Below are 68036 nucleotides of genomic sequence, written 5' to 3'. Positions count from 1 at the left end.
ATAGACTAGACTATAGACTAGACTATAGACTAGACTATAGACTAGACTATAGACTAGACTATAGACTAGACTATAGACTAGACTATAGGCTAGACTATAGACTGGACTATATAGCGGCCTATATGTATTTTCCAGAATTAATGTATTATACTTCCTCCCTTCAACATAATCTACCATAGTGGATGAAGGTTGTGATTGGGGTGGGTAGAGTATTTAATTTTTAAGCCAATTGTGATATATCTCACTTTACAGCAGTATTTCTGGGAACGAAAACGGAAAATTTCAACTCTTTAGCTACCACGCACAAACAATGTCAGATCGTCTAAGAATCGAATAAGAGCTCGGAGTATAAATATTTATTTTTCGACGGTGGGTATAGAAAACTTGAATTTTTTTATTATAATTCAGTATTATTTGAGTATACAGTAAGAAATAAGTTGGGGACAAGTGCGGAAAATAATCTTTAATAAAAAATATAAACAATTTCTTTACCCAAATAACAGTCGCAATGTTCATATTCAATACAAATATAAGTTCTAGATAAGTTGTATCTTTAATTGCTGAAGGTATTTAGTACCCATGTGCAGCAGTCTGATAATTAACTTGTATGGGCTTTAAAACATTCTTTTTCTATAGCCTTATACAAAGTATAAATAAGCCAAATTATCAAAGCAGATAATCCTAAAAAGATAGAAATTTATTAAAATCATATAAATTAGATTTACATATATTTCGATCCCCGTATCTTACCAAGCCCTAATAAACCAGAAAAAAATATCGATACAACTGTACCAGCACCAACTCCCTGGGCCATGGAAACAATTACTTGATATGTAAAACGTAATGAATTTATAACGAAGCCAATGGCACTAAGTAACAACCAAGGAGTCATCAATTTATGACGTCTCTGACAATAATTAAATTGATAAAATGTAGTTAATAAGTTCAATTAATTATTTTGCTGTATTTACATACCTTTATAATACCCATTACAAGTAGACCAGATATGGTAAACATTGCCAAACAAAATAATATTAATAGAGCAAATATTACATTAAAATATGTCGCATCTTAATAAAAAGAAGTAATTGATAAAATGTATTTATTTGAAATGTTTTTATTATGAAGTTGATCAAATTATTACTTCATCTGAAAAGAAATTTAAAATAATAGGTTTCTACTTGCCTGATTTAGTTTGCTCATATTCTTTAATAGCGAATTTGTTTCCACCATAGAATAGATTAAATAATTTATACCAGCAAATAACCCACAACATTTATTCCACCCAACGATGACACCAAGTGTAGAAAGACTGCAGAACTTCATATTTTGATGATTATATAAAATGTCCTTTTCTAAACGAAATTCTTTAACGAATAAACCGATTAGAAAAAATTAATAAACCGTTATACTGAGACGTTAACGTAAACTCACCAGTAATGAAACTTTCTTATATTTATTAAAATATGAATATTAATTTATATTTAAAAATAGTAAAACTAAAACTATTTACTTACTTTCTGAGTCAAATGCGGTAAAGAAATAAAATTGAAATAGCTACAAATAGTAATTTACATTACGGTGAGCAGAAAAAATTTTAGCAGTTACTTACCTAAGCAAACCATAGATAGATAGATAAGAAGATAGATAGATAGATAGATAGATAGATGAGATAGATAGAAGATAGATAGATAGATAGCTAGATAGATAGCTAGATAGATAGATAGTTAGATAGATAGGATCGATAGATAGATAGATAGGATAGATAGATAGATAGATAGATAGATAGATAGATAGATAGATAGATAGATAGAATAGATAGATAGATAGATAGATATAGATAGATAGATAGATAGATAGATAGATAGATAGAAGTAGATAGATAGTAGATAGATAGATAGATAGATAGCTAGATAGATAGATAGATAGATAGATAGATAGATAGATAGATAGATAGTAGATAGATAGATAGATACCACAGATAGATAGATAGATAGATAGATAGATAGATAGATAGATAGATAGATAGATAGATAATAGATAGATAGATAGATAGAATAGATAGATAGATAGATAGATAGATAGATAGATAGAAGATAGATATATAGATAGATAGATAGATAGATAGATAGATAGATAGATAGATAGATAGACATGGAATCGACATGGATCGACGGCAGTCATGTACAAAAATTCCAACCTGTGTGTTCTATGCAAGTCACATTGGGCCGATGGTGAGCATCTCTAGCTCACTCTGTTGTTGAAAAAGAGCTATTGAACTTATATTTACAATAACCGCACAAACGTCTCATAACCTCACCAATATAATGGTGTTTTGAATCCCTGACACATATGAAAATATCCGTTAGTTCGTCAGAAATTAAATATATTTACATGGTAAAAACCGATATAAATATAGTGTTTTTAACCCAAACAACTATTGAACTAAATAGCAATATTATACATGGTTACCATCGTCTGGTACTTTAAAGTTGTGTACCGCAAGTCAGACGAGATTTATATGAACTAGACTCGAGATTTGTGATTATAATAATATTTTGCTTGAAACTTTGTTAAAGATGTTTAAATTGAAAAAAACGTTTATCGACTTATTTATTTAGTAATTATTGTTTAGAACTATTATTAAATCGAATGTATCGATCAGGAAAATCAGTTGTCTTAGCACACATAACCAGTTTGATATTGACTTCGATGTGTTTTTCAAGATTCTCCCTTTCAATATTCTATATAAGGTATAAATGAACCATAATACCAAAGCCGAAATACCTAAGGACGATTTAATAAATAGAAATTTTTAATTATGTACATTACTCTATGTACTTACCAATACTTAATAAAGTACCAATCAAAAAACCTACTGCCTGATGAGCCGATATCATATTAAAATCATAATATATAGAATAAACACCGTTGATAATAAATCCAATACCAGTAAATATCAGCCAGGGAAGCATAAGAGTTTTCTGTTTCTATTGACAAAATAAAATAAAGTTCTTTAAAACTTTTCTTAATTATTTAAATGGGTTAATATACATACCTTTTGAATACCCCATATAAGTAGACCACTTATAACGATCATTATTATAGAACCCAGTCTTAAACCAAAAGATGAACCATAAAATGAGCCTAGAAGAAAAGAAATTAAAGAAAACAAAGGAGATATTTTTCCTTTAAGAAAAGTAGACACTTTTTCTAAAGAAAACGCAAATTTTCTATAGAAAAAGTAGAACGTTTTTCTTTAGCAAATAGAAGATCCATTTTTTTTAACTAAATGCATTTTTTGTATAAAAAATTAAGACTGAAAAGAAAACACTTTAGTAGAAACAGAAAAAAGGTAGACACTTTTCGTACGGAAAGGAAGACACTTTATCAATAGAATAGAAGAACACTCCTTTTCTATAGAAAGAATGCACTTTTTCTATAAAAACACTTTTTACATTAAAAAATAGTGATTAGTTTTTTATATAAAAAGTGTGGGTGGACCTATAAAGAACTACTATTCGACATGTGAAAAACCAAAAGAAAAAAATTATTTACCGCACTTATTGTAAACCATAGAACATAAAAGAATTCCAATATAGACAATAATATGTAGAAAGCCTATGATGATGCCAATTGTCGAACGATTACACTCCATTATTATATGATTTTGTAAAGAAATATGTTAAATAAAATACGACAAGTCAGATAAATTTCTGATTTAAGTTATTAAGCAATTGAACGACAACTGATCAGCCAAATATATTTATATTTCTTATATTAATCATCAGAATGGAAAATAAATAGTGGTATGAAGTTTTTATGACCACTAAGGAAATATATTTTATTTTTATATCGTTCATTGTTACAATATCACATTATCATTTCACGATAAATAGACTATAGACTAGACTATAGACTAGACTATAGACTAGACTATAGACTAGACTATAGACTAGACTATAGACTAGAGTATAGACTAGACTATAGACTAGAGTATAGACTAGACTATAGACTAGACTATAGACGAGACTATAGACTAGACTATAGACGAGACTATAGACTAGACCATAGACTAGACTATAGACTAGACTATAGACTAGACTATAGACTAGACTATAGACTAGACTATAGACTAGACTATAGACTAGACTATAGACTATAGACTAGACTATAGACTAGACTATAGACTAGACTATAGACTAGACTATAGACTAGACTATAGACTAGACTATAGACTAGACTATAGACTAGACTATAGACTAGACTATAGACTAGACTATAGACTAGACTATAGACTAGACTATAGACTAGACTATAGACTAGACTATAGACTAGACTATAGACTAGACTATAGACTAGACTATAGACTAGACTATAGACTAGACTATAGACTAGACTATAGACTAGACTATAGACTAGACTATAGACTAGACTATAGACTAGACTATAGACTAGACTATAGACTAGACTATAGACTAGACTATAGACTAGACTATAGACTAGACTATAGACTAGACTATAGACTAGACTATAGACTAGACTATAGACTAGACTATAGACTAGACTATAGACTAGACTATAGACTAGACTATAGACTAGACTATAGACTAGACTATAGACTAGACTATAGACTAGACTATAGACTAGACTATAGACCAGACCAGACCAGACCAGACCAGACCAGACCAGACCAGACCAGACTAGACCAGACCAGACTAGACTAGACTAGACTAGACTAGACTAGACTAGACTAGACTAGACTATAGATTAGACTAGACTAGACTATATATTAGACTAGACTATATATTAGATTAGACTAGACTAGACTAGACCAGACTAGACTATAGATTAGACTAGACCAGACTATAGACTAGACTAGACTAGACTAGACTAGACTAGACTATAGACCATAGACTATAGACTATAGACTATAGACCATAGACTATAGACTATGGACTATAGACTATAGACTATAGACTATAGACTATAGACTATAGACTATGGACTATAGACTATAGACTATAGACTATAGACTATAGACTATAGACTATAGACTAGACTAGACTAGACAAGAGAAGACTAGACTAGGCTATAGATTAGACTAGACTAGACTATAGACTATACTATAGACTATACTATAGACTAGACCTATGGTCATTAACTTTTTTATGGTTGAATAAAGGGAGTAATTGCTCAGGCTTACAGCTTGCCAACAGTTCGGAATTTCAACACTCTGAGGCAAAGTTGTAGCTCGTTTTATAAAGAATACAAATTGTGAACATATAAAATCAGAAAAACGTTATTCTCATTTTTTCATTTCAAGTAAAATGTTTTGCATTGTGAAATTGCACTGCTTTTATTAACGACACCTGTACGTATACGTGTTAATGATTTATTAATATATTACATATACTAAGTATACGCTTCGATGATAAACTTTGACTTAGAGAGTAAAAAGAAAAAAATAAATTTATAGTAGTAGTATAGGAAAATCTTCAATCCTGACATTAATTGCGTTATTTTAAAACGTAAAATTTGACTTGAGACGTTAGTGTTCGTTTGAGTTGAAATTTTTTAAATATTGATAAATAAAATTAATTTTTATTACTTACTTGTCTATATTTAGAAAAAATTTGGAAAATATAACATAGAAATCCAAATTTATCGAATCTTCAAGTTGTACTTATTTTGTATGAAATCATCGACATAAAAATTTCATAAAAATATATTTTTAGTTAAAGAAATAAATATCTGTTATTTGATGGATTCTAAACAGAATCTCTAAAAGCTCTTAGAAGTGTCTAACAAGAATATAAAAAGATAAATTAACCGATTTTACACAATTAACTCTATTGTGCATTCTTTAGCTATTCGTTGTCCTTTACAAGTGTTTTCAATATTTTGAATGCGTATATCACGATACAAATTGTAGATGCGCCCCAATGTTAGACCAAAAAGTCCTGCAAATATAAATTATAATAAATCGAAAATTTACGTATGTATGTATATGATTCATAAAATCTTACCTATGACCAATAAAGCCAACATGTACATTAGTGCACATGTAGATAATGTAATACTATGTAAGAAATATAAACACATGACAGTGAGTATAAGTCCATATAGTATCAACCAGGGTTGTATCAATTTGTAACGTTTCTTTATTAAAAGAAAGTGTGAATAATTAATAAACCTTACAACTTTATGTTATTTGAAAAAAAAAAGATTCTTACCTTTACAATGCCCACTATTAAAAAACTAGAATTACAGACCAATAATATATATATTATGGAAAATATGAATCCTAAAAATTTTATTTCTTTAGGAAATAAGGAAAAATAAAGTTGTGTTTAATTTTAACTCACTGGCCGCAAACGCATCATCTAGATACCAATAAAATATAAGACCAACTGTGTCGAATAGTATATAAATGCAACCAATATAAATTCCAAATGTGGAACGACTACAGCACTTCATTATCTTATAGACATTTAGTGAGTTTTGCTATGTTTTTAGTTCTTTTTTTTTTCGAAACTTTAAACTAGTCGACTGCTTTCATCAAGTATTCGAAAGTATAGAAATATGAATAAGACCTTGATTGTAGACTAATCATTTAACCAATAAAACTTTTATTAGGATCATACCTTTCCATTACTCATTAATAAAAATAGTTTGCGGTTAATAATTTCCTTAAATACCGTTATAAAATAATATCTAACGTGTATAGTTTTATAACTACAATTATCATCACACCGATATATTCTATAAGGATAGGTTTGGAATCAGCCACCGTAGTTTAGAAAATAACTTGCTTGGGGTAACATATGGTCCTGCAATACGTATACAGTATTAATATGATCGATGCGATCTTTAGGCGAATTGACCAAAGTCGGTTATAGGAAACGTCTTCAATGTATACTGGAACATCGTACCTGGACGATGGCATACCAAAGGTAGAATTTTTCGTGAGGAGAATATAATGATCAAGTGGAACATTACAGCAAATAACTGTAGGAATCTGTTCTGTACACGGACGGCTCCAAACTAGTAGATAATACATTAAAAACTTCGAAATCGAGGCCCATCTAATCACAGCAGGAGATGTGTAAACTGGTTTATCATATGGAGATGTGTAAACTGGTTTAACATATTTACCGCCAAAAGACAATTAGGGCGATATCAGGTGATAAGGTTAAATCTAAGACTATATTAGACTCTGTAAGAGAGCCTTAACCTTAACCGAACACTCGGAAATAATCGCCTTAACGAACTCTCGGAAATAGTCTAAGAGCGAATCTATTTGTTATAAAGGTAAGAGGACTGAATTAAAAACATGAAGGAATGAGTCCCATAATGCCACTTGATATAATAAAATGGTGGGTAGAACATTAAAGATCCTATGGGGTGAACCTTACGAGAGGAGTATGATAAGTCTCCTCAAAATAAGCAAGTCCGAGGTTAGTATGATAATACGAATTCTAAGTGAACATGCATGATTACGATCACAACTATTTAACAATGAACGAACAGATTCAGACGAATGTGGAGCTTAGAAATAGGACAGTAAAACTCTCGGTTTCTAAATACAGAACGCTAATTCTTAATAAATCGCTATATAAGATATTTACACCAATTTGTCAATAAAAAGGGGCGCGAAATAGAGCCAATAGTGGACTAGGTGTATTTTTCCTGTATTATACATTCTTCGTTCAACACAACCTACCACCTGTCAGGAGGAATGTGGAGTGTCAAGTCTTTCAGTTTTTAGTCAGTTATGAGCGTTATAGTCAATTTCTGAAGGGAAAAGTTGGGCCCAATACTTCCACACTTTACAATAGTATTTCTGGAAACGTAAACAGAAAATTACAAACCTTTAGTTCCTAACGTAGAGATCTTATTATAACATCAACAGACATATGGACAAACATGTCTACATCGTCTAAGATATAGATATCCATCATCGTCGATGATGGATATAGAAAACATGAATTTTTTATTGTAATTTAGACAAAAATCATAAACAATTTAGTTAAACAATTAATGTTAATTACGCAGTATTCTGATTACCTTCAGTTGACTTTAAAATATTCTCCTTTTCTATTGCCTTATACAAGTATAAATAAACCAAATTATTAAAGCATTAAACCCTACAAAGATAGATAAATTAGATTTACATATACATATATAATTTTACATATGTATTTACATATACATATATAATTTTCCTCTTATCTTACCAAGTCCCAATAAACCAAAACAAACTGTCGATACAACTTCATCAGCGTCAAATCCTCTAGTCATGAATAATACAGTTGAAATGCAAAACGTATACAATTTATAACGAAGCCAATGGCACTTAGTAACAACCAAGGTATCATCATATTATGACGTCTCTGTAAATAATTATATTTATAAAATGTTTAATAGATACAATTAATAATTTTGTTATATTTACATACCTTTATAATACCCATTATAAGTTGACCAGATATGGCAAACATTGCCAAATAGAAACAGATTAAAAGAGCACATATTGAATTAAACATGACAACATCTTTATAAAAATAATTAAATTATAATCAAATTAATCAAATACAATTTACAAAAATCAATTAAATTAAAGGAAATTCAAAACGATTAACAATGATCTATTTAATGAAATGTAATAAAATAGTTTCAAACTTACCAGGGCGAGAATGCTCATGTTTCTGTAATACTGAATTTCTTTTCACCAAACTATAGATTAAAAAAATTATAGCAGCAAAATAACCCCACAACATTTAGGCCGCCAATGATGACACCCAGAGTAGAACGACTACAGCACTTCATATTTTGATGTTATTCCTTTTTCAAACCAATTTTTTAAATTAATATACCGATTAGAAAAAATACTTAACCATAATACTGAGGCGTGAACGTCAACTAATCATGTAAGTTAAACTTTCTTAAGATTTATTTAAATATGAATATTGATTTATAAGTATTTTGTAAACATTAAAAGAAACTATTAAATTATTTATATCGCTGAGTCAAATTCGGTGAAGAATCTAAAATTAAAATTGCCTTTAAATTGTGTGTAACACGAATTCTTGGTAATGATTTATACTTAGTTCTAGATAGATAGATAGATAGATAGATAGATAGATAGTTAGTTAGTTAGTTAGTAGTAGTTAGTTAGTAGTAGTTAGTTAGTTAGTTAGTAGTTAGTTAGTTAGTTAGTTAGTTAGTTAGTTAGTAGTAGTTAGTAGTTAGTTAGTTAGTAGTAGTTAGTTAGGTTGTTAGTTAGTTAGTTAGTAGTTAGTTAGTTAGTTAGTTAGTTAGTAGTTAGTTAGTTAGTTAGTTAGTAGTTAGTAGTTAGTTAGTAGTTAGTTAGTTAGTAGTTAGTAGTTAGTTAGTTAGTTAGTTAGTTAGTTAGTTAGTTAGTTAGTTAGTAGTTAGTTTAGTAGTTAGTAGTTAGTTAGTTAGTTAGTTAGTTAGTTAGTTAGTTAGTTAGTAGTAGTTAGTAGTTAGTTAGTTAGTTAGTTAGTTAGTAGTTGTTAGTTAGTTAGTTAGTTAGTTAGTTAGTTAGTTAGTAGGTAGTTAGTTAGTATTAGTTAGTTAGTTAGTTAGTTAGTTAGTTAGTTAGTTAGTTAGTTAGTTAGTAGTTAGTTAGTTAGTAGTTGTTAGTTAGTTAGTTAGTTACTTAGTTAGTTACTTAGTTAGTTAGTTAGTTAGTTAGTTAGTTAGTTAGTTAGTTTAGTTAGTAGTTAGTAGTTAGTAGTTAGTTAGTTAGTTAGTAGTTAGTTAGTTAGTTAGTTAGTTAGTTAGTTAGTTAGTTAGTAGTAGTTAGTTAGTTAGTTAGTTAGTTAGTAGTTAGTTAGTAGTTAGTTAGTTAGTTAGTTAGTAGTTAGTTAGTTAGTTAGTTAGTTAGTTAGTTAGTTAGTTAGTTAGTTAGTTAGTAGTTAGTAGTTAGTTAGTTAGTTAGTTAGTTAGTTAGTTAGTTAGTTAGTTAGTTAGTTAGTAGTTAGTTAGTTAGTTAGTTAGTTAGTAGTTAGTTAGTTAGTTAGTTAGTTAGTTAGTTAGTTAGTAGTTAGTTAGTAGTAGTTAGTTAGTAGTTAGTTAGTTAGTTAGTTAGTTAGTTAGTTAGTTTAGTTAGTTAGTAGTTAGTTAGTAGTTAGTTAGTTAGTTAGTTAGTTAGTTAGTTAGTTAGTTAGTTAGTTAGTTAGTTAGTTAGTTAGTAGTAGTTAGTAGTTAGTTAGTTAGTTAGTTAGGTAGTTAGTTAGTTAGTAGTTAGTTAGTTAGTAGTTAGTTAGTAGTTAGTTAGTTAGTTAGTTAGTTAGTTAGTAGTTAGTTAGTTAGTAGTAGTTGTTAGTTAGTAGTAGTTAGTTAGTTAGTAGTTAGTAGTTAGTTAGTAGTTAGTTAGTTAGTTAGTAGTTAGTTAGTTAGTTAGTTAGTTAGTTAGTTAGTTAGTTAGTTAGTTAGTTAGTTAGTTAGTAGTAGTAGTTAGTTAGTTAGTTAGTTAGTAGTTAGTAGTTAGTTAGTTAGTTAGTAGTTAGTTAGTTAGTTAGTTAGTTAGTAGTAGTTAGTTAGTTAGTTAGTTAGTAGTAGTTAGTAGTAGTTAGTTAGTTAGTAGTTAGTAGTTAGTTAGTTAGTAGTTAGTTAGTTAGTTAGTAGTTAGTTAGTTAGTTAGTTATTTATTTAAAAGTTTTATTTGTTATTTATTTAAAAGATCTCGTATAGACTAGGCTCCTAACGAATTCTTCTAGTAAAATTCAATTATTTTATTTAAATACTTTGTGTTTAAATGCCTGTCATCTATAAATTTTTATAGTTTTTATTATATAAGTAAATGCTGACTATGTACGATGTCTGCTTATTAAAAGGCGCTAAATTATTTTTAAACATACACATGAATATTACTCTTATTCCGGAGAATAAATATTGAGAGAATATAAACAAATTTAACCTTGAATTTTTAGCAAATATAAACACGTGAGGTTATTTAACTGTATGAAAACGATAACGTTAGTTTAGTGTTGAAATGTGCTAAGTCCAATTAATAAGAATATTTTGAATTAAGAACAACAGAAAAAACGAAATATCGATAAAAAAACTGTATTTCGGTATAAAATTCGTAAAAAAAATGAAATAACTTATAATAATTAACTTTGATAATAGCCGGATGATATTTGATATTGAACAGGATTAGCGTCCATTACCTGACCGGGCTTTTCAATATTCTCCCTGCGCATATCTCTATATAGGGTATAGATAGGCCATAATATTAAAGCAGATATACCTATCAAGTAATTAAAATCGAAGAAAAAAAATCCAATTGAATTTATAGTAATATTTAAATATTTAACATAAAATTACCAATTCCCAATACGCCCGCAATAAGTATGATTAAAATCGCTGTAAAGTGAGCTCCAACAATTATACTCGCAATGAAATAGTAAGCGAAACGTATGCAGTTGACAACGAAACCAATACCACTAAGTATCAACCAGGGCAGCATCATTCGGTGACGTCTCTAGATATTAATTAATTAAAATATTATTAAAGCATTGAACACAATATATTTCCAATTTTAGACTAACCTTTACAATACCCGTAATCAGGAGAGCAGATATAATGATCATTATTAGGCAAACCACAATTAATACAATAAATATTGTATTATACATGGCTAGAATTGAATAAATAAAACTTTAAATAGTATTTCGGGAATTCACATTTGATGTCGTTGCATGTTAGGTTTTAAACAAAATACTATATTTAAAACCGATTATGAATTGGACATTACATACATATTAGAAAAAAGTTTTCTATAGTCTAGTCTATAGTCTAGTCTATAGTCTAGTCTATAGTCTAGTCTATAGTCTAGTCTATAGTCTAGTCTATAGTCTAGTCTATAGTCTAGTCTATAGTCTAGTCTATAGTCTAGTCTATAGTCTAGTCTATAGTCTAGTCTATAGTCTAGTCTATAGTCTAGTCTATAGTCTAGTCATAGTCTAGTCTATAGTCTAGTCTATAGTCTAGTCTATAGTCTAGTCTATAGTCTAGTCTATAGTCTAGTCTATAGTCTAGTCTATAGTCTAGTCTATAGTCTAGTCTATAGTCTAGTCTATAGTCTAGTCTATAGTCTAGTCTATAGTCTAGTCTATAGTCTAGTCTATAGTCTAGTCTATAGTCTAGTCTATAGTCTAGTCTATAGTCTAGTCTATAGTCTAGTCTATAGTCTAGTCTATAGTCTAGTCTATAGTCTAGTCTATAGTCTAGTCTATAGTCTAGTCTATAGTCTAGTCTATAGTCTAGTCTATAGTCTAGTCTATAGTCTAGTCTATAGTCTAGTCTATAGTCTAGTCTATAATCTAGTCTATAGTCTAGTCTATAATCTAGTCTATAGTCTAGTCTATAGTCTAGTCTATAGTCTAGTCTATAGTCTAGTCTATAGTCTAGTCTATAGTCTAGTCTATAGTCTAGTCTATAGTCTAGTCTATAGTCTAGTCTATAGTCTAGTCTATAGTCTAGTCTATAGTCTAGTCTATAGTCTAGTCTATAGTCTAGTCTATAGCCTAGTCTATAGTCTAGTCTATAGTCTAGTCTATAGTCTAGTCTAGTCTAGTCTATAGTCTAGTCTATAGTCTATAGTCTAGTCTATAGTCTATAGTCTAGTCTATAGTCTAGTCTATAGTCTATAGTCTAGTCTATAGTCTAGTCTATAGTCTAGTCTATAGTCTAGTCTATAGTCTAGTCTATAGTCTAGTCTATAGTCTAGTCTATAGTCTAGTCTATAGTCTAGTCTATAGTCTAGTCTATAGTCTAGTCTATAGTCTAGTCTATAGTCTAGTCTATAGTCTAGTCTATAGTCTAGTCTATAGTCTAGTCTATAGTCTAGTCTATAGTCTAGTCTATAGTCTAGTCTATAGTCTAGTCTATAGTCTAGTCTATAGTCTAGTCTATAGTCTAGTCTATAGTCTAGTCTATAGTCTAGTCTAGTCTAGTCTATAGTCTAGTCTATAGTCTAGTCTATAGTCTAGTCTATAGTCTAGTCTATAGTCTAGTCTATAGTCTAGTCTATAGTCTAGTCTATAGTCTAGTCTATAGTCTAGTCTATAGTCTAGTCTATAGTCTAGTCTATAGTCTAGTCTATAGTCTAGTCTATAGTCTAGTCTATAGTCTAGTCTATAGTCTAGTCTATAGTCTAGTCTATAGTCTAGTCTATAGTCTAGTCTATAGTCTAGTCTATAGTCTAGTCTATAGTCTAGTCTATAGTCTAGACTATAGTCTAGTCTATAGCCTAGTATATAGTCTAGTCTATAGTCTAGTCTATAGTCTAGTCTATAGTCTAGTCTATAGTCTAGTCTAGTCAGTCTATAGTCTATAGTCTATAGTCTAAGTTAGTCTATAGTCTATAGTCTAGTCTATAGTCTAGTCTATAGTCTAGTCTATAGTCTAGTCTATAGTCTAGTCTATAGTCTAGTCTATAGTCTAGTCTATAGTCTAGTCTATAGTCTAGTCTATAGTCTAGTCTATAGTCTAGTCTATAGTCTAGTCTATAGTCTAGTCTATAGTCTAGTATAGTCTAGTCTATAGTCTAGTCTATAGTCTAGTCTATAGTCTAGTCTATAGTCTAGTCTATAGTCTAGTCTATAGTCTAGTCTATAGTCTAGTCTATAGTCTAGTCTATAGTCTAGTCTATAGTCTAGTCTATAGTCTAGTCTATAGTCTAGTCTATAGTCTAGTCTATAGTCTAGTCTATAGTCTAGTCTATAGTCTAGTCTATAGTCTAGTCTATAGTCTAGTCTATAGTCTAGTCTATAGTCTAGTCTATAGTCTAGTCTATAGTCTAGTCTATAGTCTAGTCTATAGTCTAGTCTATAGTCTAGTCTATAGTCTAGTCTATAGTCTAGTCTATAGTCTAGTCTATAGTCTAGTCTATAGTCTAGTCTATAGTCTAGTCTATAGTCTAGTCTATAGTCTAGTCTATAGTCTAGTCTATAGTCTAGTCTATAGTCTAGTCTATAGTCTAGTCTATAGTCTAGTCTATAGTCTAGTCTATAGTCTAGTCTATAGTCAGCTATAGTCTAGTCTATAGTCTAGTCTATAGTCTAGTCTATAGTCTAGTCTATAGTCTAGTCTATAGTCTAGTCTATAGTCTAGTCTATAGTCTAGTCATAGTCTAGTATAGTCTAGTCTATAGTCTAGTCTATAGTCTAGTCTATAGTCTAGTCTATAGTCTAGTCTATAGTCTAGTCTATAGTCTAGTCTATAGTCTAGTCTATAGTCTAGTCTATAGTCTAGTCTATAGTCTAGTCTATAGTCTAGTCTATAGTCTAGTCTATAGTCTAGTCTATAGTCTAGTCTATAGTCTAGTCTATAGTCTAGTCTATAGTCTAGTCTATAGTCAGTCTATAGTCTAGTCTATAGTCTAGTCTATAGTCTAGTCTATAGTCTAGTCTATAGTCTAGTCTATAGTCTCTATAGTCTAGTCTATAGTCTAGTCTATAGTCTAGTCTATAGTCTAGTCTATAGTCTAGTCTATAGTCTAGTCTATAGTCTAGTCTATAGTCTAGTCTATAGTCTAGTCATAGTCTAGTCTATAGTCTAGTCTATAGTCTAGTCTATAGTCTAGTCTATAGTCTAGTCTATAGTCTAGTCTATAGTCTAGTCTACAGACTGTAATTGTTCACGTGGTTTTCACGTCAAAATGTAGATCTCGGTACAGTTGGGAAAACACTCTTTAAAATTTTTTATATCAACCTACCCGCCTCGTCAATCTCCACCTGATTCCTTTTTTTAGTCCCATCTAATTGAACCAACAAAACAATAGCACCAATAGTCTAGTCTATAGTCTAGTCTATAGTCTAGTCTATAGTCTAGTCTATAGTCTAGTCTATAGTCTAGTCTATAGTCTAGTCTATAGTCTAGTCTATAGTCTAGTCTATAGTCTAGTCTATAGTCTAGTCTATAGTCTAGTCTATAGTCTAGTCTATAGTCTAGTCTATAGTCTAGTCTATAGTCTAGTCTATGTCTAGTCTATAGTCTAGTCTATAGTCTAGTCTATAGTCTAGTCTATAGTCTAGTCTATAGTCTAGTCTATAGTCTAGTCTATAGTCTAGTCTATAGTCTAGTCTAGTCTATAGTCTAGTCTATAGTCTAGTCTATAGTCTAGTCTATAGTCTAGTCTATAGTCTAGTCTATAGTCTAGTCTATAGTCTAGTCTATAGTCTAGTCTATAGTCTAGTCTATAGTCTAGTCTATAGTCTAGTCTATATAGTCTATAGTCTAGTCTATAGTCTAGTCTATAGTCTAGTCTATGTCTAGTCTATAGTCTAGTCTATAGTCTAGTCTATAGTCTAGTCTATAGTCTAGTCTATAGTCTAGTCTATAGTCTAGTCTATAGTCTAGTCTATAGTCTAGTCTATAGTCTAGTCTATAGTCTAGTCTGTAGTCTAGTCTATAGTCTAGTCTGTAGTCTAGTCTATAGTCTAGTCTGTAGTCTAGTCTATAGTCTAGTCTATAGTCTAGTCTATAGTCTAGTCTATAGTCTAGTCTATAGTCTAGTCTATAGTCTAGTCTATAGTCTAGTCTATAGTCTAGTCTATAGTCTAGTCTATAGTCTAGTCTATAGTCTAGTCTATAGTCTAGTCTACAGTCTAGTCTATAGTCTAGTCTATAGTCTAGTCTACAGACTGTAATTGTTCACGTGGTTTTCACGTCAAAATGTAGATCTCGGTACAGTTGGGTAAAACACTCTCTTAAAATTTTTTATTTCAACCTACCCGCCTCGTCAATCTCCACCTGATTCCTTTTTTTAGTCCCATCTAATTGAACCAACAAAACAATAGCACCAATAGTACAAATCACATAGCCCAAAACATTAAGAACGCCGATGATGACACCCAGAGTGGAACGACTGCAGCATTTCATTATTACAATTATTTTTGCTTAATATTTAGTTTTAAAAATTTTATTTACTTTAAGTCACTTAAAGTGTGGAACCAAATTGTTCAGATGCTGAACACCAACTAATGTTAGAAATTGAAATTTCAGTGAATTCATCTGCCCAGCCATTAAAAATATGAAATATAAATCGGATTTTCACAGTTTTTTTTTTAATCAAAGTGTACATAGTACATATGTATGTATCTTTAGTAGGGTGGCCTGGTTCTTTTTACTGAAAGTATTTTTTTAATGTGTCCTTTTTGTCATATTTTAGGTACTTTTGAGGATACTAATGGTTCATCCGATTACATATGTATATATATACATATATTCTGTACATTTGATTTAAACTCTGGATTTAAAACACGATTTTTATTTTACTTAAAAACTTATGTTCCATTTTGTTTCGTAATTTGCCGCCAAATTAATCAAAATTTATAAATTTTTTACTTTTTGTAATTTTGTTAAAATTTCAAATGTTATTTGTAAAGATTTTTTGTGAAGCTCAGCTGAAAGTTAATTTCGATAACATGGTCACACTAAATTAAAATTATCAAGAACCGGTCATTATTAAATATATGAATTCAAACGAATCAAGATTAATACAAAAAACAATAAGAAAATTAAAAATTTGTTTATATTAAAACAAGTTAAACAGAAAAAAGAATTTTTAACACAAATTTATAATTTACGTATTTTACAATTATTGACATTAAATCATGTTTTTATTTAGTTAAAACTCAAATAAATTAATTGAAACGTGCATGGCCTATTAGAAACCCGTGTAGGCAGTGAAATGGGTCAATGTTCTTAAATGAAATTTAGACAACTAAGAGTTTTAAATCCTAACTATTGACTGATCTTCAGTCCAGAATATAAATTGGTCTATAGTCCAGACCATAAACTGGTTTATAGTCCAGACTATTGTCTAATATAGACCAGACTACAGACTGATCTATAGTCCAACTATAGACTAATCTATAGTCCAGACCATAGACTGGTCTATAGTCCAGAGTGATCTATAGTCGAGACTATAGACTGATTATTGTCCAGACTATAGACTGACTATAGTCCACTGATCTAATCCAGATAGCATGATCTATAGTCCGACTATAGACTATCTATAGACAGACTATAGACTGATCTATAGTCCAGACTATAGACTGATCTATAGTCCTGGACTATAGATCAGTCTATAGTCTGTACTATAGATCAGTCTATAGTCTGGACTATAGATCAGTGCATAGTCTGGATTATAGATCAGTGGACTATAGATCAGTCTATAGTCTGGACAATAATCAGTCTATAGTCTCGACTATAGATCACTCTGGACTATAGACCAGTCTATGGTCTGGACTATAGATTAGTCTATAGTGTGGACTATAGATCAGTCTGTAGTCTGGTCTATAGATTAGACAATAGTCTGGACTATAAACCAGTTTATGGTCTGGACTATAGACCAATTTATATTCTGGACTGAAGATCAGTCAATAGTTAGGATTTAAAACTCTTAGTTGTCTAAATTTCATTTAAGAACATTGACCCATTTCACTGCCTACACGGGTTTCTAATAGGCCATGCACGTTTCAATTAATTTATTTGAGTTTTAACTAAATAAAAACATGATTTAATGTCAATAATTGTAAAATACGTAAATTATAAATTTGTGTTAAAAAATTCTTTTTTCTGTTTAACTTGTTTTAATATAAACAAATTTTTAATTTTCTTATTGTTTTTTGTATTAATCTTGATTCGTTTGAATTCATATATTTAATAATGACCGGTTCTTGATAATTTTAATTTAGTGTGACCATGTTATCGAAATTAACTTTACAGCTGAGCTTCACAAAAAATCTTTACAAAATAACATTTGAAATTTTAACAAAATTACAAAAAGTAAAAAATTTATAAATTTTGATTAATTTGGCGGCAAATTACGAAACAAAATGGAACATAAGTTTTTAAGTAAAATAAAAATCGTGTTTTTAAATCCAGAGTTTAAATCAAATGTACAGAATATATGTATATATATACATATGGTAATCGGATGAACCATTAGTATCCTCAAAAGTACCTAAAATATGACAAAAAGGACACATTAAAAAAATATACTTTCAGTAAAAAGAACCAGGCCACCCTACTAAAGATACATACATATGTACTATGTACACTTTGATTAAAAAAAAAACTGTGAAAATATCCGATTTATATTTCATATTTTTAATGGCTGGGCAGATGAATTCACTGAAATTTCAATTTCTAACATTAGTTGGTGTTCAGCATCTGAACAATTTGGTTCCACACTTTAAGTGACTTAAAGTAAATAAAATTTTTAAAACTAAATATTAAGCAAAAATAATTGTAATAATGAAATGCTGCAGTCGTTCCACTCTGGGTGTCATCATCGGCGTTCTTAATGTTTTGGGCTATGTGATTTGTACTATTGGTGCTATTGTTTTGTTGGTTCAATTAGATGGGACTAAAAAAAGGAATCAGGTGGAGATTGACGAGGCGGGTAGGTTGAAATAAAAAATTTTAAGAGAGTGTTTTACCCAACTGTACCGAGATCTACATTTTGACGTGAAAACCACGTGAACAATTACAGTCTGTAGACTAGACTATAGACTAGACTATAGACTAGACTGTAGACTAGACTATAGACTAGACTATAGACTAGACTATAGACTAGACTATAGACTAGACTATAGACTAGACTATAGACTAGACTATAGACTAGACTATAGACTAGACTATAGACTAGACTATAGACTAGACTATAGACTAGACTATAGACTAGACTACAGACTAGACTATAGACTAGACTACAGACTAGACTATAGACTAGACTACAGACTAGACTATAGACTAGACTATAGACTAGACTATAGACTAGACTATAGACTAGACTATAGACTAGACTATAGACTAGACTATAGACTAGACTATAGACTAGACTATAGACTAGACTATAGACTAGACTATAGACTAGACTATAGACTAGACTATAGACTAGACTATAGACTAGACTATAGACTAGACTATAGACTAGACTATAGACTAGACTATAGACTAGACTATAGACTAGACTATAGACTAGACTATAGACTAGACTATAGACTAGACTATAGACTAGACTATAGACTAGACTATAGACTAGACTATAGACTAGACTAGACTATAGACTAGACTATAGACTAGACTATAGACTAGACTATAGACTAGACTATAGACTAGACTATAGACTAGACTATAGACTAGACTATAGACTAGACTATAGACTAGACTATAGACTAGACTATAGACTAGACTATAGACTAGACTATAGACTAGACTATAGACTAGACTATAGACTAGACTATAGACTAGACTATAGACTAGACTATAGACTAGACTATAGACTAGACTATAGACTAGACTATAGACTAGACTATAGACTAGACTATAGACTAGACTATAGACTAGACTATTGGTGCTATTGTTTTGTTGGTTCAATTAGATGGGACTAAAAAAAGGAATCAGGTGGAGATTGACGAGGCGGGTAGGTTGATATAAAAAATTTTAAAAGAGTGTTTTACCCAACTGTACCGAGATCTACATTTTGACGTGAAAACCACGTGAACAATTACAGTCTGTAGACTAGACTATAGACTAGACTATAGACTAGACTATAGACTAGACTATAGACTAGACTATAGACTAGACTATAGACTAGACTATAGACTAGACTATAGACTAGACTATAGACTAGACTATAGACTAGACTATAGACTAGACTATAGACTAGACTATAGACTAGACTATAGACTAGACTATAGACTAGACTATAGACTAGACTATAGACTAGACTATAGACTAGACTATAGACTAGACTATAGACTAGACTATAGACTAGACTATAGACTAGACTATAGACTAGACTATAGACTAGACTATAGACTAGACTATAGACTAGACTATAGACTAGACTATAGACTAGACTATAGACTAGACTATAGACTAGACTATAGACTAGACTATAGACTAGACTATAGACTAGACTATAGACTAGACTATAGACTAGACTATAGACTAGACTATAGACTAGACTATAGACTAGACTATAGACTAGACTATAGACTAGACTATAGACTAGACTATAGACTAGACTATAGACTAGACTATAGACTAGACTATAGACTAGACTATAGACTAGACTATAGACTAGACTATAGACTAGACTATAGACTAGACTATAGACTAGACTATAGACTAGACTATAGACTAGACTATAGACTAGACTATAGACTAGACTATAGACTAGACTATAGACTAGACTATAGACTAGACTATAGACTAGACTATAGACTAGACTATAGACTAGACTATAGACTAGACTATAGACTAGACTATAGACTAGACTATAGACTAGACTATAGACTAGACTATAGACTAGACTATAGACTAGACTATAGACTAGACTATAGACTAGACTATAGACTAGACTATAGACTAGACTATAGACTAGACTATAGACTAGACTATAGACTAGACTATAGACTAGACTATAGACTAGACTATAGACTAGACTATAGACTAGACTATAGACTAGACTATAGACTAGACTATAGACTAGACTATAGACTAGACTATAGACTAGACTATAGACTAGACTATAGACTAGACTATAGACTAGACTATAGACTAGACTATAGACTAGACTATAGACTAGACTATAGACTAGACTATAGACTAGACTATAGACTAGACTATAGACTAGACTATAGACTAGACTATAGACTAGACTATAGACTAGACTATAGACTAGACTATAGACTAGACTATAGACTAGACTATAGACTAGACTATAGACTAGACTATAGACTAGACTATAGACTAGACTATAGACTAGACTATAGACTAGACTATAGACTAGACTATAGACTAGACTATAGACTATAGACTATAGACTATAGACTAGACTATAGACTAGACTATAGACTAGACTATAGACTAGACTATAGACTAGACTATAGACTAGACTAGACTATATACTAGGCTATAGACTAGACTATAGTCTAGACTATAGACTAGACTATAGACTAGACTATAGACTAGACTATAGACTAGACTATAGACTAGACTATAGACTAGACTATAGACTAGACTATAGACTAGACTATAGACTAGACTATAGACTAGACTATAGACTAGACTATAGACTAGACTATAGACTAGACTATAGACTAGACTATAGACTAGACTATAGACTAGACTATAGACTAGACTATAGACTAGACTATAGACTAGACTATAGACTAGACTATAGACTAGACTATAGACTAGACTATAGACTAGACTATAGACTAGACTATAGACTAGACTATAGACTAGACTATAGACTAGACTATAGACTAGACTATAGACTAGACTATAGACTAGACTATAGACTAGACTATAGACTAGACTATAGACTAGACTATAGACTAGACTATAGACTAGACTATAGACTAGACTATAGACTAGACTATAGACTAGACTATAGACTAGACTATAGACTAGACTATAGACTAGACTATAGACTAGACTATAGACTAGACTATAGACTAGACTATAGACTAGACTATAGACTAGACTATAGACTAGACTATAGACTAGACTATAGACTATAGACTAGACTATAGACTAGACTATAGACTATAGACTAGACTATAGACTATAGACTAGACTATAGACTAGACTATAGACTAGACTATAGACTAGACTATAGACTAGACTATAGACTAGGCTATAGACTAGACTATAGACTAGACTATAGACTAGACTATAGACTAGACTATAGACTAGACTATAGACTAGACTATAGACTAGACTATAGACTAGACTATAGACTAGACTATAGACTAGACTATAGACTAGACTATAGACTAGACTATAGACTAGACTATAGACTAGACTATAGACTAGATTATAGACTAGACTATAGACTAGATTATAGACTAGACTATAGACTAGACTATAGACTAGACTATAGACTAGACTATAGACTAGACTATAGACTAGACTATAGACTAGACTATAGACTAGACTATAGACTAGACTATAGACTAGACTATAGACTAGACTATAGACTAGACTATAGACTAGACTATAGACTAGACTATAGACTAGACTATAGACTAGACTATAGACTAGACTATAGACTAGACTATAGACTAGACTATAGACTAGACTATAGACTAGACTATAGACTAGACTATAGACTAGACTATAGACTAGACTATAGACTAGACTATAGACTAGACTATAGACTAGACTATAGACTAGACTATAGACTAGACTATAGACTAGACTATAGACTAGACTATAGACTAGACTATAGACTAGACTATAGACTAGACTATAGACTAGACTATAGACTAGACTATAGACTAGACTATAGACTAGACTATAGACTAGACTATAGACTAGACTATAGACTAGACTATAGACTAGACTATAGACTAGACTATAGACTAGACTATAGACTAGACTATAGAAAACTTTTTTCTAATATGTATGTAATGTCCAATTCATAATCGGTTTTAAATATAGTATTTTGTTTAAAACCTAACATGCAACGACATCAAATGTGAATTCCCGAAATACTATTTAAAGTTTTATTTATTCAATTCTAGCCATGTATAATACAATATTTATTGTATTAATTGTGGTTTGCCTAATAATGATCATTATATCTGCTCTCCTGATTACGGGTATTGTAAAGGTTAGTCTAAAATTGGAAATATATTGTGTTCAATGCTTTAATAATATTTTAATTAATTAATATCTAGAGTACGTCACCGAATGATGCTGCCCTGGTTGATACTTAGTGGTATTGGTTTCGTTGTCAACTGCATACGTTTCGCTTACTATTTCATTGCGAGTATAATTGTTGGAGCTCACTTTACAGCGATTTTAATCATACTTATTGCGGGCGTATTGGGAATTGGTAATTTTATGTTAAATATTTAAATATTACTATAAATTCAATTGGATTTTTTTTCTTCGATTTTAATTACTTGATAGGTATATCTGCTTTAATATTATGGCCTATCTATACCCTATATAGAGATATGCGCAGGGAGAATATTGAAAAGCCCGGTCAGGTAATGGACGCTAATCCTGTTCAATATCAAATATCATCCGGCTATTATCAAAGTTAATTATTATAAGTTATTTCATTTTTTTTACGAATTTTATACCGAAATACAGTTTTTTTATCGATATTTCGTTTTGTTCTGTTGTTCTTAATTCAAAATATTCTTATTAATTGGACTTAGCACATTTCAACACTAAACTAACGTTATCGTTTTCATCATACAGTTAAATAACCTCACGTGTTTATATTTGCTAAAAATTCAAGGTTAAATTTGTTTATATCTCTCTATTTATTCTCCGGAATAGGTATATTCATGTGTGAAAAAAAAGGGAGAGCGCCGGGAAGAAGCAGAAAGCGGACAGAGCAGCAGGGACGAGAGAAGAAAAAACGAGAAAAAGGGAGAGAGGACAGGCAGGGAAACACAAAGGAGGGAAAGAAAAGAAGGGAAGGGGACGAGAAGAAGGCGGGGGCCGAGGCGAGACGAGAGCGGGGAAGAAAGAACAAAGAAAACGGGGAAGAAAGAACGAACGAACGAACGAAAACGAAGAACGAACGAAACGAACGAACGAACGAACGAAACGAAACAACGAACGAACGAAACGAACGAACGAAACGAACGAACGAACGAACGAACGAACGAAACGAACGAACGAACGAACAACGAACGAACGAACGAAACGAACGAACGAACGAACGACGAACGAAACGAAGAACGAACGAACGAACGAACTAACGAACGAACGAAACGAACGAACGAACGAACGAACGAACGAAAACGAACGAACGAACGAACAACGAACGAAACGAAAACGAACGAAACGAACGAACGAACGAACGAACGAAACGAACGAACGAACGAACGAAGAAAGAACGAACGAACGAAGAAAGAACGAACGAACGAACGACGAACGAACGAACGAAACGAACGAACGAAACGAACGAACGAACGAACGAACGAACGAACGAACGAACGAACGAACGAACGAACGAACGAAGAACGAACGAAAAACGAACGAACGAACGAAAACGAACGAACGAACGAAAAACGAACGAAACGAACGAACGAACGAACGAACGAACGAACGAACGAACGAACGAACGAACGAAACGAACTAACGAAACGAACGAACGAACGAACGAACGAACGAAACGAACGAACGAACGAACGAACGACGAACGAACGAACGAACGAACGAACGAACAACGAACGAAAGAACGAACGAAAACAAGAACGAACGAAGAACGAACGAACGAAAGAACGAACGAACGAAACGAACGAACGAAACGAAACGAACGAACGAACGAACGAACTAACGAACGAAACGAACGAAACGAACGAACGAACGAACGAAACGAACGAACGAAGAACGAACGAACGAACGAACGAACGAACGAACGAACGAACGAACGAACGAACGAACGAACGAAACGAACGAACGAAACGAACGAACGAAGAACGAACGAACGAACGAACGAACGAACGAAAGAAAAACGAACGAACGAACGAACGAACGAACGAACGAACGAACGAAACGAACGAACGAAAACGAACGAACGAAGGAACGAACGAACGAACGAACGAACGAAAAAACGAACGAACGAACGAACGAACGAACGAACGAACGAACGAACGAAAGAACGAACGAACGAACGAACGAACGAACGAAACGAACGAAACGAACGAACGAAGAACGAACAACGAACGAACGAACGAACGAACGAACGAACGAAAAAAAAACGAACGAACGAACAAACGAACGAACACGAACGAAAAAACGAACTAACGAAAAACGAACGAAGAACTAACTAACTAATAAAAAACTAACTAACTAAACTAACTAACTAACTAACTAACTAACGAACAACTAACTAACTAACTAACTAACGAAAAACTAACTACTACTAACTAACTAACTAACTAACTAACTAATAACTACTAACTAACTAACTAACTAACTAACTAACTAACTAAGAACAACTAACTAACTAACTAACTAACTAACTAACTAACTAAAAAAAAAACTAACTAACTACCTAACTAACTAACTAACTAACTAACTAACTAACTAACTAACTAACTACAACTAACTAACTACAACTAACTAACTAACTATCTATCTATCTATCTATCTATCTATCTATATAGAACTAAGTATAAATCATTACAAGAATTCGTGTTACACACAATTTAAAGGCAATTTTAATTTTAGATTCTTCACCGAATTTGACTCAGCGATATAAATAATTTAAATAGTTTCTTTTAATGTTTACAAAATACTTATAAATCAATATTCATATTTAATAAATCTTAAGAAAGTTTAACTTACATGATTAGTTGACGTTTCAACGCCTCAGTATTATGGTTAAGTATTTTTTCTAATCGGTATATTAATTTAAAAAATTGGTTTGAAAAAGGAATAACATCAAAATATGAAGTGCTTGTAGTCGTTCTACTCTGGGTGTCATCATTGGCGGCCTAAATGTTGTGGGTTATTTTGCTGCTATAATTTTTTTAATCTATAGTTTGGTGAAAGAAATTCAGTATTACAGAAACATGAGCATTCTCGCCCTGGTAAGTTTGAAACTATTTTATTACATTTCATTAAATAGATCATTGTTAATCGTTTTGAATTTCCTTTAATTTAATTGATTTTTGTAAATTGTATTTGATTAATTTGATTAATAATTTAATTATTTTTATAAAGATGTTGTCATGTTTAATTCAATATGTGCTCTTTTAATCTGTTTCTATTTGGCAATGTTTGCCATATCTGGTCAACTTATAATGGGTATTATAAAGGTATGTAAATATAACAAAATTATTAATTGTATCTATTAAACATTTTATAAATATAATTATTTACAGAGACGTCATAATATGATGATACCTTGGTTGTTACTAAGTGCCATTGGCTTCGTTATAAATTGTATACGTTTTGCATTTCAACTGTATTATATCATGACTAGAGGATTTGACGCTGATGAAGTTTGTATCGACAGTTTGTTTTGGTTTATTGGGACTTGGTAAGATAAGAGGAAAATTATATATGTATATGTAAATACATATGTAAAATTATATATGTATATGTAAATCTAATTTATCTATCTTTGTAGGGTTTAATGCTTTAATAATTTGGTTTATTTATACTTTGTATAAGGCAATAGAAAAGGAGAATATTTTAAAGTCAACTGAAGGTAATCAGAATACTGCGTAATTAACATTAAATTGTTTAACTAAATTGTTTATGATTTTTGTCTAAATTACAATAAAAAATTCATGTTTTTCTATATCCATCATCGACGATGATGGATATCTATATCTTAGACGATGTAGACATGTTTGTCCATATGTCTGTTGATGTTATAATAAGATCTCTACGTTAGGAACTAAAGGTTTGTAATTTTCTGTTTACGTTTCCAGAAATACTATTGTAAAGTGTGGAAGTATTGGGCCCAACTTTTCCCTTCAGAAATTGACTATAACGCTCATAACTGACTAAAAACTGAAAGACTTGACACTCCACATTCCTCCTGACAGGTGGTAGGTTGTGTTGAACGAAGAATGTATAATACAGGAAAAATACACCTAGTCCACTATTGGCTCTATTTCGCGCCCCTTTTTATTGACAAAATTGGTGTAAATATCTTATATAGCGATTTATTAAGAATTAGCGTTCTGTATTTAGAAACCGAGAGTTTTACTGTCCTATTTCTAAGCTCCACATTCGTCTGAATCTGTTCGTTCATTGTTAAATAGTTGTGATCGTAATCATGCATGTTCACTTAGAATTCGTATTATCATACTAACCTCGGACTTGCTTATTTTGAGGAGACTTATCATACTCCTCTCGTAAGGTTCACCCCCATAGGATCTTTAATGTTCTACCCACCATTTTATTATATCAAGTGGCATTATGGGACTCATTCCTTCATGTTTTTAATTCAGTCCTCTTACCTTTATAACAAATAGATTCGCTCTTAGACTATTTCCGAGAGTTCGTTAAGGCGATTATTTCCGAGTGTTCGGTTAAGGTTAAGGCTCTCTTACAGAGTCTAATATAGTCTTAGATTTAACCTTATCACCTGATATCGCCCTAATTGTCTTTTGGCGGTAAATATGTTAAACCAGTTTACACATCTCCATATGATAACCAGTTTACACATCTCCTGCTGTGATTAGATGGGCCTCGATTTCGAAGTTTTTAATGTATTATCTACTAGTTTGGAGCCGTCCGTGTACAGAACAGATTCCTACAGTTATTTGCTGTAATGTTCCACTTGATCATTATATTCTATCCTCACGAAAAATTCTACCTTTGGTATGCCATCGTCCAGGTACGATGTTCCAGTATACATTGAAGACGTTTCCTATAACCGACTTTGGTCAATTCGCCTAAAGATCGCATCGATCATATTAATACTGTATACGTATTGCAGGACCATATGTTACCCCAAGCAAGTTATTTTCTAAACTACGGTGGCTGATTCCAAACCTATCCTTATAGAATATATCGGTGTGATGATAATTGTAGTTATAAAACTATACACGTTAGATATTATTTTATTATAACGGTATTTAAGGAAATTATTAACCGCAAACTATTTTTATTAATGAGTAATGGAAAGGTATGATCCTAATAAAGTTTTATTGGTTAAATGATTAGTCTACAATCAAGGTCTTATTCATATTTCTATACTTTCGAATACTTGATGAAAGCAGTCGACTAGTTTAAAGTTTCGAAAAAAAAAAGAACTAAAAACATAGCAAAACTCACTAAATGTCTATAAGATAATGAAGTGCTGTAGTCGTTCCACATTTGGAATTTATATTGGTTGCATTTATATACTATTCGACACAGTTGGTCTTATATTTTATTGGTATCTAGATGATGCGTTTGCGGCCAGTGAGTTAAAATTAAACACAACTTTATTTTTCCTTATTTCCTAAAGAAATAAAATTTTTAGGATTCATATTTTCCATAATATATATATTATTGGTCTGTAATTCTAGTTTTTTAATAGTGGGCATTGTAAAGGTAAGAATCTTTTTTTTTTTCAAATAACATAAAGTTGTAAGGTTTATTAATTATTCACACTTTCTTTTAATAAAGAAACGTTACAAATTGATACAACCCTGGTTGATACTATATGGACTTATACTCACTGTCATGTGTTTATATTTCTTACATAGTATTACATTATCTACATGTGCACTAATGTACATGTTGGCTTTATTGGTCATAGGTAAGATTTTATGAATCATATACATACATACGTAAATTTTCGATTTATTATAATTTATATTTGCAGGACTTTTTGGTCTAACATTGGGGCGCATCTACAATTTGTATCGTGATATACGCATTCAAAATATTGAAAACACTTGTAAAGGACAACGAATAGCTAAAGAATGCACAATAGAGTTAATTGTGTAAAATCGGTTAATTTATCTTTTTATATTCTTGTTAGACACTTCTAAGAGCTTTTAGAGATTCTGTTTAGAATCCATCAAATAACAGATATTTATTTCTTTAACTAAAAATATATTTTTATGAAATTTTTATGTCGATGATTTCATACAAAATAAGTACAACTTGAAGATTCGATAAATTTGGATTTCTATGTTATATTTTCCAAATTTTTTCTAAATATAGACAAGTAAGTAATAAAAATTAATTTTATTTATCAATATTTAAAAAATTTCAACTCAAACGAACACTAACGTCTCAAGTCAAAATTTTACGTTTTAAAATAACGCAATTAATGTCAGGATTGAAGATTTTCCTATACTACTACTATAAATTTATTTTTTTCTTTTTACTCTCTAAGTCAAAGTTTATCATCGAAGCGTATACTTAGTATATGTAATATATTAATAAATCATTAACACGTATACGTACAGGTGTCGTTAATAAAAGCAGTGCAATTTCACAATGCAAAACATTTTACTTGAAATGAAAAAATGAGAATAACGTTTTTCTGATTTATATGTTCACAATTTGTATTCTTTATAAAACGAGCTACAACTTTGCCTCAGAGTGTTGAAATTCCGAACTGTTGGCAAGCTGTAAGCCTGAGCAATTACTCCCTTTATTCAACCATAAAAAAGTTAATGACCATAGGTCTAGTCTATAGTATAGTCTATAGTATAGTCTATAGTCTAGTCTAGTCTAATCTATAGCCTAGTCTAGTCTTCTCTTGTCTAGTCTAGTCTAGTCTATAGTCTATAGTCTATAGTCTATAGTCTATAGTCTATAGTCTATAGTCCATAGTCTATAGTCTATAGTCTATAGTCTATAGTCTATAGTCTATAGTCCATAGTCTATAGTCTATGGTCTATAGTATAGTCTATAGTCTATGGTCTATAGTCTAGTCTAGTCTAGTCTAGTCTAGTCTAGTCTATAGTCTGGTCTAGTCTAATCTATAGTCTAGTCTGGTCTAGTCTAGTCTAGTCTAATCTAATATATAGTCTAGTCTAATATATAGTCTAGTCTAGTCTAATCTATAGTCTAGTCTAGTCTAGTCTAGTCTAGTCTAGTCTAGTCTAGTCTAGTCTGGTCTGGTCTAGTCTGGTCTGGTCTGGTCTGGTCTGGTCTGGTCTGGTCTGGTCTGGTCTATAGTCTAGTCTATAGTCTAGTCTATAGTCTAGTCTATAGTCTAGTCTATAGTCTAGTCTATAGTCTAGTCTATAGTCTAGTCTATAGTCTAGTCTATAGTCTAGTCTATAGTCTAGTCTATAGTCTAGTCTATAGTCTAGTCTATAGTCTAGTCTATAGTCAGTCTAGTCTAGTATATAGTCTAGCTATAGTCTAGTCTATAGTCTAGTCTATAGTCTAGTCTATAGTCTAGTCTATAGTCTAGTCTATAGTCTAGTCTATAGTCTAGTCTATAGTCTAGTCTATAGTCTAGTCTATAGTCTAGTTCTAGTAGTCGGTAGTCTATAGTCTAGTCTATAGTCTAGTCTATAGTCTAGTCTATAGTCTAGTCCTATAGTCTAGTCTATAGTCTAGTCTATAGTCTAGTCTAGCTAGGCTATAGTCTAGTCCTATAGTCTAGTCTATAGTCTAGTCTATAGTCTAGTCTATAGTCTAGTCTATAGTCTAGTCTATAGTCTAGTCTATAGTCTAGTCTATAGTCTATAGTCTAGTCTATAGTCTAGTCTATAGTCTAGTCTATAGTCTAGTCTATAGTCTAGTCTATAGTCTAGTCTATAGTCTAGTCTATGGTCTAGTCTATAGTCTCGTCTATAGTCTAGTCTATAGTCTCGTCTATAGTCTAGTCTATAGTCTAGTCTATACTCTAGTCTATAGTCTAGTCTATACTCTAGTCTATAGTCTAGTCTATAGTCTAGTCTATAGTCTAGTCTATAGTCTAGTCTATAGTCTAGTCTATAGTCTATTTATCGTGAAATGATAATGTGATATTGTAACAATGAACGATATAAAAATAAAAATATATTTCCTTAGTGGTCATAAAAACTTCATACCACTATTTATTTTCCATTCTGATGATTAATATAAAGAAATATAAATATATTTGGCTGATCAGTTGTCGTTCAATTGCTTAATAACTTAAATCAGAAATTTATCTGACTTGTCGTATTTATTTAACATATTTCTTTACAAAATCATATAATAATGGAGTGTAATCGTTCGACAATTGGCATCATCATAGGCTTTCTACATATTATTGTCTATATTGGAATTCTTTTATGTTCTATGGTTTACAATAAGTGCGGTAAATAATTTTTTTTCTTTTGGTTTTTCACATGTCGAATAGTAGTTCTTTATAGGTCCACCCACACTTTTTATATAAAAAACTAAATCACTATTTTTTAATGTAAAAAGTGTTTTTATAGAAAAAGTGCATTCTTTCTATAGAAAAGGAGTGTTCTTCTATTCTATTGATAAAGTGTCTTCCTTTCCGTACGAAAAGTGTCTACCTTTTTTCTGTTTCTACTAAAGTGTTTTCTTTTCAGTCTTAATTTTTTATACAAAAAATGCATTTAGTTAAAAAAAATGGATCTTCTATTTGCTAAAGAAAAACGTTCTACTTTTTCTATAGAAAATTTGCGTTTTCTTTAGAAAAAGTGTCTACTTTTCTTAAAGGAAAAATATCTCCTTTGTTTTCTTTAATTTCTTTTCTTCTAGGCTCATTTTATGGTTCATCTTTTGGTTTAAGACTGGGTTCTATAATAATGATCGTTATAAGTGGTCTACTTATATGGGGTATTCAAAAGGTATGTATATTAACCCATTTAAATAATTAAGAAAAGTTTTAAAGAACTTTATTTTATTTTGTCAATAGAAACAGAAAACTCTTATGCTTCCCTGGCTGATATTTACTGGTATTGGATTTATTATCAACGGTGTTTATTCTATATATATTATGATTATTAATATGATATCGGCTCATCAGGCAGTAGGTTTTTTGATTGGTACTTTATTAAGTATTGGTAAGTACATAGAGTAATGTACATAATTAAAAATTTCTATTTATTAAATCGTCCTTAGGTATTTCGGCTTTGGTATTATGGTTCATTTATACCTTATATAAGAATATTGAAAGGGAGAATCTTGAAAAAACACATCGAAGTCAATATCAAACTGGTTATGTGTGCTAAGACAACTGATTTTCCTGATCGATACATTCGATTTAATAATAGTTTCTAAACAATAATTACTAAATAAATAAGTCGATAAACGTTTTTTTCAATTTAAACATCTTTTAACAAAGTTTCAAGCAAAATATTATTATAATCACAAATCTCGAGTCTAGTTCATATAAATCTCGTCTGACTTGCGGTACACAACTTTAAAGTACCAGACGATGGTAACCATGTATAATATTGCTATTTAGTTCAATAGTTGTTTGGTTAAAAACACTATATTTATATCGGTTTTACCATGTAAATATATTAATTTCTGACGAACTAACGGATATTTTCATATGTGGTCAGGGATTCAAAACACCATTATATGGTGAGGTTATGAGACGTTTGTGCGGTTATTTGTAAATATAAGTTCAATAGCTCTTTTCAACAACAGAGTGAGCTAGAGAATGCTCACCATCGGCCCAATGTGACTTGCAGAGAACACACAGGGGGAATTGGGGTACAGGACGGCGTCGAGCCAGGGCGAGCCAGGTCGAGATCGATCTATCGATCTAGATCGAGCGAGCGAGCGAGCGAGCGAGCGAGCGAGCGAGGAGCGAGCGAGCGAGCGAGCGAGCTAGAGCGAGCGAGCGAGCGAGCGAGCGAGCGAGCGAGCGAGCGAGCGAGCGAGCGAGCGAGCGAGCGAGCGAGCGAGCGAGCGAGCGAGCGAGCGAGCGAGCGAGCAGCGAGCGAGAGAGCGAGCGAGCGAGCGAGAGCGAGCGAGCGAGCGAGCGAGCGAGCGAGCGAGCGAGCGAGCGAGCGAGCGAGAGAGCGGCTAGCGAGCGAGCAGCGAGCGAGCGAGCGAGAGAGCGAGCGAGCGAGCGAGCGAGCGAGCGAGCGAGCGAGCGAGCGAGCGAGCGAGCGAGCGAGCGAGCGAGCGACTTCTATCTATCTATCTATCTATCTATCTATCTATCTCTCTATTATCTATCTATCTATCATCTATCTATCTATCTATCTATCTATCTATCTATCTATCTATCTATCTATCTATCTATCTATCTATCTATCTATCTATCTATCTATCTATCTATCTATCTATGGTTTGCTTAGGTAAGTAACTGCTAAAATTTTTTCTGCTCACCGTAATGTAAATTACTATTTGTAGCTATTTTCAATTTTAGTTTCTTTACCGCATTTGACTCAGAAAGTAAGTAATAGTTTTAGTTTTACTATTTTTAAATATAAATTAATATTCATATTTTAATAAATATTAAGAAAGTTTCATTACATGGTGAGTTTACGTTTAACGTCTCAGTATAACGGTTTATTAATTTTTTCTAATCGGTTTATTCGTTAAAGAATTTCGTTTAGAAAAGGACATTTTATATAATCATCAAAATATGAAGTTCTGCAGTCTTTCTACACTTGGTGTCATCGTTGGTGGAATAAATGTTGTGGGTTATTTTGCTGGTATAAATTATTTAATCTATTCTATGGTGGAAACAAATTCGCTATTAAAGAAATATGAGCAAACTAAATCAGGCAAGTAGAAACCTATTATTTTAAATTTCTTTTCAGATGAAGTAATAATTTGATCAACTTCATAATAAAAACATTTCAAATAAATACATTTTATCAATTACTTCTTTTTATTAAGATGCGACATATTTTAATGTAATATTTGCTCTATTAATATTATTTTGTTTGGCAATGTTTACCATATCTGGTCTACTTGTAATGGGTATTATAAAGGTATGTAAATACAGCAAAATAATTAATTGAACTTATTAACTACATTTTATCAATTTAATTATTGTCAGAGACGTCATAAATTGATGACTCCTTGGTTGTTACTTAGTGCCATTGGCTTCGTTATAAATTCATTACGTTTTACATATCAAGTAATTGTTTCCATGGCCCAGGGAGTTGGTGCTGGTACAGTTGTATCGATATTTTTTTCTGGTTTATTAGGGCTTGGTAAGATACGGGGATCGAAATATATGTAAATCTAATTTATATGATTTTAATAAATTTCTATCTTTTTAGGATTATCTGCTTTGATAATTTGGCTTATTTATACTTTGTATAAGGCTATAGAAAAGGAGAATGTTTTAAAGCCCATACAAGTTAATTATCAGACTGCTGCACATGGGTACTAAATACCTTCAGCAATTAAAGATACAACTTATCTAGAACTTATATTTGTATTGAATATGAACAATTGCGACTGTTATTTGGGTAAAGAAATTGTTTATATTTTTTATTAAAGATTATTTTCCGCACTTGTCCCCAACTTATTTCTTACTGTATACTCAAATAATACTGAATTATAATAAAAAAATTCAAGTTTTCTATACCCACCGTCGAAAAATAATATTTATACTCCGAGCTCTTATTCGATTCTTAGACGATCTGACATTGTTTGTGCGTGGTAGCTAAAGAGTTGAAATTTTCCGTTTTCGTTCCCAGAAATACTGCTGTAAAGTGAGATATATCACAATTGGCTTAAAAATTAAATACTCTACCCCAATCACAACCTTCATCCACTATGGTAGATTATGTTGAAGGGAGGAAGTATAATACATTAATTCTGGAAAATACATATAGGCCGCTATATAGTCCAGTCTATAGTCTAGCCTATAGTCTAGTCTATAGTCTAGTCTATAGTCTAGTCTATAGTCTAGTCTATAGTCTAGTCTATAGTCTAGTCTATAGTCTAGTCTATAGTCTAGTCTATAGTCTAGTCTATAGTCTAGTCTATAGTCTAGTCTAGTCTAGTCTATAGTCTAGTCTATAGTCTAGTCTATAGTCTAGTCTATAGTCTAGTCTATAGTCTAGTCTATAGTCTAGTCTATAGTCTAGTCTATAGTCTAGTCTATAGTCTAGTCTATAGTCTAGTCTATAGTCTAGTCTATAGTCTAGTCTATAGTCTAGTCTATAGTCTAGTCTATAGTCTAGTCTATAGTCTAGTCTATAGTCTAGTCTATAGTCTAGTCTATAGTCTAGTCTATAGTCTAGTCTATAGTCTAGTCTATAGTCTAGTCTATAGTCTAGTCTATAGTCTGTCTATAGTCTAGTCTATAGTCTAGTCTATAGTCTAGTCTATAGTCTAGTCTATAGTCTAGTCTATAGTCTAGTCTATAGTCTAGTCTATAGTCTAGTCTATAGTCTAGTCTATAGTCTAGTCTATAGTCTAGTCTATAGTCTAGTCTATAGTCTAGTCTATAGTCTAGTCTATAGTCTAGTCTATAGTCTAGTCTATAGTCTAGTCTATAGTCTAGTCTATAGTCTAGTCTATAGTCTAGTCTATAGTCTAGTCTAGTAGTCTATAGTCTAGTCTATAGTCTAGTCTATAGTCTAGTCTATAGTCTAGTCTATAGTCTAGTCTATAGTCTAGTCTATAGTCTAGTCTATAGTCTAGTCTATAGTCTAGTCTATAGTCTAGTCTATAGTCTAGTCTATAGTCTAGTCTATAGTCTAGTCTATAGTCTAGTCTATAGTCTAGTCTATAGTCTAGTCTATAGTCTAGTCATAGTCTAGTCTATAGTCTAGTCTATAGTCTAGTCTATAGTCTAGTCTATAGTCTAGTCTATAGTCTAGTCTATAGTCTAGTCTATAGTCTAGTCTATAGTCTAGTCTATAGTCTAGTCTATAGTCTAGTCTATAGTCTAGTCTATAGTCTAGTCTATAGTCTAGTCTATAGTCTAGTCTATAGTCTAGTCTATAGTCTAGTCTATAGTCTAGTCTATAGTCTAGTCTATAGTCTAGTCTATAGTCTAGTCTATAGTCTAGTCTATAGTCTAGTCTATAGTCTAGTCTATAGTCTAGTCTATAGTCTAGTCTATAGTCTAGTCTATAGTCCAATCTATAGTCTATTTTAGTTCGAAAAAATTATCATATGGGTGGTATCATATGGTTGGCCTAGCCCGACTATACTATCCTAATTGTTTTAATTTTTGATTCATTACCGCATTTGACTCAGCAAAGTAAATGATTTAAATGGTATTTTTTATTGTTGATAAATATAAATTAATATATATGTATTGATGTTTTGACAAGTCTTAAGAAAATTACATTTACATGATTACTTAGTTGAGGTTCGGTGTCTCGGCATAACGGTATAGTTTTGTTTAAAAAAGAAATAACATTTTATATAATCATCAAAATATGAAGTGCTGCAGTCGTTCTACACTTGGTATGATCATTGGCGGCCTAAATGTTGTGGCCTATTTTGCTGCTGCCATTTATTTAATCTATACTATGGTGGTAATTAATTCGAATGATAAACCAGGCAAGTTTGAACCTATTAGTTTATAATTTTTCTCAGACGTTCTAATACTTGATCCAATTGATTTTTGTCAATTGTGTAAAGTAAAAAAGTTTTATCAACTATTTCTTTCTTTTTATTAAGACGTGACCTATTTTAATGTAATATATGCTCTATTAATATTATTTTGTTGGGCAATGTTTGCCATATCTGGTCTACTTATAATGGGTATTATGAAGGTACGTAAATATAAAAAAATAATTAATAGAACTTATTAAACTTTTTATTAATTTAATTATTTACAGAGACGTCACAAAATGATGATTCCTTGGTTGTTACTGGGTGCCATTGGCTTCGTTATAAATTCATTACGTTTGTCCTATGAGTTAATTGTTTCCATGACCCATGGAGTTGGTGCTGGTACAGTTATATCGATATTTTTTTCTAGTTTATTGGGTCTTGGTAAGATAACTATGGGGAAGAAAATATATTTATATAATTTTATGTATGTTTCTATCTTTATAGGTCTTTCTGCTTTAATAATTTGGCTTATTTATACTTTGTATAAGGATATAGAAAAGGAGAACATTTTAAAGCCAACTCAAGTTAATTATCAGACTAATACACATGGGTGCTAAATACTTTCAGCAATTAAAGATTGTTTATATTTTTTATTTAAGATTATTCTCAGCCCTCATTACCTATTTATTCCTTTTTGTAACCCTAAAAAAATCCTAAATTACAATAAAAATATAATGTTTTATATATGCTCCATGTTCTAATTAGATTCTTAGACGATCTAACAATGTTTAATCATCTGTATATTGCTGCCGCGTCCGCTATTAATAGTTCGTCTATGTTCAAATGGATATAACAGTTTCCCATGTAAAATTTTAAAGTTCCAGCTGTTACATTAGATTCCCAGATATACGAATTTCGGTAAACATGAGTTCTTAGTTAAATTTCTATAGTTCTAAATAAAAATTCGATAATTGAAGTTAAATTAATACAAAATTTAGATTACTAAAATATAAAAGAATATCATGTGAACAGTCTTATAGAAAATTTAAAAGTACTTTTCTGTTTTTATGTACTATTGAGCAACGGGAAGTCCCTGCTTTTAGATTGTCATTTACTTATATACTTATGTTTGATTTAATGATACTCTCCACCACCATCAGTAGTGTTAGAAGGTTTAATATCTTTTTCAACACTGAGAAATATTTATTTGAGTGCCAACAAAGCTGGCATTTCATTTCGAAAAATACCGCAGTAATACCCACAACTTATTCGGTACTTTTTCTTACCAACAAACTTTTGATAAGCAGTCCACATAGTAGTTAGTACGTAGTCTAGTCTTTAGTATAGTTTATAGACTAGTTTATAGTATAGTATATAGTCTAGTATAGTATATAGTCTAGTCTATAGTCCAGTATATAGTCTAGTATATAGTCTAGTATATAGTATAGTCTATAGTCTAGTCTATAGTCTAGTCTATAGTCTAGTCTATAGTCTAGTCTATAGTATAGTCTAGTCTATAGTCTAGTCTATAGTCTAGTCTATAGTCTAGTCTATAGTCTAGTCTATAGTGTAGTCTATAGTCTAGTCCATAGTCTAGTCTATAGCCTAGTATATACTCTAGTCTATAGTCTAGTCTATAGTCTAGGCTATAGTCTAGTCTATAGTCTAGTCTATAGTCTAGTCTATAGTCTAGTCTATAGTCTAGGCTATAGTCTAGTCTATAGTCTAGTCTATAGTCTAGTCTATAGTCGAGTCTATAGTCTAGTCTAGTCTATAGTCTAGTCTATAGTCTAGTCTATAGTCTAGTCTATAGTCTAGTCCATAGTCTAGTCTATAGCCTAGTATATACTCTAGTCTATAGTCTAGTCTATAGTCTAGTCTATAGTCTAGTCTATAGTCTAGTCTATAGTCTAGTCTATAGTCTAGTCTATAGTCTAGTCTATAGTCTAGTCTATAGTCTAGTCTATAGTCTAGTCTATAGTCTAGTCTATAGTCTAGTCTATATAGTCTAGTCTATAGTCTAGTCTATAGTCTAGTCTATAGTCTAGTCTATAGTCTAGTCTATAGTCTAGTCTATAGTCTAGTCTATAGTCTAGTCTATAGTCTAGTCTATAGTCTAGTCTATAGTCTAGTCTATAGTCTAGTCTATAGTCTAGTCTATAGTCTAGTCTATAGTCTAGTCTATAGTCTAGTCTATAGTCTAGTCTATAGTCTAGTCTATAGTCTAGTCTATAGTCTAGTCTATAGTCTAGTCTATAGTCTAGTCTATAGTCTAGTCTATAGTCCTAGTCTATAGTCTAGTCTATAGTCTAGTCTATAGTCTAGTCTATAGTCTAGTCTATAGTCTAGTCTATAGTCTAGTCTATAGTCTAGTCTATAGTCTAGTCTATAGTCTAGTCTATAGTCTAGTCTATAGTCTAGTCTATAGTCTAGTCTATAGTCTAGTCTATAGTCTAGTCTATAGTCTAGTCTATAGTCTAGTCTATAGTCTAGTCTATAGTCTAGTCTATAGTCTAGTCTATAGTCTAGTCTATAGTTCTGGTTTATTAGGACTAGGTAAGATTGGGGAAAGAAACTATATGTGTATCTAATTTTTTATGATTTTATGTATTTTTCTATCTTTGTAGGTCTTTCTGCTTTAATAATTTGGCTTATTTATACATTGTATAAGGATATAGAAAAGGAGAATATTTTGAAGTTAACTCGAGTTAATTATCAGACTGATGCACATGGGTATTAAACTCTTTCAGCAATTGAAGATACATATGTGAAGATATGAAAAATCCCAAATTAGAATAAAAAATTGTGTTTTCTACGTCCATCATATAGTCATATAGTTTAATAATAAAAATCATAAATTATAATGGCAACCCTTTGTAATATGTGGGGTTTCCCTTTAACAGTGATCAACCAAATAAACTCATATACCGTGGTGCGTTGTACTCAATTCAATTCCATCGAATGCATTTTTTAAGCCAGTTTCTCTGTTTTAAAATTTTATAAATTTCACATGAGAAAAATTCTCATGAAATTCGTATTTGCACGTTTATTTTACCATCAGCTTAACAGTTCAATTCCATACTTTAGTTTAGTTTTGTATTTTGTTGCGATCGGTTTTTATACGCATATAATTTAAAAATACACAATAAAGAGAAAATAAAATAATTTAAAATTTTTAAAAACATGAAATACTGCAGTCGTTCCACCCTTGGTCTAATTATTGGCAGCCTTAATGTCTTGATCTATCTTGCCTGTTTTATCTATGCGATTATTGTCTTAGTCGACATAAATTCAGGGGAAAATTCCAGTTATAAGGAAAAAGAAAATATTTGTAAGTTGCATTAAATGAAATTTGGTTTGTTGGTGAAGAAAAAAAGTAATGTTTTATGGAAATTGTAATTAATACTCAGAATTCAAAATGACGTAGTGTTTAGGTTTAAAATGAATATGGAATTGCGACTGGTTTTTGTTTGTTATATTAATTGTTTATATATTTATTCAAGCAGCAACTGCTGCCAGATTTTTTTCAGCCCTCTTTCACAATTATTTTTTTGGATCCCCAAAACTGGTAATTACAATCACAAATTGTTTTTGCTTATATCTACAATCAACAAATACATACATCTATGCACATACACAGAAAAAAATATGCACACAATTTCTTTCCTAGTGTAGTCTATAGATTAGTTTCTAGTCTAGTCGATAGTCCCTGTCTATAATCCACTCTATAGTCCTATAGTCTAGTCTATAGTCAAGTCTATATTCTAGTCGATAGTCTAGTCTATAGTCTAGTCTATAGTCTAGTCTATAGTCTAGTCTATAGTCTAGCTCTAGTCTAGTCTATAGTCTAGTCATAGTCCTAGTCTATAGTCTAGTCTATAGTCTAGTCTATAGTCCTAGTCTATAGTATAGTCTATAGTCTAGTCTATAGTCTAGTCTATAGTCCTAGTCTATAGTCTAGTCTATAGTCTAGTCTATAGTCTAGTCTATAGTCTAGTCTATAGTCTAGTTCTATAGTCTAGTCTATAGTCTAGGCATAGTCTAGTCTATAGTCTAGTCTATAGTCTAGTCTATAGTCCTAGTCTATAGTCTAGTCTATAGTCTAGTCTATAGTCTAGTCTATAGTCTAGTCTATAGTCTAGTCTATAGTCTAGTCTATAGTCTAGTCTATAGTCTAGTCTATAGTCTAGTCTATAGTCTAGTCTATAGTCTAGTCTATAGTCTAGTCTATAGTCTAGTCTATAGTCTAGTCTATAGTCTAGTCTATAGTCTAGTCTATAGTCTAGTCTATAGTCTAGTCTATAGTCTAGTCTATAGTCTAGTCTATAGTCTAGTCTATAGTCTAGTCTATAGTCTAGTCTATAGTCTAGTCTATAGTCTAGTCTATAGTCTAGTCTATAGTCTAGTCTATAGTCTAGTCTATAGTCTAGTCTATAGTCTAGTCTATAGTCTAGTCTATAGTCTAGTCTATAGTCTAGTCTATAGTCTAGTCTATAGTCTAGTCTATAGTCTAGTCTATAGTCTAGTCTATAGTCTAGTCTATAGTCTAGTCTATAGTCTAGTCTATAGTCTAGTCTATAGTCTAGTCTATAGTCTAGTCTATAGTCTAGTCTATAGTCTAGTCTATAGTCTAGTCTATAGTCTAGTCTATAGTCTAGTCTATAGTCTAGTCTATAGTCTAGTCTATAGTCTAGTCTATAGTCTAGTCTATAGTCTGGTCTATAGTCTAGTCTATAGTCTAGTCTATAGTCTAGTCTATAGTCTAGTCTATAGTCCAGTCTATAATCCACTCTATAGTCTAGTCTATAGTCCAGTCTATAATCCACTCTATAGTCTAGTCTATAGTCTAGTCTATAGTCTAGTCTATAGTCTAGTCTATAGTCTAGTCTATAGTCTAGTCTATAGTCTAGTCTATAGTCTAGTCTATAGTCTAGTCTATAGTCTAGTCTATAGTCTAGTCTATAGTCTAGTCTATAGTCTAGTCTATAGTCTAGTCTATAGTCTAGTCTATAGTCTAGTCTATAGTCTAGTCTATAGTCTAGTCTATAGTCTAGTCTATAGTCTAGTCTATAGTCTAGTCTATAGTCTAGTCTATAGTCTAGTCTATAGTCTAGTATATAGTCTAGTCTATAGTCTAGTCTATAGTCAAGTCTATAGTTTAGTCTATAGTCCGGTACATAGTATAGTCTATAGTGTAGTCTATAGTCTGGTATATAGTGTAGTCTATAGTGTAGTCCATAGTCTAGTCTAGTAGGTAGTCTAGTATATAGCCTTCCAAATTCTTCTAGAGGGCAAGAGGGACACAAAGTGGTGTTCCGCCCATAGTCCACATCAGTGGTTTTTCAATAATTTGTATTTTTTGAAGAACTTTTATAGACAACCTTAGGCGTTAAAGGGCAGATTATCTATCTATCTATCTATCTATCTATCTATCTATCTATCTATCTATCTATCTATCTATCTATCTATCTATCTATCTATCTATCTATCTATCTATCTATCTATCTATCTATCTATCTATCTATCTATCTATCTATCTATCTATCTATCTATCTATCTATCTATCTATCTATCTATCTATCTATCTACCTATCTATCTATATAAAAAATTTTGTTTCATTTAATTCCAGCCCTTCACAATAAAATTATTATTATATTAATAATATTATGTATAGTAATGGCCATTATATCGGGTCTGCTGATAATGGGTATTGTAAAGGTAAGCTCGATATACGATATTTGAAATATTGCTAAATATTTTGTGACTACTTTACAGAGACGCCACAAACTAATGATGCCTTGGCTAATACTTAGTGGCATCGGTTTCATAGTCAATTGTGTAAATTTTGCATTTAAATTTATTGGTTCCATGTTTACCGTTCCATTTCTGTCACTAGTAATTATGTTCGTAGTGGGTTTATTGGGAATAGGTAAGTTATTAATATGTAAAGTCTGCATAATAGCGCTATAATTTATTATATCTTTTACAGTTATTTCATATTTAATATTATGGCCGATTTTTACTTTGTATGGTGATATACAAAAGGAAAATTTTGAACAAGAGTCGAATGATCGTATTAAAAGCGATAGGCCTAGATGATGATGATATTATAACAAAATTGCTTTTTTTAATATTATAAAATAAATAGAAGAAATAGATAAAATTGAATAAATTAAAATATTTGTTATAATATTATAACATAAAATAATTTTTTTTGTCTAGAAAAAGCTCTTAATTTTTGAACCTAAAGCACTAAGTTGACACATTATATTTTATGAGTCTATCTTCGGCTTGTACAGACATATAGTATATGTATGTATGTACATTATCGTGTTTTTGTTTTTAAATAAACAAATTTGTGGTGTTTTTTTTAATTAAACAATTTAATGAAATTTTCAATTCAGTTGGCGGTTAACATTCAGAATTAAACATACGTAGATTAGAAATAACGAACGTTTTAAAAATCATAAGATTTCAAAACTTTATAATAATGAAGTGGTGCTGTAGTCGTTATACTACTGGAGTCGCAATTGGCTCTATATATATTGTGGTCATCGTATTGTTTTTTATTTCAACATGTGTTACTTATGTACATTATGACAAGGTCCATGATCCACAACGTAGAGATAACTTGAAATCTGTAGGTAAGTTTGAAAAGATCTTTAGGAAGGGAATGAAGTTCCGAAATCAAAACATTATTCATTCTAATAAAATTTTATAAATAAAAATCTCCAACAGCTATCAAATCGATGATAGTATGTGCTGTATCAGTTATAATATCTGCTCTCTTCATAGTGGCCATTGTAAAGGTATGAAAGAATAACTTCCAGCTAAGTCGTTTGGTAAGTAATTACTTAAATGTTAATAATTTAAAATATTTACAGAGATATAAATACTTGATAATTCCCTGGCTTTTACTGGTTGTCTATTATTTTTGTGCAACTTGTATGTTCATATTCGCATGGTTTATTGGAGCTGGAATGGGTGGTGCTTCAGGTTTAACATTTTTGCTAATAGTGGCGATTGGTGTCTTAGCAATTGGTATGATTATTAGAATTTTTATTTTGATTTGCTTTTAAATCTTTTTTAATATTTTTATTTAGTTATACAAATTGCCATTTTTTGGTTTAGTTGTTCTCTGTTCAGAGAAATACATTTGGAATATAAAGAACATACTCCAATACCAAAATCAGATCCGATGACGGAACGTAGTTTTGTGTGAATTTATATGTATAAAGAAATAAATTTTATTTTGGATTTTTTTTGAATAACATATTTATTATACATATTTTTTACGATTAAAGTATTTTTTATAGCAACAAAAAACAAAAAAAAAAAAAAAACAATTAATAAATTGCCTTAAAATTATTTAAATTATTATTTGTTAATATCGAACGTTAATTGAATAGAAATTGATTTTGCATAATCATTATTATTATACATACTCACTAGCGTGGTCATGTAACTCTGAGAAATATCGGAGACTTTGAAATTGTGAGACGATTTTGCTTTTGCCAAATAAAAACGAAGCAGTAGAACGATTTTAGATTTCTTAAGTTTTCTTAGCTAAAGTCGATTTTTGGTCATTAATTTTTTGTGACTAGGAATCAAGCTTATTTTCTCAAATAAACGCTAGTCTAAGCTAGACTACTTTGTAGTCTATCTTACAGACTACTTTGTAGTCTATCCTATAGACTACTTTATAGTCTATCCTATAGACTACTTTGTAGTCTATCCTACAAAGTAGTCTATCTACGCTAGTCTATGCTAGACTACTTTGTAGTCTATCTTACAGACTACTTTGTAGTCTATCCTATAGACTACTTTATAGTCTATCCTATAGACTACTTTGTAGTCTATCCTATAGACTACTTTGTAGTCTATTCTACAGACTACTTTGTAGTCTATTCTATAAACTACTTTGTAGTCTATACTATAGACAACTTTGTAGTCTATACTATAGACAACTTTGTAGTCTATACTATAGACAACTTTGTAGTCTATACTATAGACAACTTTGTAGTCTATACTATAGACAACTTTGTAGTCTATACTATAGACAACTTTGTAGTCTATACTATAGACAACTTTGTAGTCTATACTATAGACAACTTTGTAGTCTAGTCTATACTATAGACAACTTTGTAGTCTATACTATAGACAACTTTGTAGTCTATACTATAGACAACTTTGTAGTCTATACTATAGACAACTTTGTAGTCTATACTATAGACAACTTTGTAGTCTATACTATAGACAACTTTGTAGTCTATACTATAGACAACTTTGTAGTCTATACTATAGACAACTTTGTAGTCTATACTATAGACAACTTTGTAGTCTATACTATAGACAACTTTGTAGTCTATACTATAGACAACTTTGTAGTCTATACTATAGACAACTTTGTAGTCTATACTATAGACAACTTTGTAGTCTATACTATAGACAACTTTGTAGTCTATACTATAGACAACTTTGTAGTCTATACTATAGACAACTTTGTAGTCTATACTATAGACAACTTTGTAGTCTATACTATAGATAACTTTGTAGTCTATACTATAGACAACTTTGTAGTCTATCCCATAGACTGCTTACTTTGTATTATAACCTATAGACTACTATAGACTACTTTGTGGTCTATACTATAGACTAGTTTGTAGTCTATATTATAGACTACTTTGTAGTCTATCCTATAGACTACTTTGTAGTCTATCCTATAGACTACTTTGTAGTCTATCCTATAGACTACTTTGTAGTAAATCCTATAGACTACTTTGTAGTCTGTCCTATAGACTACTCTGTAGTTTATCCTTTAGACTACTTTTTTAGTATATCCTATAGACTACTTTGTAGTAAATCCTATAGACTACTTTGTAGTCTATCCTATAGACTACTCTGTAGTTTATCCTATAGACTACTTTGTAGTCTATCCTATAGACTACTTTGTAGTCTATCCTATAGACTACTCTGTAGTTTATCCTATAGACTACTTTGTAGTCTATCCTTTAGACTACTTTGTAGTATATCCTATAGACTACTCTGTAGTTTATCCTATATACTACTTTGTAGTCTATCCTTTAGACTACTTTGTAGTATATCCTATAGACTACTTTGTAGTAAATCCTATAGACCATTTTGTAGTCTATCCCATAGACTACTTTGTAGTTTATTCTATAGACTACTTTGTAAATTATTCTATAGACTACTTTGTAGTCTATCCCATAGACTGCTTTGTAGTCTATCCCATAGACTACTTTGTAGTCTATCCCATAGACTGCTTTGTAGTCTATCCCATAGACTGCTTTGTAGTCTATCCCATAGACTGCTTTGTAGTCTATCCCATAGACTGCTTTGTAGTCTATCCCATAGACTACTTTGAAGTCTATCCCATAGACTACTTTGTAGTATATCCTATAGACTACTTTGTAGTCTATTCTATAGACTACTCTGTAGTCTATTCTATAGACTACTTTGTAGTCTATTCTATAGACTACTTTGTAGTCTATTCTATAGACTACTTTGTAGTCTATTCTATAGACTACTTTGTTGTCTATTCTATAGACTACTTTGTTGTCTATTCTATAGACTACTTTGTTGTCTATTCTATAGACTACTTTGTTGTCTATTCTATAGACTACTTTGTAGTCTATTCTATAGAACACTTTGTAGTCTGTTCTATAGATAACTTTGTAGTCTATTCTATAGACTACTTTGTAGTCTATTCTATAGACTACTTTGTAGTCTATTCTATAGACTACTTTGTAGTCTATTCTATAGACTACTTTGTAGTCTATTCTATAGACTACTTTGTAGTTTATTAGGGTCAAGGGTACCTAAAACTTTCTCGATTTATTAATAGTTCTTTTTCCATTAACTTTGGTTAACCTAACCTATTAAAAAAGGTTTATGAATACAGCAGTTAATAATTATTGCACTTAAGTTAGATTGTGCATAATTAACCATGAAAGGTTTGATATCATAAAATTGTTTTTGTTGGCGGGATTTGGCAAATTCGAAAGATTAAAATTCATTTCCTTTAATTTTTTTTAGGTTTTCAAATTGCAGCACAAGTATTATTAATATATTTGAATGCGATATAATTGTTAAAGAAACCACAAAATTAAAATAATTATATTATATTTCAAAAATAAATAACAGAATGTAATCTATTTCATATATAAACTGATAATCTTGAGTCAACTATAGAGCGATCTTAACAATATCATGATTAATACATAAATATGCAACTTTAAAGATATTTAAAATAAATATTGTTTACAGATCTTTAGTATGACTATGAAAATATGTTGATGTTGAAGGGCATTTAATATTCGGCTTAGACTCGCACTTGTATTTTTTTACTCATTTCAGTATTTGAAAGAAATTTTAAAGTCCATCAACAGTTGACATTCAGAATTCAACAAAAAGTGTCCTAAATGTTACAAGCGCTTGAAATTGAATTGAAAAAAGTGGATCGTGTTTAAAACCATTAGTTTCGGAGACTTAAGAAATTCCGTTAAAAATTTCAAAACTATTATATAATGAAGTGGTGCTATAGTCGTTACACTACTGGAGTCACAATTGGCTCTCTATATATTTTGGGCATCGTATTATTTTTTATTTCAACATTTATTACTTATATGCATTATGACAAGTTGGAGAAAGTTCAACGTAGAGAAAAATTAAAGTTAGAAGGTAAGTGTATTAAGAGTGTAGTTCTAAACTATAGATTACTTTGTAGTCTAATCAATGGAATACTTGTAGTCTAATCAATGGAATACTTCTATGCTATAGAATACTTTGTAGTCTATGCTATAGAATACTTTGTATTCTATACTATAGACTACTTTGTAGTCTACTCTATAGACTACTTTGTAGTCTACTCTATAGACTACTTTGTAGTCTCTTCTATAGACTACTTTGTATTCTATTCTATAGACTACTTTGTAGTATATTCTATAGACTACTTTGCAGTCTATTCTATAGACTACTTTGTAGTCTATTCTATAGACTACTTTCTATAGCATAGACTACTTTGTAGTCTATGCTGTAGACTATACTACTTTGTAGTCTACTCTATAGACTACTTTGTAGTCTATGCTATAGACTACTTTGTAGTCTATGCTATAGACTACTTTGTAGTCTATGCTATAGACTACCTTGTAGTCTATGCTATAGACTACTTTGTAGTCTATGCTATAGACTACTTTGTAGTCTATGCTATAGACTACTTTGTAGTCTATGCTATAGACTACCTTGTAGTCTATGCTATAGACTACTTTGTAGTCTATGCTATAGACTACTTTGTAGTCTATGCTATAGACTACTTTGTAGTCTATGCTATAGACTACTTTGTAGTCTATGCTATAGACTACTTTGTAGTCTATGCTATAGACTACTTTGTAGTCTATGCTATAGACTACTTTGTAGTCTATGCTATAGACTAATTTGTAGTCTATGCTATAGACTACTTTGTAGTCTATGCTATAGACTACATTGTAGTCTATGCTATAGACTAATTTGTAGTCTATGCTATAGACTACTTTGTAGTCTATGCTATTGACTACTTTGTATTCTATGCTACAGAATACTTTGTAGTTTACGCTGCAATCTATGCTATAGACTACTTTATAATTTATGCTATAGACTTCTTTATAGTTTATTCTATAGACTACTTTGTACTCTATTTTGTAGTCTATGCTATAGACTACTTTGTAGTCTATGCTATAGACTACTTTGTAGTCTATGCTATAGACTACTTTGTAGTCTATGCTATAGACTACCTTGTGGTCTATGCTATAGACTACTTTGTAGTTTTTGCTATAGACTACTTTGTAGTCTATGCTATAGACTACTTTGTAGTCTATGCTATATACTACTTTGTAGTCTATGCTATAGACTACTTTGTAGTCCATGATATAGTTTACTTTGTATTCTATGCTATAGTCTACTTTGTAGTCTATGCTATTGGCTACTTTGTATTCTATGCTACAGACTACTACAATCTATGCTACAGACTACTTTATAATCTATGCTATAGACTTCTTTGTAGTTATGCTATAGACTTTACTTTGTAGTCTATGCTATGGACTACTTTGTAGTCTATGCAATAAACTACATTGTAGTCCATGCTATAGGTTACTTTGTAGTCTATGCTATTGACTACTTTGTATTCTATGCTACAGACTACTACAATCTCTGCTATAGACTACTTCAGAATCTATGCTTTAGACTTCTTTGTAGTTTATTCTATAGACTACTTTGTATTCTATTCTGTAGACTATGCTATAGACTATTTTGTAGTCTATGCTGTAGTCTATGTAGTTTATTACATACACTACTTTGTAATATATTCTATATATGTTCTATAAACTCATTCACAGTCAATATACTAGACTACTTTGTAGTCTATTCTTTAGACTACTTCGTAGATTACTAGACTACTTTGTACTTTATTCTATAGACTACTGTGTTATCTATTCTATAGACTACTTTGTAGCCTATACTATATACTACTTTGTAGCCTATACTATATACTACTTTGTAGTCTATGCTATTGACTACTTTGTAGTATATTTTTTAGATTATTTTGTACTCTATTCTATAGACTACTCATAGCCTATACTATATAATACTTTGTAGTCTATTCTACATACTACTTTGTAGTATATTCTATATACTACTTTGTAGTCTATTCTATTGACTACATTGTAGTCTATTCTATAAAATACTTTGTCATCTATTCTATAGACTACTTTGTCATCTATTCTATAGACTACTTTGTAGTCTATTCCATAGACTACTTTGAAGTCTATTATGTAGACTACTTTGTGGTCTTTATTATAAACTACTTTGTACTCTATACTATTATATTCTATGCTACTACTTTGTAGTCTATTCTATAGACTACTTTGTAGTATATTCTATAGACCACTTTATAGTCTATAGACTACTTTGTAGTCTATTCTATAGACTACTTTGTGGTCTATACTAAAAATTACTTTGTAGTCTATACTATTCTATTCTATGCTACTACTTTGTAGTCTATTCTATAGACTACTTTGTAGTTATATTTTATAGTTCTATTCTACCACTTTGTAGTCTGTTCTATAGAATACCTTGTTGGCTATTCTTAGACTACTTTGTAGTCTATTCTTAGACTACTTTGTAGTCTATTCTTAGACTACTTTGTAGTCTATTCTTAGACTACTTTGTAGTCTATTCTTAGACTACCTTGTAGTCTATTCTATAGACTACTTTGTAGTCTGTTATATAAACTACTTTGTAGTTCTATTGCATAGACTTCTTTTTAGTTCTATTCTGCAGACTACTTTGTAGTTCTATTCTAGAGATATTCTATTAAAATATAAATAATTTGTTTTCTTCAGCTATCAAATCCATGATAATATGTTCTGTACAAGCTATAATATCTGCTTTATTCATATTAGCCATTGTAAAGGTAAGAAAATCACTTCCAAAAGAGTTGTCTAATAAGTAATTGAATAAATTCTACAATTTAAAATATTTATAGAGGTATAAATATTTGATAATTCCCTGGCTATTACTTGCTTTCTACAATTTCTATTACACTGGTTTGCATGCATACTATTGCTTTATTGGAGCTGCCATAGCTGGTCCTTCCGTTTGGTTTATTTTGCTTCTTATTGTGATTGCTCTGTTGGTATTTGGTATGAAAATTATAAAATTTTCTTAAAAAAATAATCATAATAATTTATGTTTTTTTTAGGTCTACAAATTGTCGTTTTTTGGTTTAGTTGTTCCTTGTTTAAGGAAATACATTTCGAATATAATCAAAAACCTCAGATCCCAACTTCAGATCCTCAGAGGTCAGAAAATACTTATGAAATTTGAATTTTTTTTTATTTACATAATAAAATATTAATATAGTTTTTAATCTTTCTAAAATTCCACTTTTATTAAAGTATTACTTTATAGTTATATATGAATATTTTTGAAAAAAGTCTTAAAAAATGTTTTATATGCTTAACGTTTTATTCACTATCTCAAGACTGGATTATAGACAAAATTATAGACTAAAGTATAGACTAGACTGTAGACTAGACTATAGACTAGTCTATAGTCTAGACTATAGACTAGACTATAGACTAGACTGTAGACTAGACTATAGACTAGACTATAGACTAGACTATAGACTAGACTATAGACTAGAATATAGACTAGAATATAGACTAGACTATAGACTAGACTATAGACTAGACTATAGACTAGACTATAGACTAGACTATAGACTAGAATATAGACTAGACTATAGACTAGACTATAGACTAGACTATAGACTAGACTATAGACTAGACTATAGACTAGACTATAGACTAGACTATAGACTAGACTATAGACTAGACTATAGACTAGACTATAGACTAGACTATAGACTAGACTATAGACTAGACTATAGACTAGACTATAACTAGACTATAGACTAGACTATAGACTAGACTATAGACTAGACTATAGACTAGACTATAGACTAGACTATAGACTAGACTATAGACTAGACTATAGACTAGACTATAGACTAGACTATAGACTAGACTATAGACTAGACTATAGACTAGACTATAGACTAGACTATAGACTAGACTATAGACTAGACTATAGACTAGACTATAGACTAGACTATAGACTAGACTATAGACTAGACTATAGACTAGACTATAGACTAGACTATAGACTAGACTATAGACTAGACTATAGACTAGACTATAGACTAGACTATAGACTAGACTATAGACTAGACTATAGACTAGACTATAGACTAGACTATAGACTAGACTATAGACTAGACTATAGACTAGACTATAGACTAGACTATAGACTAGACTATAGACTAGAATAGACTAGACTATAGACTAGACTATAGACTAGACTATAGACTAGACTATAGACTAGACTATAGACTAGACTATAGACTAGACTATAGACTAGACTATAGACTAGACTATAGACTAGACTATAGACTAGACTATAGACTAGACTATAGACTAGACTATAGACTAGACTATAGACTAGACTATAGACTAGACTATAGACTAGACTATAGACTAGACTATAGACTAGACTATAGACTAGACTATAGACTAGACTATAGACTAGACTATAGACTATATAGACTAGACTATAGACTAGACTATAGACTAGACTATAGACTAGACTATAGACTAGACTATAGACTAGACTATAGACTAGACTATAGACTAGACTATAGACTAGACTATAGACTAGACTATAGACTAGACTATAGACTAGACTATAGACTAGACTATAGACTAGACTATAGACTAGACTATAGACTAGACTATAGACTAGACTATAGACTAGACTATAGACTAGACTATAGACTAGACTATAGACTAGACTATAGACTAGACTATAGACTAGACTATAGACTAGACTATAGACTAGACTATAGACTAGACTATAGACTAGACTATAGACTAGACTATAGACTAGACTATAGACTAGACTATAGACTAGACTATAGACTAGACTATAGACTAGACTATAGACTAGACTATAGACTAGACTATAGACTAGACTATAGACTAGACTATAGACTAGATTATAGACTAGACTATAGACTAGACTATAGACTAGACATAGACTAGACTATAGACTAGACTATAGACTAGACTATAGACTAGACTATAGACTAGACTATAGACTAGACTATAGACTAGACTTATAGACTAGACTTATAGACTAGACTATAGACTAGACTATAGACTAGACTATAGACTAGACTATAGACTAGACTATAGACTAGACTATAGACTAGACTATAGACTAGACTATAGACTAGACATAGACTAGACTATAGACTAGACTATAGACTAGAATAGACTAGACTATAGACTAGACTATAGACTAGACTATAGACTAGACTATAGACTAGACTATAGACTAGACTATAGACTAGACTATAAGACTAGACTATAGACTAGACTATAGACCAGACTATAGACTAGACTATAGACTAGACTATAGACTAGAACTATAGACTAGACTATAGACTAGACTATAGACCTAGACTATAGACTAGACTATAGACTAGACTATAGACTAGACTATAGACTAGACTATAGACTAGACTATAGACTAGACTATATAGACTAGACTATAGACTAGACTATAGACTAGACTATAGACTAGACTATAGACTAGACTATAGACTAGACTATAGACTAGACTATAGACTAGACTATAGACTAGGACTATAGACTAGACTATAGACTAGACTATAGACTAGACTATAGACTAGACTATAGACTAGACTATAGACTAGACTATAGACTAGACTATAGACTAGACTATAGACTAGACTATAGACTAGACTATAGACTAGACTATAGACTAGACTATAGACTAGACTATAGACTAGACTATAGACTAGACTATAGACTAGACTATAGACTAGACTATAGACTAGACTATAGACTAGACTATATACTAGACTATAGACTAGACTATAGACTAGACTATATACTAGACTATAGACTAGACTATAGACTAGACTATAGACTAGACTATAGACTAGACTATAGACTAGACTATAGACTAGACTATAGACTAGACTATAGACTAGACTATAGACTAGACTATAGACTAGACTACTAGACTAGACTACTAGACTAGACTATAGACTAGACTATAGACTAAACTATAGACTAGACTATAGACTAGACTATAGACTAGACTATAGACTAGACTATAGACTTGACTATAGACTAGACTATAGACTAGACTATAGACTAGAATATAGACTAGACTATAGACTAGACTGTAGACTAAACTATAAACTATAGACTAGACTATAGACAAAAAGTACTAAAAAAGTTATTATAGTTCTGATACACATTTTAGTTTCATTCACCATGAAATTCTCATGGAACAGATACTCAACCAAAAAACTCAAATAGAAAAAACTCAAAGAATTTAACAGGTTGTGGTTATTTGGAATGTAGTATATTTTACTCAGCTATTCTCATAATTTATGTTTTGATAACATTTTATGTTTACAGTGTGTGCGTGTCTCCGTCCCCACTGGGGATTCTAAGTTTTTTTTTTTTTTCATACAACTGTGGTGAAGCTCTCTGATTTCTAATAGAGAGTAATTTTGCTAAAAATTATACTTTCTACATTTTTTTTTTGACTTTAGTAAACATTTGCCATTTGGTCTGGTCGGTGGTATAAATTTGTTCATTGTTGTTAATAAATTTTAAAACAATACGTATTTTGCGTTAAGCCAAAAACCAAAACCTTAAACCACTATATTTGGCTGCTTATTAAAATGTCCGACCATTTAAAAACATGCACTAACTACTTGGGTATGAAAGATATTTTTCGGTGTGTGTTCAAAGGGTCTCCGACCTAGGCATAGTGAATTAAAGTTATTTTTTTTACTTATCTGAAAAGTTTTTGGAGTTTGAAAACTAATTCTTGAAATCTTTTGGTGGAGCATCAGAAGCTTCTCCTCAATATACCCAGGAAAGCAATTAATAAAATCTTTTATACATTGTGTACCAGTCGCCAAGATGATCTTTTGTAAAAACCACGATGCGTCATCGTTCGATATATTCGCATTCGAATAAAAATATGAAAAAAATGTGTGCTAAAAGCAGCTCTTTTTAACCTAAATACTGATTATTTTTTTAGATGTATATGTATGTTCACACTTATCAAATATTTGAGTAAATCTAACGTTTGCCATAATTTCTGTAGATTTAATTAAGAAATTTTGCGATAATTGCAATTAATAACGAACCATATTACAAAGAAATTTTGAGGCAAATCTATATTAATTAAACAATTTCGTTCAATATTCGATTAGTGTGAACATAGTATTTACGCATCTTACTCTCTCTCTCTCTCTCTCTCTGTATCTCTGTTTTTAATCACAAATATATTGCATATTTCAATGAAATTTTCAATTTCAATCAATAGTCGGCATTCAGCATTTCATTAACGAACACTTATCTCTACATATATTTTAAAAGGTTTCCTTTTGTTTTGCGTTGAATTTTTTAATTTAAAAGTAAAATATATAAATAAATTTAAGAATTTTCAAATAAATATTCTAAAACTGTATAAAATATGAAGTGGTGTTGTAGTCGTTATACTTCGGGTATCGTCATTGGTTCCATTTATATTGTGGGCAGCATAATTTCTTAATTTTTGCATGTATTGCCTATATGGAATATGAGGAAATTGTTGACGATGATCAACGTCGGGAAAAGTTAAAATCTGAAGGTAAGTAAGGCTCTAAATCTCAAAAATCTGGTGGTATTCTAGACGGATATAAGGTCTATAGTTAAAGACAGCTTAGAAACTGATGCAGCTAGTAGAAGACCTATTGCAAATATATGTATGTCAATTGCACTGACCGAACTTAGTCCCAAAAAGAGAATATTAGTTAGTTCAAACTTCATCACGTTAAACTGACAAGTCTCCATAATATCTATTATCGTCCTGCATAAACTAATAACGGAACTAATTTTGTCCCTCTAGGGAGTTTTTCTTAATTGCTTCTATTAAAAGTTTAATTAATAATTTGTTACTTAGATTTCTTATTATTGAAATTTGTTTTCGAAAATGTAATTATTTATTATTTATTGATTATATTAAGGGGTCACAAGAAAGGTCTAAGCTATAAAATCATTTGGAATTTTAAAAATTTTGATAAAGCTTGTTTGTCTTTTTTTTATATTGTTTACATTTTGAAGAACTCAAGACTTCAATACCCTAGACCTTGGTGATAAGGAAAGAATTTAATAATCCTGTTAGATATTGATTTTGAATTTGAGAGGCTTTAATATGGGCCCTGAATCCATTTATAGCTTAAATACATTTTCTAAACAGCCACTATATTCTAAGGATCCATATAAGTAGTAAAAATTATAAAGAACTGAAATACAATTAAAAACAACTCAACATGATATTATTGTCTCAGGAGCAATGATCGCTAATATCTCTAGGGATCAATCATTGGAGTATTCTAGTCCATAAACTAGTCCCCAAATGAATCACTAGTCTATTCTATAGACTAGTCAACAGTCTACTCAATAGATAGGTTCATAGAAGAGTCTATGAACTATTTCATAGACTTATGTAAATATTACTCAGTAGTCTAGTCCATAGTCCATAGGTCAATCAATGGTTCGTTGACTAATAGAATAAGTAATAGCCCAATCAATAGTCTAGTTCATAGCAGTAGTGTAGTCCATAAACTAGACTGTAGACTAGTCTCTTAACTAATCAATAGAGTAGCCTACATTCTACTTAATAGTCCAGTCCATGGAATAGTCTATGAACTATATCATAGACGAATGCATATATTACTCAATAGAGTAACTAGTCCATAGTTTAGTCAGTATATTTGTTCACAGGTTAGCCATAGGTTGACTAATAGACTAGGTAATAAAATATGTAGTTAATATCCGAGACCATAGTCTAGTTCATAGATTAGTCAATCAATAGAATGAACTTCCGATATGTATAGTAATATGGGATTATAGAAAATCTAAAAATAAACCTCTAAAAAATTGTTGCTGGTAAAAATTCTGAAGCTTTCAACAATAAACGACTTTTTAAATCTTCCACAGCTATCACCACAATGATTATATGTTGCACAGCAGCTTTAATATCGGCTCTATTTATAGTGGCCATTGCTAAGGTTAGTTCAAAATTTGCAGTTATCCGGCTCCGTAACCTAATATTTTCTACATATTTACAGAGATTCCAATACTTAATACTTCCCTGGCTAATACTGGGCATCTTTTGTTTCTATGAAACTTGTGTAACCATGTACTGGTGGTTTATTGGTGCTGCAATGGGTGGTGCTTCTGGCATAACATTTTTAGTACTTCTTCTAATTGCTGTACTGGCATTTGGTATGTGTAATGTTGGATGAACTTTTTTACTAGATATATTATTTTTGTTTTAATATTTCTTTCCTTAGGTTTACAAATTGCCATTTTCGGCTTTAGTTGTTCTTTATTCAAGCAAATACATCAGGAAAATAAGGATAATGCTGTACTTCAATTATCCGATCCTTTAGCAGATAGATCTTTTATTTGAATTGCTGAGAAAAATGGCATTTTAACATTCATATATTTGTTTATTTATTTCGATTCTATATATAAAGTATTTTATGACTTATTTATACTTATTTATACCAAATTATATTAAATAATTTTCTAATTTTAAATTTTTAATTAATTTGACTATTGTCAGTATTAGTACGATTATGACCTAGGCAACTTTTTGTTTAATTCCAAGGTGACGGATCGAACTTAGAGCTTGCTACACCATTCTGAACAGGGCCCAAATTATGGCATACGATATCGATCGAAATCCCCATTTAGATTCTATTAAGATTCGATCGATATCGTATGCCGTAATTTGGGCCCAGATTTAAAACTATTTTAGTTTCCTCAATAGAAGAAGAATTTTTTCCCGCAGATGAAGAAGTGAGAGTAGTTAGTTAGTTGTGTAGTTAGTTAGTTAGTAGTTAGTTAGTTAGTTAGTTAGTTAGTGTAGTTAGTTAGTTTAGTTAGTTAGTTAGTTAGTTAGTTAGTTAGTTAGTTAGTTGTTAGTTAGTTAGTTAGTTAGTTAGTTAGTTAGTTAGTTAGTTAGTTAGTTAGTTAGTTAGTAGTTAGTTAGTTAGTTCGTTAGTTAGTTAGTTAGTTAGTTAGTTAGTTAGTTAGTTAGTTAGTTAGTTAGTTAGTTAGTTAGTTAGTTAGTTAGTTAGTTAGTTAGTTAGTTAGTTAGTTAGTTAGTTAGTAGTTAGTTAGTTAGTTAGTTAGTTAGTTAGTTAGTTAGTTAGTTAGTTAGTTAGTTAGTAGTTAGTTAGTTAGTTAGTTAGTTAGTTAGTAGTTAGTTAGTTAGTTAGTTAGTTAGTTAGTTAGTTAGTTAGTTAGTTAGTTAGTTAGTTAGTTAGTTAGTTAGTAGTTAGTTAGTAGTTAGTTAGTTAGTTAGTTAGTTAGTTGTTAGTTAGTTAGTTAGTTAGTTAGTTAGTTAGTAGTAGTTAGTTAGTTAGTAGTTAGTTAGTTAGTTAGTTAGTTAGTTAGTTAGTAGTTAGTAGTTAGTAGTAGTTAGTTAGTTAGTTAGTTAGTAGTTAGTTAGTTAGTAGTAGTTAGTTAGTTAGTTAGTTAGTTAGTTAGTTAGTTAGTTAGTTAGTTAGTAGTTAGTTAGTTAGTTAGTTAGTTAGGTTAGTTAGTTAGTTAGTTAGTTAGTTAGTTAGTTAGTTAGTTAGTTAGTTAGTTAGTTAGTTAGTTAGTTAGTTAGTTAGTTAGTTAGTAGTTAGTTAGTTAGTAGTTAGTTAGTTAGTTAGTTAGTTAGTTAGTTAGTTAGTTAGTTAGTTAGTTAGTTAGTAGTTAGTTAGTTAGTTAGTAGTTAGTTAGTTAGTTAGTTAGTTAGTTAGTTAGTTAGTTAGTGTAGTTAGTTAGTTAGTTAGTTAGTTAGTTAGTAGTTAGTTAGTTAGTTAGTTAGTTAGTTAGTTAGTTAGTTAGTTAGTTAGTTAGTTAGTTAGTTAGTTAGTTAGTTAGTTAGTTAGTTAGTTAGTTAGTTAGTTAGTTAGTTAGTTAGTTAGTTAGTTAGTTAGTTAGTTAGTTAGTTAGTTAGTTAGTTAGTTAGTTAGTTAGTTAGTTAGTTAGTTAGTTAGTTAGTTAGTTAGTTAGTTAGTTAGTTAGTTAGTTAGTTAGTTAGTTAGTTAGTTAGTTAGTTAGTTAGTTAGTTAGTTAGTTAGTTAGTTAGTTAGTTAGTTAGTTAGTTAGTTAGTTAGTTAGTTAGTTAGTTAGTTAGTTAGTTAGTTAGTTAGTTAGTAGTTAGTTAGTTAGTTAGTTATTTGCATATGATGTAGTGTACAACAAATTCTCGAAAAACTCACTCAATTAGCAAGGGAGCGGAATAACGATATACATCTCTTGACATTCATACAATATTTTGCTGGGATGCAATGGCGCCAGCTCGTAGCGCATTCAAATGTTGGTTTTTAAAATGCGCTATATTCTCTCTTTTTACAGCCATATGTTTATAATTTTTATAGTTTTTTTTTTAATAAAATTTCAAATTCAGTCAATAGTTTTAGCAGTTCAAAAACATTGTTGCACCTATCTACTTCAAACTATTTGTTTTAATTTGCGTTTTATTTTAAAAGATAACTTAAAGAAAAATCTAAATATTTGCAATATTTGGACAAATTTCTGTAAATAAACTAAAGCAAAAATACTTATATGTATATGCATATACTTAAAGATGTGGTGTTGTAGTCGGAATACCACTGGCATTATCATTGGATCGATTTACATTGCAGCCTGTATAATCTATTTGATTTTCAATAGTATGGAATATGATAAAACTTTTATTGAATTTTTGAAATCGGAAGGTAAGTTAGAAAAGGATAGTTACATTTCGACTACACAAAATAATTCTCTTAACATTTCAAAACCCTATTTTCTAATAATAAGTATGTATGTAAACAAAATCTTCAACAGCTATAAAATCAATCATAACATGTTCGGTGATTATTTTAATATCAGCTTTATATATAGTGGCCATTGTTAAGGTAAGATAACACTTCTAGCACAAACTTTTGCATTCGTAGTACATTAATTCAAATATTTACAGAGATATCAGTACTTGATAATACCGTGGCTTATACTTGGCATCTTTATTTTCTTCATCACCTGTATTAACGTCTACTTTTTGCATTTTGATTTTAGTTTTGATTCGTTTTTTCTATTAATAATACTGTTGATATTTGGTATAAAACGAATTTTCCTTTTTTTAAGTTCGTTTTTTTTATATAAATTTCCCATTTCTTTTAAACAGGTATACAAATTGCAATTTTCGTCTTTAGTGTTTCATTGTTTAAGGAAATACATGAAGAAAATAATATAGAAACGAATCAGACGAATGAATCCATGGATCGAATGGCAGACAAAGATTTGCTTTGACTATATATTCCACAGATAAAGATTAAATTTTAATCGCTGGACTAATTTTACATTTTCTTAAATTTAATATAAATTAAATATAAAAAAACATATTTATATAAAATTAATAAAAATAAAATATAAAAAAAATTATTGATTTGATTACGAAATAGGGATTTGTAAAAACTTGAAACCAATTTGACGGACTTTAAAGTCTTTTTAGCTGCTGTAACTGAATCTAATATCTATTTTTCTAGTTCAGTTCTAGATCAGTTTGTAGTTCAGTTCTAGTTCAGTTCTAGTTCAGTTCTAGTTCAGTTCTAGTTCAGTTCTAGTTCAATTCTAGTTCAATTCTAGTTCAGTTCTAGTTCAGTTCTAGTTCAGTTCTAGTTCAGTTCTAGTTCTAGTTCAGTTCTAGTTCAGTTCTAGTTCAGTTCTAGTTCAGTTCTAGTTCAGTTCTAGTTCAGTTCTAGTTCAGTTCTAGTTCAGTTCTAGTTCAGTTCTAGTTCAGTTCTAGTTCAGTTCTAGTTCAGTTCTAGTTCAGTTCTAGTTCAGTTCTAGTTCAGTTCTAGTTCAGTTCTAGTTCAGTTCTAGTTCAGTCTAGTTCAGTTCTAGTTCAGTTCTAGTTCAGTTCTAGTTCAGTTCTAGTTCAGTTCTAGTTCAGTAGTTCAGTAGTTCAGTTCTAGTTCAGTTCTAGTTCAGTTCTAGTTCAGTTCTAGTTCAGTTCTAGTTCAGTTCTAGTTCAGTTCTAGTTCAGTTCTAGTTCAGTTCTAGTTCAGTTCTAGTTCAGTTCTAGTTCAGTTCTAGTTCAGTTCTAGTTCAGTTCTAGTTCAGTTCTAGTTCAGTTCTAGTTCAGTTCTAGTTCAGTTCTAGTTCAGTTCTAGTTCAGTCTAGTTCAGTTCTAGTTCAGTTCTAGTTCAGTTCTAGTTCAGTTCTAGTTCAGTTCTAGTTCAGTTCTAGTTCAGTTCTAGTTCAGTTCTAGTTCAGTTCTAGTTCAGTTCTAGTTCAGTTCTAGTTCAGTTCTAGTTCAGTTCTAGTTCAGTTCTAGTTCAGTTCTAGTTCAGTTCTAGTTCAGTTCTAGTTCAGTTCTAGTTCAGTTCTAGTTCAGTTCTAGTTCAGTTCTATTCTAGTTCAGTTCTAGTTCAGTTCTAGTTCAGTTCTAGTTCAGTTCTAGTTCAGTTCTAGTTCAGTTCTAGTTCAGTTCTAGTTCAGTTCTAGTTCAGTTCTAGTTCAGTTTAGTTCAGTTCTAGTTCAATTCTAGTTCAGTTTTAGTTCAGTTCTAGTTCAATTCTAGTTCAGTTCCAGTTCAGTTCTAGTTCAGTTCCAGTTCAGTTCCAGTTCAGTAGTTCAGTTCTAGTTCAGTTCTAGTTCAGTTCTAGTTCAGTTAGTTCAGTTCTAGTTCAGTTCTAGTTCAGTACTAGTTCAGTTCTAGTTCAGTTCTAGTTCAGTTCTAGTTTAGTTCTAGTTCAGTTCTAGTTCAGTTTAGTTAGTTCAGTTCTAGTTCAGTTCTAGTTCAGTTCTAGTTCAGTTCTAGTTCAGTTCTAGTTCAGTTCTAGTTCAGTTCTAGTTCAGTTCTAGTTCAGTTCTAGTTCAGTTCTAGTTCAGTTTTCAGTTTAGTTTAGTTCAGTTCTAGTTCAGTTCTAGTTCAGTTCTAGTTCAGTTCTAGTTCAGTTCTAGTTCAGTTCTAGTTAGTTTTAGTTCAGTTCTAGTTCAGTTCTAGTTCAGTTCTAGTTCAGTTCTAGTTCAGTTCTAGTTCAGTTCTAGTTCAGTTCTAGTTCAGTTCTAGTTCAGTTCTAGTTCAGTTCTAGTTCAGTTCTAGTTCAGTTCTAGTTCAGTTCTAGTTCAGTTCTAGTTCAGTTCTAGTTCAGTTCTAGTTCAGTTCTAGTTCAGTTCTAGTTCAGTTCTAGTTCAGTTCTAGTTCAGTTCTAGTTCAGTTCTAGTTCAGTTCTAGTTCAGTTCTAGTTCAGTTCTAGTTCAGTTCTAGTTCAGTTCTAGTTCAGTTCTAGTTCATTTCTAGTTCAGTTCAGATAACTCTAAATCGGCTTCTTTGTCTATATATATATGCTTTATGGACACGCAGAATCAAATTATAGAAAATGCAAACGGCACCTATGTTGTAGTAGGTGGTTCAAAAACCCCGAATTTTAAGTTGTATGAGTCTTGTAATAAATGAACGTTATATGTATTTATAAAGTATACTTGTTATAAACTTTTGTTTATAATTTTACTTCATTAGTTATGATTATGAATCACATCACATTAATATTTTATTTGTTTTTATTCATAATTGTTGTGAATTCAAAATTGTATTATTTAAGTGAAAAACATTGTTATCAAGAGATCAAAATTTATAGCTAAATTAACATAAGTTCAGTTGCGAGCTATGCCTTTACAAATATTCCTAAATCGTCAAAACTACTTTGGCATTGGAAGTTTATGCGCTGCAAATTTTTCCACATTATGATGACGTATTTGACTATATAATATGTAACTGGTCCAAAATACAGCCATTTGTATACCTAAGGAGACATAAAACTAAAAATTTATATTTTGTATAATTTAGCCCATTAACCTACCAATTACCCACAAACATATAATGTATAATATTGTCGTGGATATATTAACATCGGAAGCATTATATCGTTCGGCTTTTAAGCATGACATAAATAACAATTTACTGCTGTAGTAGAAATCGAAAATGTAGGGTAGCAGACCGGGAAGCATAAAGGTGTGATATTTCTATAAAAAAATTTAACTAGAAAACTGATTAGCGTGATTTTTTTAACATTCAAACTCACCTTTTTTATGGCCACTATATAGAGACCCGATATTAAGGCCGAAATCAAACATAGACCTGTTTCGATAGCTATAAATGATGTTTTAAAAATTATATTTATATTATTTAACATTTTTAATAAACTACTATTGTTAAATATTGGACCACATTTTTATATCAAAATATAGGATATCATTCTGAAAATTATATCACTCACTTGCCAATATAAATCTTCTTCTATGCTTTAAATCTTCATTTCCATTGATCAATAGATAAACATTATAAATCAATATTATTACATTGATCGTAATATATATGACTCCAATAATAATACCCGATTTATAATGACTACAGCAATAAGGCCTCAACAGCATTATAAAACTTTTAATTACTCCTTTTTTATATAATACATGAATTTTTTAAAGTATAATAGACTTTATTGAGTTGAAGACTAAGAACTGTTTTATAAAAAAATATATATATAATTTCTTGTTTAAATCGATTAAGAATTTGCTAAGGACAACCTATTTCTATTTCTTCATGCGAACTATTTCTTCATGCGAACTGATTAATATTAATTACGGTTAGTCAGACACTCTAGTAAATGCATACTTGATTAATAAAGTGATATTCAGAATATCGAGGCGCACGATTCGTACTGACATGACCACAATATTAAACAGAAGAAAATAATCTCTCTCAAGATATTTGTAGCCAACTTTGATAAAAGCGATGACAGAGAAACAGCTTCAGCGTTTCACTGTCCCTTAAATGTGTGTGTCCGCTAAGAATTCGTAGCATCATACTTAACTCTGACTATTTCATTCTGTTTTGTTAAAAGAAAAAAGAGGCCCACCTAATGTTTATAGCTGATACAGTCACAAATTCTTGCCGAGATAAATTTAATGTTAGAATGTTTTCACAACAAAGAAATACAATTGATACCGCACAATATAAAAACAAATCGGTACTCTCTTATAAAAGAGACCTACATATTTTCTACATAATTTTTTACAATTGACCCTCTTGAGTTCTTCTTTATACCCTACACAACTTTAGTGGGGAGGGTATATTGGGTTTGTACTGATGTTTGTAACATACAAATATATTCGTCCTATACCCACCTTAAAGTATACCAATCGGCTTAGAATCGTTTTCTGAGTCGATTTAGCTATGTCCGTCTGTCCGTCTGGCCATGTGAACCTTGTGCGCAAGGTACAGGTCGCAATTTTCAAGATTTTCTGACCCAAGGACGAAGCTTATAGAAAATGATTAAAATCGGTCCATTATTTCACCTAGACCTCATACAGCAGAACCCCCCGAAAAGGGCTTCTGAGATCATAATTATGTTAAATATACCTGTATATCGATAAAAAGCGGCACAAATAAGTTTTATACAAGCTTTGATGACCTTGCCAAATTTCATAAAGATCGGGCCATCCATAAATTGCTGAAATGTTAGTTAGTTAGTTAGTTAGTTAGTTAGTTAGATAGTTAGTTAGTTAGTTAGTTAGTTAGTTAGTTAGTTAGTTAGTCAGTTAGTTAGTTAGTTAGTTAGTTAGTTAGTTAGTTAGTTAGTTAGTTAGTTAGTTAGTTAGTTAGTTAGTAGTTAGTAGTTAGTTAGTTAGTTAGTTAGTTAGTTAGTTAGTTAGTTAGTTAGTTAGTTAGTTAGTTAGTTAGTTAGTTAGTTAGTTAGTTAGTTAGTTAGTTAGTTAGTTAGTTAGTTAGTTAGTTAGTTAGTTAGTTAGTTAGTTAGTAGTTAGTTAGTTAGTTAGTTAGTTAGTTAGTTAGTTAGTTAGTAGTTAGTTTAGTTAGTTAGTTAGTTAGTTAGTTAGTTAGTTAGTTAGTTAGTTAGTTAGTTAGTTTAGTTAGTTAGTTAGTTAGTTAGTTAGTTAGTTAGTTAGTAGTTGTAGTTAGTAGTTAGTTAGTTAGTTAGTTAGTTAGTAGTTAGTTAGTTAGTTAGTTAGTTAGTTAGTTAGTTAGTTAGTTAGTTAGTTAGTAGTTAGTTAGTTAGTTAGTAGTTAGTTAGTTAGTTAGTTAGTTAGTTAGTTAGTTAGTTAGTTAGTTAGGTAGTTAGTTAGTTAGTTAGTAGTTAGTAGTTAGTAGTCGTTAGTTAGTTAGTTAGTTAGTAGTTAGTTAGTTTAGTAGTTAGTTAGTAGTGTTAGTTAGTTAGTTAGTTAGTTAGTTAGTTAGTTAGTTAGTTAGTTAGTTAGTTAGTTAGTTAGTTAGTTAGTTAGTTAGTTAGTTAGTTAGTTAGTAGTTAGTTAGTTAGTTAGTTAGTAGTTAGTTAGTTAGTTAGTAGTTAGTTAGTTAGTAGTTAGTTAGTTAGTTAGTTAGTTAGTAGTTAGTTAGTTAGTTAGTTAGTTAGTAGTTAGTTAGTTAGTAGTTAGTTAGTTAGTTAGTTAGTTAGTTAGTTAGTTAGTTAGTAGTTAGTTAGTTAGTTAGTTAGTTAGTTAGTTAGTAGTTAGTTAGTTAGTTAGTTAGTTAGTTAGTTAGTTAGTAGTTAGTTAGTTAGTTAGTTAGTTAGTTAGTAGTTAGTTAGTTAGTTAGTTAGTTAGTTAGTTAGTTAGTTAGTTAGTTGGTTATAATTGTTTGTTGTTGTAAGCAACAGTAATAACACCCTTCGCAAATGGTGTAGGGTAAATACCAATTCTAACAGCAATATTGAAATAATATGACAAGATTTGTGATACTAACACTCACTTCATTCTCACTATTTCGTTCACTCAATGACAAAGTTTCTCTCTTCCCTGTTTTCTATTAATGAAGAATAAATAAACAAAAAAACTGTCAAAACAGTTGACAGATTTAGGAGCAAGGAAAGTTTAGTTTGGCCAATCTGTTTACCGAAAGAGATCCTACAAGTATTATTGTGTTTAATCTTAAATATTAAAAATATAACGAAAATACTGCCAAAAAAAAATTAAAAAATGAAGTGTTCCTGTAATCGTTATACACTTGGTATTATTCTAGGCGGCATTAATGTAGCGATCAGCTCCGTTATTTTAATTTTACAATGCATTTATTTAAATGATTATAAAGAAATCGAAGATCCAGATTTACAGAAAAAATCAAGAAATAAAGGTAAGTTAAAAAAGAGAAAGAAATGTATATAAAAACAATAAGAACTATTAACTATTTGTGTATTTCGAAATTATTTTAATTCAAATGATGTCTGTTCTATATGGAGCTACATATGTATGTACAAAGTATATATGTCTGTTTGTTATATACTTCCAAACCACAATGTTCAATGTTTGGCTAAAAATAAATTGCATCATCCTATACACATTGTGTGTATATGTTTTTATTAGTTTTTTTTTTATCAAGTTCTAAGCAATTTTAGACATTTTATTTGTTGTTATTTTTTCGTCCCAAACATTTTTGAACTTGAATATTTGATTCTTTATGACGCGTCATGACGTCACATAAAAATTTTCGTTTATATTTTTTTTGGTCGGCCTTGACTTTATTTTGTTTATTGCAAATATTGTCTGAGAGTGTGATAAAATTGTATCTCAAAAATAACAACGTTTGAGATCAGGTATGGAAAAGTAAAATTTAAAAATAGTACTAATTTATATACAACAAAAATATTTTTAGGGTTTAAAGACTAACCTAATTTTTGCTAGACTGGACTATTAACAATACTGTAGACTAGACTATAGACTAGACTATAGACTAGACTATAGACTAGACTATAGACTAGACTATAGACTAGACTATAGACTAGACTATAGACTAGACTATAGACTAGACTATAGACTAGACTATAGACTAGACTATAGACTAGACTATAGACTAGACTATAGACTAGACTATAGACTAGACTATAGACTAGACTATAGACTAGACTATAGACTAGACTATAGACTAGACTATAGACTAGACTATAGACTAGACTATAGACTAGACTATAGACTAGACTATAGACTAGACTATAGACTAGACTATAGACTAGACTATAGACTAGACTATAGACTAGACTATAGACTAGACTATAGACTAGACTATAGACTAGACTATAGACTAGACTATAGACTAGACTATAGACTAGACTATAGACTAGACTATAGACTAGACTATAGACTAGACTATAGACTAGACTATAGACTAGACTATAGACTAGACTATAGACTAGACTATAGACTAGACTATAGACTAGACTATAGACTAGACTATAGACTAGACTATAGACTAGACTATAGACTAGACTATAGACTAGACTATAGACTAGACTATAGACTAGACTATAGACTAGACTATAGACTAGACTATAGACTAGACTATAGACTAGACTATAGACTAGACTATAGACTAGACTATAGACTAGACTATAGACTAGACTATAGACTAGACTATAGACTAGACTATAGACTAGACTATAGACTAGACTATAGACTAGACTATAGACTAGACTATAGACTAGACTATAGACTAGACTATGGACTAGACTATAGACTAGACTATAGACTAGACTATGGACTAGACTATAGACTAGACTATAGACTAGACTATAGACTAGACTATAGACTAGACTATAGACTAGACTATAGACTAGACTATAGACTAGACTATAGACTAGACTATAGACTAGACTATAGACTAGACTATAGACTAGACTATAGACTAGACTATAGACTAGACTATAGACTAGACTATAGACTAGACTATAGACTAGACTATAGACTAGACTATAGACTAGACTATAGACTAGACTATAGACTAGACTATAGACTAGACTATAGACTAGACTATAGACTAGACTATAGACTAGACTATAGACTAGACTATAGACTAGACTATAGACTAGACTATAGACTAGACTATAGACTAGTCTATAGACTAGACTATAGACTAGACTACAGACTAGACTATAGACTAGACTATAGACTAGACAATAGACTAGACTATAGACTAGACAATAGACTAGACTATGGACTAGACTAGACTATGGACTAGACTAGTCTATAGACTATTCTAGGCTATAGACTAGTCTAAAGAGTAGATTATAGACTAGACTATAAACTAGACTATAGACTAGACTATAAACTAGACTATAGACTAGATTTTAGACTAGACTACAGACTAGACTTGTTTACAATGGGAATTAAAATTAAGCAAATTATTTTATTTTTCTTTCTTAATTTTCAACAGCTATCATAATATTGATACTATGTTTGATAACGGTAGTAATTGCTGGCCTCTTCATATATGGAATCGTAAAGGTAAATATAAAAATAAGCACCAATTAGCACACTTTGACAAAAGTAACAAAAACTCTTTAACATTTCTAGAGAAAATACAAATTAGCTTATCCCTGGTTAATTTTTTGTGCAGCCAGTGTATTCGCCACCCTTAAACAGGTGGTATATGCAATTATTGACTCGGCTAAGGGTAGAATTTCAGGGGAAGAAACTGCTGCGAGAATTACAATATTTTTGCTAATTACAGGTAAATTTGCAAAAAGATTTAAAACAATAAATTTTATTGTTTTTTTTCTCGCTCATTCTAGTTTTTGAAAGCGTCATTTACTGGTTTAGTTTATCCGTGTATAGAAAACTACGTAATGAAGAAAAATCTGCTGATATACCGATGGCTTATCAAACGGATTATACCTCAGTGCCAAATAGTGTTTAAATACAAAACTATTTTTTTTTTTTTCATTTTTTAAGATTTTTTTATTTTGTATATAAATAAAAAATTTTATATAAAATATTTAATAGATCAACCAGATACAATTTTTTATTAAATATAGAAAATGTCTGACTATGTTTTCTATAGAAAATCAGTTTATTTTTTGGAAACTTTTCTATAGAAAAGGTCGTTCCGATTCTGACAGATTTTCTAAAGAAAATTTGTTCAGATTCTGACAACTTTCTATAGCAAAAGTTTTTCAGATTCTGACAACTTTCTAGAACTGAACTAGAACTGAACTAGAACTGAACTAGAACTGAACTAGAACTGAACTAGAACTGAACTAGAACTGAACTAGAACTGAACTAGAACTGAACTAGAACTGAACTAGAACTGAACTAGAACTGAACTAGAACTGAACTAGAACTGAACTAGAACTGAACTAGAACTGAACTAGAACTGAACTAGAACTGAACTAGAGCTGAACTAGAACTGAACTAGAACTGAACTAGAACTGAACTAGAACTGAACTAGAACTGAACTAGAACTGAACTAGAACTGAACTAGAACTGAACTAGAACTGAACTAGAACTGAACTAGAACTGAACTAGAACTGAACTAGAACTGAACTAGAACTGAACTAGAACTGAACTAGAAATGAACTAGAACTGAACTAGAAATGAACTAGAACTGAACTAGAACCATTCAG

At 30.8% G+C, this 68036-nt stretch overlaps 13 protein-coding genes across 16 annotated transcripts; 10 read left to right on the top strand and 3 right to left on the bottom strand.

Annotated features, from left to right (window-relative positions):
• Positions 1–5686: 5686 nt before the first annotated feature.
• Positions 5687–6631, bottom strand: LOC119613149. Its single transcript, XM_037969094.1, has 4 exons — positions 6369–6631; positions 6237–6307; positions 6030–6162; positions 5687–5963 (listed from the first exon to the last, which is right to left on the bottom strand). The coding sequence occupies exons 1-4, from the start codon at positions 6478–6480 to the stop codon at positions 5839–5841; spliced, it is 441 nt and encodes a 146-aa protein (XP_037825022.1). The 5' UTR covers positions 6481–6631; the 3' UTR covers positions 5687–5838.
• A 4450-nt stretch (positions 6632–11081) lies between these two features.
• Positions 11082–16037, bottom strand: LOC119613138. Its single transcript, XM_037969083.1, has 4 exons — positions 15771–16037; positions 11583–11671; positions 11359–11515; positions 11082–11281 (listed from the first exon to the last, which is right to left on the bottom strand). Exons 1-4 carry the CDS (start codon positions 15916–15918, stop codon positions 11145–11147), a joined length of 531 nt encoding a protein of 176 aa, XP_037825011.1. The 5' UTR covers positions 15919–16037; the 3' UTR covers positions 11082–11144.
• An 11724-nt stretch (positions 16038–27761) lies between these two features.
• Positions 27762–28637, top strand: LOC119613153. The gene is made up of 4 exons (XM_037969098.1): positions 27762–27954; positions 28016–28086; positions 28162–28294; positions 28361–28637. Exons 1-4 carry the CDS (start codon positions 27843–27845, stop codon positions 28483–28485), a joined length of 441 nt encoding a protein of 146 aa, XP_037825026.1. The 5' UTR covers positions 27762–27842; the 3' UTR covers positions 28486–28637.
• A 1965-nt stretch (positions 28638–30602) lies between these two features.
• Positions 30603–31765, top strand: LOC119613152. Its single transcript, XM_037969097.1, has 4 exons — positions 30603–30787; positions 31201–31289; positions 31358–31505; positions 31564–31765. The coding sequence occupies exons 1-4, from the start codon at positions 30688–30690 to the stop codon at positions 31671–31673; spliced, it is 447 nt and encodes a 148-aa protein (XP_037825025.1). The 5' UTR covers positions 30603–30687; the 3' UTR covers positions 31674–31765.
• Positions 31766–32928: 1163 nt separating this feature from the next.
• On the top strand, positions 32929–34002 carry LOC119613150. The gene is made up of 4 exons (XM_037969095.1): positions 32929–33188; positions 33304–33398; positions 33467–33623; positions 33693–34002. Exons 1-4 carry the CDS (start codon positions 33047–33049, stop codon positions 33803–33805), a joined length of 507 nt encoding a protein of 168 aa, XP_037825023.1. The 5' UTR covers positions 32929–33046; the 3' UTR covers positions 33806–34002.
• Positions 34003–35464: 1462 nt separating this feature from the next.
• On the top strand, positions 35465–36678 carry LOC119613151. Its single transcript, XM_037969096.1, has 4 exons — positions 35465–35937; positions 36058–36152; positions 36219–36375; positions 36439–36678. The coding sequence occupies exons 1-4, from the start codon at positions 35814–35816 to the stop codon at positions 36549–36551; spliced, it is 489 nt and encodes a 162-aa protein (XP_037825024.1). The 5' UTR covers positions 35465–35813; the 3' UTR covers positions 36552–36678.
• Positions 36679–39035: 2357 nt separating this feature from the next.
• LOC119613141 lies at positions 39036–42120 on the top strand. The gene is made up of 4 exons (XM_037969086.1): positions 39036–39265; positions 41565–41653; positions 41711–41864; positions 41925–42120. The coding sequence occupies exons 1-4, from the start codon at positions 39118–39120 to the stop codon at positions 42032–42034; spliced, it is 501 nt and encodes a 166-aa protein (XP_037825014.1). The 5' UTR covers positions 39036–39117; the 3' UTR covers positions 42035–42120.
• A 206-nt stretch (positions 42121–42326) lies between these two features.
• On the top strand, positions 42327–43223 carry LOC119613140. Its single transcript, XM_037969085.1, has 4 exons — positions 42327–42579; positions 42674–42744; positions 42820–42976; positions 43039–43223. Exons 1-4 carry the CDS (start codon positions 42426–42428, stop codon positions 43155–43157), a joined length of 501 nt encoding a protein of 166 aa, XP_037825013.1. The 5' UTR covers positions 42327–42425; the 3' UTR covers positions 43158–43223.
• Positions 43224–46352: 3129 nt separating this feature from the next.
• LOC119613135 lies at positions 46353–49813 on the top strand. The gene is made up of 4 exons (XM_037969081.1): positions 46353–46636; positions 49330–49400; positions 49473–49629; positions 49689–49813. Exons 1-4 carry the CDS (start codon positions 46483–46485, stop codon positions 49811–49813), a joined length of 507 nt encoding a protein of 168 aa, XP_037825009.1. The 5' UTR covers positions 46353–46482.
• Positions 49814–53136: 3323 nt separating this feature from the next.
• On the top strand, positions 53137–56193 carry LOC119613156. 2 transcript variants are annotated; one of them, XM_037969100.1, is made up of 5 exons: positions 53137–53167; positions 53924–54229; positions 55582–55652; positions 55713–55869; positions 55938–56193. In XM_037969100.1, exons 2-5 carry the CDS (start codon positions 54172–54174, stop codon positions 56054–56056), a joined length of 405 nt encoding a protein of 134 aa, XP_037825028.1. In that variant the 5' UTR covers positions 53137–53167; positions 53924–54171; the 3' UTR covers positions 56057–56193. The 2 variants fall into 2 exon arrangements, with proteins under 2 accessions (XP_037825028.1, XP_037825029.1); XM_037969101.1 differs by lacking the exon at positions 53137–53167 and adding an exon at positions 53172–53307.
• Positions 56194–57754: 1561 nt separating this feature from the next.
• Positions 57755–59036, top strand: LOC119613144. The gene is made up of 4 exons (XM_037969089.1): positions 57755–58364; positions 58474–58544; positions 58607–58742; positions 58811–59036. Exons 1-4 carry the CDS (start codon positions 58235–58237, stop codon positions 58933–58935), a joined length of 462 nt encoding a protein of 153 aa, XP_037825017.1. The 5' UTR covers positions 57755–58234; the 3' UTR covers positions 58936–59036.
• A 2155-nt stretch (positions 59037–61191) lies between these two features.
• On the bottom strand, positions 61192–62315 carry LOC119613146. Of its 3 annotated transcripts, none has more exons than XM_037969092.1 (5): positions 62215–62315; positions 61908–62148; positions 61713–61780; positions 61491–61653; positions 61192–61433 (listed from the first exon to the last, which is right to left on the bottom strand). In XM_037969092.1, exons 2-5 carry the CDS (start codon positions 62062–62064, stop codon positions 61330–61332), a joined length of 492 nt encoding a protein of 163 aa, XP_037825020.1. In that variant the 5' UTR covers positions 62065–62148; positions 62215–62315; the 3' UTR covers positions 61192–61329. The 3 variants fall into 3 exon arrangements, with proteins under 3 accessions (XP_037825020.1, XP_037825021.1, XP_037825019.1); XM_037969093.1 differs by having other exon boundaries at positions 61908–61940; positions 62025–62274; XM_037969091.1 differs by having other exon boundaries at positions 61908–62274.
• Positions 62316–64497: 2182 nt separating this feature from the next.
• LOC119613139 lies at positions 64498–67359 on the top strand. The gene is made up of 4 exons (XM_037969084.1): positions 64498–64774; positions 66848–66918; positions 66988–67144; positions 67206–67359. Exons 1-4 carry the CDS (start codon positions 64621–64623, stop codon positions 67328–67330), a joined length of 507 nt encoding a protein of 168 aa, XP_037825012.1. The 5' UTR covers positions 64498–64620; the 3' UTR covers positions 67331–67359.
• The last annotated feature ends 677 nt before the right edge of the window (positions 67360–68036 follow it).

This window comes from Lucilia sericata, unplaced genomic scaffold (genome assembly GCF_015586225.1).
Source record: "Lucilia sericata isolate MDLA Ls3-8-SP2 unplaced genomic scaffold, ASM1558622v1 Contig001986F_arrow, whole genome shotgun sequence".
Classification (NCBI taxonomy): Eukaryota; Metazoa; Arthropoda; class Insecta; order Diptera; family Calliphoridae; genus Lucilia; species Lucilia sericata.
Note: the sequence above shows the minus strand (reverse complement) of the source record. Positions and strands in the feature narration are given on the sequence as shown.

Excerpts from the sequence above, each read along its gene's own strand:
- LOC119613151 (XM_037969096.1), top strand. The coding sequence starts at position 35,814 with ATGAAGTGCTGCAGTCGTTCTACACTTGGTATGATCATTGGCGGCCTA. Across the intron at positions 36,153-36,218 it reads TTATAATGGGTATTATGAAG|AGACGTCACAAAATGATGAT; the intron begins GTACGTAAATAT and ends AATTATTTACAG. Across the intron at positions 36,376-36,438 it reads TTCTAGTTTATTGGGTCTTG|GTCTTTCTGCTTTAATAATT; the intron begins GTAAGATAACTA and ends CTATCTTTATAG.
- LOC119613139 (XM_037969084.1), top strand. The coding sequence starts at position 64,621 with ATGAAGTGTTCCTGTAATCGTTATACACTTGGTATTATTCTAGGCGGC. Across the intron at positions 64,775-66,847 it reads GAAAAAATCAAGAAATAAAG|CTATCATAATATTGATACTA; the intron begins GTAAGTTAAAAA and ends AATTTTCAACAG. Across the intron at positions 66,919-66,987 it reads TCATATATGGAATCGTAAAG|AGAAAATACAAATTAGCTTA; the intron begins GTAAATATAAAA and ends TAACATTTCTAG.
- LOC119613156 (XM_037969100.1), top strand. The coding sequence starts at position 54,172 with ATGGAATATGAGGAAATTGTTGACGATGATCAACGTCGGGAAAAGTTA. Across the intron at positions 55,653-55,712 it reads TTATAGTGGCCATTGCTAAG|AGATTCCAATACTTAATACT; the intron begins GTTAGTTCAAAA and ends ACATATTTACAG. Across the intron at positions 55,870-55,937 it reads AATTGCTGTACTGGCATTTG|GTTTACAAATTGCCATTTTC; the intron begins GTATGTGTAATG and ends TTCTTTCCTTAG.
- LOC119613152 (XM_037969097.1), top strand. The coding sequence starts at position 30,688 with ATGGAGTGTAATCGTTCGACAATTGGCATCATCATAGGCTTTCTACAT. Across the intron at positions 31,290-31,357 it reads TTATATGGGGTATTCAAAAG|AAACAGAAAACTCTTATGCT; the intron begins GTATGTATATTA and ends TTTTGTCAATAG. Across the intron at positions 31,506-31,563 it reads TGGTACTTTATTAAGTATTG|GTATTTCGGCTTTGGTATTA; the intron begins GTAAGTACATAG and ends AATCGTCCTTAG.
- LOC119613141 (XM_037969086.1), top strand. The coding sequence starts at position 39,118 with ATGAAATACTGCAGTCGTTCCACCCTTGGTCTAATTATTGGCAGCCTT. Across the intron at positions 39,266-41,564 it reads TAAGGAAAAAGAAAATATTT|CCCTTCACAATAAAATTATT; the intron begins GTAAGTTGCATT and ends ATTTAATTCCAG. Across the intron at positions 41,654-41,710 it reads TGATAATGGGTATTGTAAAG|AGACGCCACAAACTAATGAT; the intron begins GTAAGCTCGATA and ends ACTACTTTACAG.
- LOC119613146 (XM_037969092.1), bottom strand. The coding sequence starts at position 62,064 with ATGCTGTTGAGGCCTTATTGCTGTAGTCATTATAAATCGGGTATTATT. Across the intron at positions 61,654-61,712 it reads ATATAGTGGCCATAAAAAAG|AAATATCACACCTTTATGCT; the intron begins GTGAGTTTGAAT and ends ATTTTTTTATAG. Across the intron at positions 61,434-61,490 it reads TATATGTTTGTGGGTAATTG|GTATACAAATGGCTGTATTT; the intron begins GTAGGTTAATGG and ends ATGTCTCCTTAG.
- LOC119613144 (XM_037969089.1), top strand. The coding sequence starts at position 58,235 with ATGTGGTGTTGTAGTCGGAATACCACTGGCATTATCATTGGATCGATT. Across the intron at positions 58,365-58,473 it reads TGAATTTTTGAAATCGGAAG|CTATAAAATCAATCATAACA; the intron begins GTAAGTTAGAAA and ends AATCTTCAACAG. Across the intron at positions 58,545-58,606 it reads ATATAGTGGCCATTGTTAAG|AGATATCAGTACTTGATAAT; the intron begins GTAAGATAACAC and ends AAATATTTACAG.
- LOC119613138 (XM_037969083.1), bottom strand. The coding sequence starts at position 15,918 with ATGAAATGCTGCAGTCGTTCCACTCTGGGTGTCATCATCGGCGTTCTT. Across the intron at positions 11,672-15,770 it reads GGTGGAGATTGACGAGGCGG|CCATGTATAATACAATATTT; the intron begins GTAGGTTGAAAT and ends ATTCAATTCTAG. Across the intron at positions 11,516-11,582 it reads TGATTACGGGTATTGTAAAG|AGACGTCACCGAATGATGCT; the intron begins GTTAGTCTAAAA and ends ATTAATATCTAG.
- LOC119613149 (XM_037969094.1), bottom strand. The coding sequence starts at position 6,480 with ATGAAGTGCTGTAGTCGTTCCACATTTGGAATTTATATTGGTTGCATT. Across the intron at positions 6,308-6,368 it reads AGATGATGCGTTTGCGGCCA|GATTCATATTTTCCATAATA; the intron begins GTGAGTTAAAAT and ends TAAAATTTTTAG. Across the intron at positions 5,964-6,029 it reads GTTGGCTTTATTGGTCATAG|GACTTTTTGGTCTAACATTG; the intron begins GTAAGATTTTAT and ends TTATATTTGCAG.
- LOC119613150 (XM_037969095.1), top strand. The coding sequence starts at position 33,047 with ATGAAGTTCTGCAGTCTTTCTACACTTGGTGTCATCGTTGGTGGAATA. Across the intron at positions 33,399-33,466 it reads TTGTAATGGGTATTATAAAG|AGACGTCATAAATTGATGAC; the intron begins GTATGTAAATAC and ends AATTATTGTCAG. Across the intron at positions 33,624-33,692 it reads TTCTGGTTTATTAGGGCTTG|GATTATCTGCTTTGATAATT; the intron begins GTAAGATACGGG and ends CTATCTTTTTAG.
- LOC119613135 (XM_037969081.1), top strand. The coding sequence starts at position 46,483 with ATGAAGTGGTGCTATAGTCGTTACACTACTGGAGTCACAATTGGCTCT. Across the intron at positions 46,637-49,329 it reads AGAAAAATTAAAGTTAGAAG|CTATCAAATCCATGATAATA; the intron begins GTAAGTGTATTA and ends TGTTTTCTTCAG. Across the intron at positions 49,401-49,472 it reads TCATATTAGCCATTGTAAAG|AGGTATAAATATTTGATAAT; the intron begins GTAAGAAAATCA and ends AAATATTTATAG.
- LOC119613153 (XM_037969098.1), top strand. The coding sequence starts at position 27,843 with ATGAAGTGCTGTAGTCGTTCCACATTTGGAATTTATATTGGTTGCATT. Across the intron at positions 28,087-28,161 it reads TAATAGTGGGCATTGTAAAG|AAACGTTACAAATTGATACA; the intron begins GTAAGAATCTTT and ends CTTTTAATAAAG. Across the intron at positions 28,295-28,360 it reads GTTGGCTTTATTGGTCATAG|GACTTTTTGGTCTAACATTG; the intron begins GTAAGATTTTAT and ends TTATATTTGCAG.
- LOC119613140 (XM_037969085.1), top strand. The coding sequence starts at position 42,426 with ATGAAGTGGTGCTGTAGTCGTTATACTACTGGAGTCGCAATTGGCTCT. Across the intron at positions 42,580-42,673 it reads AGATAACTTGAAATCTGTAG|CTATCAAATCGATGATAGTA; the intron begins GTAAGTTTGAAA and ends AATCTCCAACAG. Across the intron at positions 42,745-42,819 it reads TCATAGTGGCCATTGTAAAG|AGATATAAATACTTGATAAT; the intron begins GTATGAAAGAAT and ends AAATATTTACAG.